The sequence below is a fragment of the Xenopus laevis genome, chromosome 7S (assembly GCF_017654675.1).
Source record: "Xenopus laevis strain J_2021 chromosome 7S, Xenopus_laevis_v10.1, whole genome shotgun sequence".
NCBI lineage: Eukaryota > Metazoa > Chordata > Amphibia > Anura > Pipidae > Xenopus > Xenopus laevis.
This window is the reverse complement of record NC_054384.1, coordinates 8,063,223-8,124,170: the sequence shown is the minus strand read 5'-3', so window position 1 is coordinate 8,124,170 and position 60,948 is coordinate 8,063,223. Positions and strand designations below refer to the sequence as shown.

Below are 60,948 nucleotides of genomic sequence, written 5' to 3'. Positions count from 1 at the left end.
CGAAAAAAAATCCCCTTAAAAGTGCGCCCCTCAATAATGGCGCCTACTCTGCCTACCCCTAGTTCCAGCCCTGATCCCTGCAGTGAGCACCAACCATTTGGTTTTTTGGTGTGCTATAAATGTGGGCATGGTCTTGCAGTAGCATGGGTGTGGTTTAAAGTGGGTGTGGTCTAAAACAGGGAGTGGCTTACAATGGCTTCCGTTATCAGCCCTCCACCATGTAGATTAGAAACATTCCGGCCCTCGGTACCATAGAAGTCGGACAGCACTGATATAGGTGATCCCACTGGTGTCTAATAAAAGGGCAACCAAGTTTTGGAGTTTTACTTTGAAAGCAGGTAAGTAAGTTGCAGGTAAGACTTAGTCCCTGTATAAAATGTATAATGAAGCAATAGAATTCTTAATGAATCAGATGAAAATTGAGCGTAGGACTGGCCAGATATGGGATGACTGTGACGTAGTTGTTCAGCTTAAATATATTGCAATATATGGACAAACAATCCCTGTTTTGTTTAAAGGGTAAGGCATTTTTCAGTAGCAGTATGCACAAAATGTCTCTGTCTTATATATATTGATAATGGGTTGAGTGCAAAGGGGACTCTTGTATTTGTCTATATGTATTTGGTGGTCACACCCTCATTGCACCAAATTAGTGGTGAGTACTAGTGATGTGCGGGTCATTGTTTTCCTGACCCGACCCTACCTGCCCTGCTCCAGCCCGCACCCGCTCTTCCGGGGTCCTTTTATAGACCCGCGCCGCCCCGCCGATGACATCACAATGACATCACAAAAGGGGCAGGGTGAGCAGACGCGAGACTATAACGAAAGGTGGTGGGCAGGGAGAGCAGGAGAAGAGCTCAACCCGCCCGCCCGCGAGGAGCAGTGCGAGGTCAACCCGAACCTGCCCGAACCGCGTGTAACGGGTCGGCCCGCACATCACTAGTGAGCACAATTTTCCCTTGTTTGTTATACATAAACCTAATAGAATTGTTTTGCCTCCAATAAGGATTAATTATATCTTAGTTGGGATCAAGTACAATCTAATGTTTTATTATTACAGGGAAAAGGGAAATCATTTTTATTGATTATAATGGAGTCTATTGGAGATGGCCCCTAATTCAGAGCTTTCTGGATAATGGGTTTCCAGATAATGGATCCTATACCTGTACTGGGGAATAGGAAATAGACGCAAAGGGAAAGATGAGGATGAAGACATTTCTGGTTTTGTAGGGAAGCGGATGTTACATCGTTTATACAAACAACTCGGGATTAGAATGATTATGCGTGCGCAAGTATTATCAGCGTAGGAAGAAGTGGTAAAATAAGTGAATCCCTTTCTTTAGGAATAAGTAAATACATCTTTAGAACAATATAAACCCTTTCGGCATTTAATGATGAGAAATTGCAATTGTCCCTATAGTGAAGCTGCTCCCGTTTTTGTATTGTACCTTGTGTTTCTATTGATTTTATGAATACCGAGTAAAACTGCAATGTGTTAAATATCATGTTAGCGCCATCTGATTATCTGCTCTCCCAAATTCTGTCCAATACAAACTCCAATCACACTTGTTCTTCACTACAGAGACAAATCAATAAAGTACATTTATTACACGTAATTACACCTTCTGTTCCAAGTTCCTTTCTGATTGGGAGCCTCAAACTAGAAACAAAGAAAGTCAATACAAAGTACTTTTCACCTCCATGTTTCTTTGATTCGGTAGGGAGATTACAGCAATTCTGATTATACACAAGTCTCATTAAATCACTACACAACAAACATTCATTAATAATGACTAATGTGCCTTTTTAAAAATTATATGGCTGTAACTCAGTGAGGAGTTGTTCTGGCACAAGGCTGCAGGCTGAGTTGTACAGGGAACTCTGATTATCACTCATGTATTATAAGGGATAATGTACCCCCTACTGTAAATGATAAGGATATTAGAAGTCACTGAGGGGTTGTTCTGTGACCATATAAAGACACAAGGCTGCAGGCTGAGTTATACAGGGTACTCTGAGTATCACTCATGTATTATAAGGGATAATGTACCCCCTACTGTAAATGATAAGGATATTAGAAGTCACTGAGGGGTTGTTCTGTGACCATATAAAGGCACAAGGCTGCAGGCTGAGTTGTACAGGGAACTCTGATTATCACTCATGTATTATAAGGGATAATGTACCCCCTACTGTAAATGATAAGGATATTAGAAGTCACTGAGGGGTTCTGTGACCATATAAAGGCACAAGGCTGCAGGCTGAGTTATACAGGGAACTGTGAGTATCACTCATGTATTATAAGGGATAATGTACCCCCTACTGTAAATGATAAGGATATTAGAAGTCACTGAGGGGTTCTGTGACCATATAAAGGCACAAGGCTGCAGGCTGAGTTATACAGGGAACTCTGAGTATCACTCATGTATTATAAGGGATAATGTACCCCCTACTGTAAATGATAAGGATATTAGAAGTCACTGAGGGGTTGTTCTGTGACCATATAAAGGCACAAGGCTGCAGGCTGAGTTATACAGGGAACTCTGAGTATCACTCATGTATTATAAGGGATAATGTACCCCCTACTGTAAATGATAAGGATATTAGAAGTCACTGAGGGGTTGTTCTGTGACCATATAAAGGCACAAGGCTGCAGGCTGAGTTATACAGGGAACTCTGAGTATCACTCATGTATTATAAGGGATAATGTTCCCCCTACTGTAAATAAGGATATTGGGAGTCACTAGGGGGTGCACTGTGCCCAAAGGCAATTAACAAAACAATGAAGAATCCAGTAGGATATAATCACTGCACTGTTTGGTTCAGCAGGTATCCATGGCATATACAATAGATATACGTAAATCATTTGTATTGGCTTCTAGTGATGGGCGAATTTATTTGCCAGGCGCAAATTTGCTACAAATTCCTGAGATTCGTCGTTAGTGAATACATTTGCAAAACTGTCGCACAAATTTGCTGGCGTCAAAAAAATGGACGCCGGCGTCAAAATCGAGACGCCGGCGCCATTTCGTGAAATTTTCACCATTTTGCAAATTTCCCGAATTTCAGTGAAGCCAAACGCCCCAAATTCACCCATCACTATTGGCTTCTGTATTTATGGAATGGAATTCGGGGAGCAGCGCTAATAACCGGTAAGGGTTAATACTGTCTGAAGTCCCATTTGGAGTCAGGGAGGATTTTCACCCCCTCTGAGGCCAATTGGAGAGACTTCAGAAGATTACAGTGTTGGGATGAGCTGGATGTTGGGTGGAATTTACTTGGCTAAAGGCTGAACTGGATGTCAGTCTTATTTCAAGATGAGCTGCTATATAACATGTAGAACTATACACAGTGGGATGTCAGCAGTTCAAACTCTTATAGTCCTTAGAAAATAAAAATAAGCTATTCAGGTGAGTTGGGTCCCCATTTATGCCTTTGTTGGTACCAATCAACCTGCTCAGAACCAGTACCAGCCAGCAGGGCCGCCATCAGGGGGCGACAGAGGGGACAAGTGGCCCGGGCATGAAGGGGGGCCCGGCAGTGCTGCAGCGTTGAAAGAGCCGGGCCCACTTTGTGAGCGCCGAAGCCTGCGGCCATTTTTGAAGTCCCGAACAGGCGAAATGCGGAAGTGACGAAAAGACCCAACGTCACGAAAGGAGGCGAAGTTGAATCCCCCGGCCACCAATGTATTATTTTAATATTCTATAGGCCCCTGCCACTAATGTTTTTATAAAAAAATACTTTTTGAGTCCCCAATTTATTTTTATCTTGTAGGGGGGCCCTAGCACCAATGTTTTTTAAAAAAAATATTTTTTGAGGCCCCAATGTTTTTTAACTTGTGGGGGGCCCTGGTACCAATGTTTTTTTTTTTAAATATTCTTTGGGGCCCCAATTTTTTTTTAATTTGTAAGGGGGGCCCTCGCACCAATGTTGTTTTTTTTTTAAATATTCTTTGGGGCCCCAATTTTTTTTTAATTTGTAAGGGGGGCCCTCGCACCAATGTTGTTTTTTTTTTTTTTAAATATTCTTTGGGCCCCATTTTTTTTTAATTTGTAAGGGGGGCCCTGACCATCAATAGCTTTTTATACCTTCTGTGTGTGTGGGGGGGGAACTTTTTTAGCGCTGATGTCTGTGTGGTCTTTTAACTGTGATGTGGAGTGGGCGGGGTCTGGGGTGGGGCTTGGGTGCCAGGGTGGGCGGGGCCTAGCCCCCCCCCGCAAAAATTTAGTTGTACGGGCCCGTGATTTCTAATGGGGGGGCACTGGAAAGGAATAACAGCCCTGCAGATCATTTACATTTTTAGATGGGGTCAGTGACCCCCCATTTCAAAGCTAGAAAGAGACAGAAGAAGGCAAATAATTCAAAAACTATCTAAAAAAAAGAAAAAAGAAAAAATTGAAGGAAAAGTTGCTTAGAATGAGCCAGTCTATGACACACTGAACAAAGAGCTGATGTGTAAATGCTATGGCTGATTGGTTGCTATGGGTTACTAGACCCGTTTGACTGTTCCAGAGCAGATTATGAGGCTCTTGGTGCCCCCCACCTTCCTACACAATTAATGTTCTATTCACGTTCTTCTTCCCCTGATCTCTGGGCTTTAGAAAAGAACCGGTTCAGACCAGACACTGGGGAAGGGGAGGGAGAAGCAATATAAAAAGCAGGGGGCCGGCAGGGGCGCGCGGAGTCGCCGGGTTCAAGTTGATTTCGGAGGAATCTGTCAGACGCTGCGCTGTCAATAACAGCAGGTGATTGCGCCCAGGTAATTGCACTTTAACAACCTCCAACTGCAGAACTACAGCTCCCACAATCCCTAGTGCCGGACAGCTAGAGGTTAACTCGAACTCCTATTGACTGAGGAACTGAAACCTTCTCAGTATCCGCCAGAGCCAGACTTGTTTTCTCTGCGAGTGTCTTACACCCCCTCCCCGGGAATGGTCTCACCCAGTCTCACGCTTAGCCGGATTGTACCTGGGGGAACAGGGGGAAGAACTTATACAAAGTACAGTTAGTGTATCACTATCCCTGCACCCCCTGCTCTAGCTCAACTGCAAACCTCACACACCCAAGGGCCACTGCTCTCACCTCTGCACCCAATGCTGTGACACCTGCTCTAACCCAGGGAGCTGCACTTTATATGGGAACTGATGAAATGAATCTGCTTTCAGGTATTAGTGAACATTGTATTGTCTCTTATGTCTCTGTCTGTCTGTGATCTTCCTACCCCCACTCTCATCTATCCAGCAGTTTCTCTCTATATCTATCTATCTATCTATCTATCTATCTATCTATCTATCTATCTATCTATCTATCTATCTATCTATCTATCTATCTATCTATCTATCTATCATCTATCTATCTATCTATCATCTCTGTCTGTCTGTCTATCTGTCTGTCTATCTTTCTATCATCATCACCAATATATCTCTCGTCTATCTAATTATCAATCAATCAATCAATCAATCAATCACTATTTATCATCTGTCTCTATTAATCATCACCTATTTATCTGTCATCTATCTAATCTAATTATCAATCAATTGATCACTACCAATCATCTGTCTTTCTCTTATCTATCATTTTCTTTTTTCTCTTTCTCTATCCATCTCTCTGTGTCTCTCTATCTATTTCTCTATGCCATTCTATCCATCTCTCTGTGTCTCTCTATCTATTATCTGTGCCATTCTATCCATCTCTCTGTGTCTCTCTATCTATTATCTGTGCCATTCTATCCATCTCTCTGTGTCTCTCTATCTATTATCTGTGCCATTCTATCCATCTCTCTGTGTCTCTCTATCTATTTCTCTGAGCCATTCTATCCATCTCTCTGTGTCTCTCTATCTATTATCTGTGCCATTCTATCCATCTCTCTGTGTCTCTCTATCTATTTCTCTGTGCCATTCTATCCATCTCTCTGTGTCTCTCTATCTATTTCTCTGTGCCATTCTATCCATCTCTCTGTGTCTCTCTATCTATTATCTGTGCCATTCTATCCATCTCTCTGTGTCTCTCTATCTATTTCTCTGTGCCATTCTATCCATCTCTCTGTGTCTCTCTATCTATTATCTGTGCCATTCTATCCATCTCTCTGTGTCTCTATCTATTTCTCTGTGCCATTCTATCCATCTCTCTGTGTCTCTCTATCTATTTCTCTGTGCCATTCTATCCATCTCTCTTTGTCTCTCTACTTAAAGAAGGGATCTATTCCCGAAACATGTTGGGATTCAGCACCAATAAAAGGTGATTGCAGACAAAAGCGCTACCTAATTTAGGGATGGGGAAAATTTTTCACCTTGTTTTGCAGCGAGAATGACACCCATAGACATGAATGGCATCACGTGCCAATTTTTTTAGCGTTCATGGACTTTAATTGGCGTTGACGAAGTTTCGCCGACAGCAAATTTTTGCCGAAGTGAAACGGGTCAAATTCGCCCATCCCTGCTGCCTATGTCCCAGTCTGTTTCAGCTTTCTACATTTGTGAATTTTATTACACGTCTACATGTATAGATATGAAACAGCAGGATAAAGAAATCATTTCACTCTGAAAACTAGGTTTTCTCTCTGTCGTTCTGACTCTCTACGTGTCTCTCTGTGTCTCTATGTAAATAGTCTATTGCTAGAATCATATGTTGATTAGATTAGAAGAGCAGTAAAACAGATTTTATTGGCTGTAATAATGAACTAAAGGTCGGCACACTCTGGTTCCACCCTATACCTTAATGACACCCATATGTGGAGCTGTTTAGCACCCAGGATAATGTGAACACGTAGTTAGTGTATCATTGCGGGGTTTGCTGCCCATTTATACACATTGTGTTGTATTCATCATGTATTGCAAGCTCTTGGGAAGAGGAACAACCTTATTCTTTTGTACATTTCTATATAAAGAATCCATGTGCATGAATGAAGGAATTTACCAGATTAACGGTCATGTTTAAAGCCCTGCAGATAGTGGGGCCAGGGTGGCTACACTTAAAATCCCCTTGCAGGGCCAGACTTGGAGTAAAAAGCAGCCCTAGCAAAACAAAATCAAAGCAGACCACACATAAATGCACGCTAGTCTTTTACAGCCCAGACATACATTGGGTTAAGATTGCAATAAATTATATGGTCAAATAACCCCTCAGTGACTTCTAATATCCTTATCATTTACAGTAGGGGGTACATTATCCCTTATAATACATGAGTGATACTCAGAGTTCCCTGTATAACTCAGCCTGCAGCTAAAGAAGAATGCAGACTCTCATCATATCAGGGCTGGTTTTACCAACCCAATTGGGGCAACTTTGGCCGGGCCCCCCAGATTTAAAGAGACTGTGGGATAGCAGGTATAGTAGGGAGAGATGGTGCCTATAGTAACAGTGGATAATAGTCTCTGGGAAGGGAGTGTGACTGTGGGATAGCAGGTATAGTAGGGAGAGATGGTGCCTATAGTAACAGTGGATAATAGTCTCTGGGAAGGGAGTGTGACTGTGGGATAGCAGGTATAGTAGGGAGAGATGGTGCCTATAGTAACAGTGGATAATAGTCTCTGGGAAGGGAGTGTGACTGTGGGATAGCAGGTATAGTAGGGAGAGATGGTGCCTATAGTAACAGTGGATAATAGTCTCTGGGAAGGGAGTGTGACTGTGGGATAGCAGGTATAGTAGGGAGAGATGGTGCCTATAGTAACAGTGGATAATAGTCTCTGGGAAGGGAGTGTGACTGTGGGATAGCAGGTATAGTAGGGAGAGATGGTGCCTATAGTAACAGTGGATAATAGTCTCTGGGAAGGGAGTGTGGCTGTGGGATAGCAGGTATAGTAGGGAGAGATGGTGTCTATAGTAACAGTGGGATAATAGTCTCTGGGAAGGGAGTGTGACTGTGGGATAGCAGGTATAGTAGGGAGAGATGGTGTCTATAGTAACAGTGGGATAATAGTCTCTGGGAAGGGAGTGTGACTGTGGGATAGCAGGTATAGTAGGGAGAGATGGTGTCTATAGTAACAGTGGATAATAGTCTCTGGGAAGGGAGTATGACTGTGGGATAGCAGGTATAGTAGGGAGAGATGGTGTCTATAGTAACAGTGGATAATAGTCTCTGGGAAGGGAGTGTGACTGTGGGATAGCAGGTATAGTAGGGAGAGATGGTGCCTATAGTAACAGTGGGATAATAGTCTCTGGGAAGGGAGTGTGACTGTGGTATAGCAGGTATAGTAGGGAGAGATGGTGTCTATAGTAACAGTGGATAATAGTCTCTGGGAAGGGAGTGTGACTGTGGGATAGCAGGTATAGTAGGGAGAGATGGTGTCTATAGTAACAGTGGATAATAGTCTCTGGGAAGGGAGTGTGACTGTGGGATAGCAGGTATAGTAGGGAGAGATGGTGTCTATAGTAACAGTGGGATAATAGTCTCTGGGAAGGGAGTGTGACTGTGGGATAGCAGGTATAGTAGGGAGAGATGGTGTCTATAGTAACAGTGGATAATAGTCTCTGGGAAGGGAGTATGACTGTGGGATAGTAGGTATAGTAGGGAGAGATGGTGTCTATAGTAACAGTGGATAATAGTCTCTGGGAAGGGAGTGTGACTGTGGGATAGTAGGTATAGTAGGGAGAGATGGTGTCTATAGTAACAGTGGATAATAGTCTCTGGGAAGGGAGTATGACTGTGGGATAGCAGGTATAGTAGGGAGAGATGGTGTCTATAGTAACAGTGGGATAATAGTCTCTGGGAAGGGAGTGTGACTGTGGGATAGCAGGTATAGTAGGGAGAGATGGTGTCTATAGTAACAGTGGGATAATAGTCTCTGGGAAGGGAGTGTGACTGTGGGATAGCAGGTATAGTAGGGAGAGATGGTGTCTATAGTAACAGTGGATAATAGTCTCTGGGAAGGGAGTATGACTGTGGGATAGCAGGTATAGTAGGGAGAGATGGTGTCTATAGTAACAGTGGATAATAGTCTCTGGGAAGGGAGTGTGACTGTGGGATAGCAGGTATAGTAGGGAGAGATGGTGCCTATAGTAACAGTGGGATAATAGTCTCTGGGAAGGGAGTGTGACTGTGGTATAGCAGGTATAGTAGGGAGAGATGGTGTCTATAGTAACAGTGGATAATAGTCTCTGGGAAGGGAGTGTGACTGTGGGATAGCAGGTATAGTAGGGAGAGATGGTGTCTATAGTAACAGTGGATAATAGTCTCTGGGAAGGGAGTGTGACTGTGGGATAGCAGGTATAGTAGGGAGAGATGGTGTCTATAGTAACAGTGGGATAATAGTCTCTGGGAAGGGAGTGTGACTGTGGGATAGCAGGTATAGTAGGGAGAGATGGTGTCTATAGTAACAGTGGATAATAGTCTCTGGGAAGGGAGTGTGACTGTGGGATAGTAGGTATAGTAGGGAGAGATGGTGTCTATAGTAACAGTGGATAATAGTCTCTGGGAAGGGAGTGTGACTGTGGGATAGTAGGTATAGTAGGGAGAGATGGTGTCTATAGTAACAGTGGATAATAGTCTCTGGGAAGGGAGTATGACTGTGGGATAGCAGGTATAGTAGGGAGAGATGGTGCCTATAGTAACAGTGAGATAATAGTCTCTGGGAAGGGAGTGTGACTGTGGGATAGCAGGTATAGTAGGGAAAGATGGTGCCTATAGTAACAGTGGGATAATAGTCTCTGGGAAGGGAGTGTGACTGTGGGATAGCAGGTATAGTAGGGAGAGATGGTGCCTATAGTAACAGTGGATAATAGTCTCTGGGAAGGGAGTGTGACTGTGGGATAGCAGGTATAGTAGGGAAAGATGGTGTCTATAGTAACAGTGGGATAATAGTCTCTGGGAAGGGAGTGTGACTGTGGGATAGCAGGTATAGTAGGGAGAGATGGTGCCTATAGTAACAGTGGATAATAGTCTCTGGGAAGGGAGTGTGACTGTGGGATAGCAGGTATAGTAGGGAGAGATGGTGCCTATAGTAACAGTGGATAATAGTCTCTGGGAAGGGAGTGTGACTGTGGGATAGCAGGTATAGTAGGGAGAGATGGTGCCTATAGTAACAGTGGATAATAGTCTCTGGGAAGGGAGTGTGACTGTGGGATAGCAGGTATAGTAGGGAGAGATGGTGCCTATAGTAACAGTGGATAATAGTCTCTGGGAAGGGAGTGTGACTGTGGGATAGCAGGTATAGTAGGGAGAGATGGTGTCTATAGTAACAGTGGATAATAGTCTCTGGGAAGGGAGTGTGACTGTGGGATAGTAGGTATAGTAGGGAGAGATGGTGTCTATAGTAACAGTGGATAATAGTCTCTGGGAAGGGAGTATGACTGTGGGATAGCAGGTATAGTAGGGAGAGATGGTGTCTATAGTAACAGTGGGATAATAGTCTCTGGGAAGGGAGTGTGACTGTGGGATAGCAGGTATAGTAGGGAGAGATGGTGTCTATAGTAACAGTGGGATAATAGTCTCTGGGAAGGGAGTGTGACTGTGGGATAGCAGGTATAGTAGGGAGAGATGGTGTCTATAGTAACAGTGGATAATAGTCTCTGGGAAGGGAGTATGACTGTGGGATAGCAGGTATAGTAGGGAGAGATGGTGTCTATAGTAACAGTGGATAATAGTCTCTGGGAAGGGAGTGTGACTGTGGGATAGCAGGTATAGTAGGGAGAGATGGTGCCTATAGTAACAGTGGGATAATAGTCTCTGGGAAGGGAGTGTGACTGTGGTATAGCAGGTATAGTAGGGAGAGATGGTGTCTATAGTAACAGTGGATAATAGTCTCTGGGAAGGGAGTGTGACTGTGGGATAGCAGGTATAGTAGGGAGAGATGGTGTCTATAGTAACAGTGGATAATAGTCTCTGGGAAGGGAGTGTGACTGTGGGATAGCAGGTATAGTAGGGAGAGATGGTGTCTATAGTAACAGTGGATAATAGTCTCTGGGAAGGGAGTGTGACTGTGGGATAGTAGGTATAGTAGGGAGAGATGGTGTCTATAGTAACAGTGGATAATAGTCTCTGGGAAGGGAGTGTGACTGTGGGATAGTAGGTATAGTAGGGAGAGATGGTGTCTATAGTAACAGTGGATAATAGTCTCTGGGAAGGGAGTGTGACTGTGGGATAGCAGGTATAGTAGGGAGAGATGGTGCCTATAGTAACAGTGGATAATAGTCTCTGGGAAGGGAGTGTGACTGTGGGATAGCAGGTATAGTAGGGAGAGATGGTGCCTATAGTAACAGTGGATAATAGTCTCTGGGAAGGGAGTGTGACTGTGGGATAGCAGGTATAGTAGGGAGAGATGGTGCCTATAGTAACAGTGGATAATAGTCTCTGGGAAGGGAGTGTGACTGTGGGATAGCAGGTATAGTAGGGAGAGATGGTGTCTATAGTAACAGTGGATAATAGTCTCTGGAAGGGAGTGTGACTGTGGGATAGCAGGTATAGTAGGGAGAGATGGTGTCTATAGTAACAGTGGATAATAGTCTCTGGGAAGGGAGTGTGACTGTGGGATAGCAGGTATAGTAGGGAGAGATGGTGTCTATAGTAACAGTGGATAATAGTCTCTGGGAAGGGAGTGTGACTGTGGGATAGTAGGTATAGTAGGGAGAGATGGTGTCTATAGTAACAGTGGATAATAGTCTCTGGGAAGGGAGTGTGACTGTGGGATAGTAGGTATAGTAGGGAGAGATGGTGTCTATAGTAACAGTGGATAATAGTCTCTGGGAAGGGAGTGTGACTGTGGGATAGCAGGTATAGTAGGGAGAGATGGTGCCTATAGTAACAGTGGATAATAGTCTCTGGGAAGGGAGTGTGACTGTGGGATAGCAGGTATAGTAGGGAGAGATGGTGCCTATAGTAACAGTGGATAATAGTCTCTGGAAGGGAGTGTGACTGTGGGGATAGCAGGTATAGTAGGGAGAGATGGTGCCTATAGTAACAGTGGATAATAGTCTCTGGGAAGGGAGTGTGACTGTGGGATAGCAGGTATAGTAGGGAGAGATGGTGTCTATAGTAACAGTGGATAATAGTCTCTGGGAAGGGAGTGTGACTGTGGGATACTACTAACCTTATATTTTTGTCCTATGCTCTTCTTTTCTTTCACTCTTATTTTCTTATACATCTTGCACCTCCGCTGTCTATTTGTCTCTGTTCTTTCTTGCTGCATTTCTTTACTTCATACATTTACCTCCTCCTGTTCTTCAGCTAGCAGTACCCTCTTTTCTTATGTATCTCTTGTGTTCCCCTGTCCTAGAGGGTTTTTACTATAAGTCTTAACCTGTCCTTCTCTCCTTTTGCATTTATCCTGTTTAAACAATTAAATAAAACCAGCCGTGCCATATATCTGAGTGTTAATATGTGTACTGACTACGGTCGCCACCTTTTCTGGAAAAAACATACCGGCCTTCCTATATTCTTGACGTTTTTTTCCCCATTAATAACATTGGCATCAAGCATCGTTTTTACCGGCCAGGCCTGTAAAATACCGGCCAGGTGGCAACCCTAGTACTGACCCATATATTGAGTGAACAGTCAGGAATGACAGATGAGTATTAGTGATTGTATTTGCCCATGGAAACGTTTCACATAGTAGTAATGGGATTTCTCCTGCCTCAGCTCCCTGAAACTTCTGTAACCGCAGTCGGTAGGAGCTTCTCCTAATACATCACATGACAAGAATTTAGGGAGCTCATGCAGCCAATACTTCCTCATGCTGCACACTCATACTGTTGTTTAAAGGAAAAGTAAACCTTAAAAATAAGTGAATGCAAAACTGACGAGGAGGCTATTCTAAGAATTTTTTTTAATTTACATTCATTAATTATTTTCTTTTAATTCTAAGATATTAATCGATACATGTGCTGTTAATATGAATGAATTTTGTTACAACAGCACCACCTGCTGGTCAGTTTCAGACCAGTCTGACCAGCAAGTAGTCAAGGAAGTTGTCAGGAGAAAGAAAGAGGCTGCTCTGATGTTCTTCTGCTTAGGAATAAAATTAGAAATCTTTTTTTTTAAATCTTTCCTAAGCAGAAGAACATCAGAGCAGCCTCTTTCTTTCTCCTGACAACTTCCTTGACTACTTGGTGGTCAGACTGGTGGGAAACTGACCAGCAGGTGGCGGTGTTGTAACAAAATTCATTCATATTAACAGTACATGTATCCCTTAATATCTTGGAATTAAAAGAAAATAATTAATGTATGTAAATTACAAAAGTTATTAGAATAGCCTCCTCATCAGTTTTACATTCACTTATTTTAAAGGTTTACTTATCCTTAGAAGTTAAATGTTAGAACTGAGTGGCAAGGTTAGGGCAACAGTTTTCTTCACGGACCTCCACCTTCTCTGATACCATGATTGCCGTATACATGAAGCAGACGTCAGGCATTCTTCGAAAGATTAGTAGAGATGAGCGAATAAATTTGCCCGGCACGTATTCGCAGCAAATTCCCGCTTTACACCACAGGCAAATAACTTTGCAAATCTCCCGCGAAAATCCACTGGTGAAAATTGCCCGGCGTCAATTTCCAGTTTTCACGATTTTAATGCAAATTAGGGACAGGGAGGGAAATCGCATGACTTTTTGTCACAAAACAAAGAAGTAGAAAATGTTTTCCCCTTCCCACCCCTAGCAAATTACGATTCGGATTCGGTTCGTTATTTCAGCCGAATCTTTCACAAAGGATTCGGGGGATCGGCAGAATCCAAAATAGTGGATTCGTTGCATCCCTAGTGAAAACGCTCGAAAATGCTTGTTTTTTTTTCTCGTGAAAAGTTTAGAATCGCTCCATTTTCTAGTGAAAACGTTTAAATTGCTCTATTTTTTCGTAAAAAAACGTTCGAATTTCTCGTGAACTTTCCGATTTGACAGTTATTTGCAAATTTTTCGCCGTTTCACGAATTTTGCGGGGAATTCACAAATTTTTCAGCAAAGCGAAACGGGAGAGATTCGTTCATCAGTAAAGATAAGTGCAGCGCCGCATCTGCCGTATACGTGAAGCAGACGTCAGACATTCTTTGAAAGATTATTAGTAATGGCGGATAAATTTGCCCGGCATGAATTCGCAGCAAATTCACGTGTTTAGCTGCCGGCGAACAAATTTTTCACGATTTTTCCGTGAAAGCTAGGGTTGCACCGAATCCAGGATTCAGTTCGGGATTCGGCCAGGATCCGGCCTTTTTCAGCAGGATTCGGATTCAGCCGAATCCATCTGCCCGGCTGAACCGAATCTGAATCCTAATTTGCATATGCGGAGGGAAATGGTGTGACTTTTTGTCACAAAACAAGGAAGTAGAAAATGTTTTCCCACCCCTAGCAAATTACGATTCGGATTCGGTTCGGTATTTCGGCCGAATCTTTCACAAAGGATTCGGGGGTTCGGCCGAATCCAAAATAGTGGATTCGGTGCATCCCTAGTGAAAACATTTGAAATGCTTGTTTTTTTTCTCGTGAAAAGTTTACAATCACTCAATTTTCGAATGAAAACGTTTAAATTGCTCTATTTTTTCGTGAAAATGTTTGAATTTCACTAATTTCTCGTGAACTTTCCGAATTGACAATTGTTTGCTAATTTTTGCCTGTTTCATGAATTTTCCTGAAAATTCACAAATTTTTCAGTGGACGAAACGGGAGAGATTCGTCCATCAGTAAAGACAAGGGCAGCACTGCATCTGCGGTGGCCCACTTAAACACAGGCTAGAATGGCCCCTCGGGCATTTGCCCGAATAGACAGATTACCAGTCCGGGCCTGTCCCCTTGTATAGGTTTCTCTCACCAAGCTCTGTAGGGGATTCTGGGAGATGTAGTTGAACATACCAGGTGTACAGTGACTAACACAGGCTCTGATATTGTAGGTTCCCTGTGCTGCTTCTTTGGCACAATCCCTCTGAACAGCTGAGTGGAAAGTGAACGAGGAAATATTAGTTGGCACAAAGTTATAAATGGTTTGGAGCCAAGTGGGATAAGAGTTCACCCTGTTATACGGCAGCTTTTCCACTTTAAGCTGTTTAAAAGTCCAGTGACACCAAGGGAAGGTGAGAGGGTTTAGGGATGCCCTCAGATTGGCCAAATCCTTTACCCCCTTTTCAAGGGGAACTCTGCTCAAAACCAACAAAAAAACTTGATGGTTATTCGTAAATGTAATTGCTACTGAAAGCAGCATTTGTCCGTTTGTTTAAATTCTCTGCACTGCCGGTTTTGACTCCTGAAGCAATGTAGCAGCAGCCAGCAATTTGCTTGGAATGGCATCAGTTTTTCGGGGCGTAATTTCCCTTTAAAAAAACAAACAAACCAGTCCCAGAATAATCTGCATGTAATTAATCATTTTCTTACAGTTAAAGATACCCTGGCGCCCATTTGTTAATTTGTAACATTTATGTCGCAATGATTGATAAAAAAAACTGCACTTCTGAAGCCATTGAGCTTTCTTGCTTCAAGGGGTGGTTCACCTTCAAGCTAACTTTTAGTATTCAAAGAAACTTTTCAATTGGTCTTCATTATTTTTTTATAGTTTTTAAATTATTTGTCTTCTGCTTCTGATTCTTTCCAGTTTTCAGATGGGGGTCACTGACCCCATCTAAAAAAAAAAAACGAATAAGGCTACAAATGTATTGTTATTGCTATTTACTCATCTTTGTATTCAGGCCTCTCCTATTCATATTCCTGTCTCTTATTCGAATCAGTGCATGGTTGCTAGGGTAATTTGAAAACCTAGCAACTAGATTGCTGAAATTGCAAACTGGAGAGCTGCTGAATAAAAATCGAAATAAGTCAAAAACCACAAATAATAAAAAATGAAAACCAATTGCAAAATGTCTCAGAATATCACTCTCTACGTCATACTAAGGGTCACATTTACTATGGGTCGAATATCGAGGGTTAATTAACCCTCGATATTCGACCGTCGAAGTCAAATCCTTTTACCGCATTTCCTTCGTTCGTACGATCTAAGGAAAAATCGCTCGATCGAAGGATTAAATCCTTCGAATCAAACGTAGGTTTAAGGTGGCGAAGTAGGGGGTTGAAGTTTTTTTTTAAAGAGACAGTAATTCGACTATCGAATGGTCGAATAGTCGAACGGTTTTTCGTTCGAATCGTTCGATTCGAAGGTCGAAGTAGCCAATTCGATGGTCGAAGTAGCCAAAAAAAAAACATTCGAAATTCAAAGTTTTTTTCCTTCTAATCCTTCACTCGAGCTAAGTAAATGTGCCCCTAACAGTTAACTCAAAGGTGAACAACCCCTTTAACATCAATTTATAACTGAACTACAACTTCCAGCATCCCCTGCTGACGCTCAGCTGACATAGGATGATGGGAATTGTAGTTAACTGACAGCTTGAGGGGGGGATACAGTGTAATGGTCTCTTCCTCATCGAATATCTTTGCCCTATTGCTCGCACAGTAATAAAATTATCACACGGGTAATTTGCAGCAGAGATTCTTGAATCCCCCCTGTAGTATGGTGACAAAAAGGTCCCCACTTTCCTGGGGAAAAGTGATTGATGGAATGTATGTTGGGCCACGGATTCTCCGATATTGTTATTGAGGTGAGACCAGTAGTGCTGTTAGCAGAGAAACACTATGGGGCAAATTCACTAAGATTCGTAGTTGCGCCAGTGTCCGCTTTGCTGCACTTCGCCAGCGCTACGCAAATTCACTAAAATCCGAAGTTGCACTCAGGGGAAACGAAAGGTTGCGAAGTTGCACTTGCGTTAATTCGGCTGGCAAAGCGAAGTTACGCTAGCGATGCTTAATTTGCATACTGCGCCAAATTGAATTTACAGTGTAAGTATACGTAGCAGCACTACACAAGCCTGGGAAACCTTCAAAACAGCAAATAAAATGTTTATTTTGCCCTACACATGTGCCCATTGTATAGTTAAGGTGCCATGAGTTAGGAAAGGTAGGGGGGAAGGAGGGTAGCCCCAAAAATTTTTTTTTCGATCTTTTTCAGCCTATCACCCATAAAAAAAGAAAAAAACGCCAGCGTTTTTTGGGACTTTGAAAAAATTTCAACTTTTTTTGAAGCAATCCCAATCTACTCTATTGCACTTCGCCTGGTCTGAGGTGGCGAAGGAAGTCTGGCGTAAAAGGTAGCGTTCAGACAAAAATGCGCGCGTCAGTGAATTCGCGTAGTTACGTCCATTGCGCAAATTCGCCTGGCGTAAGGGTGCGAAGTAACACTCAGGGCTGGATTTACATAGTGGGCGCCCCTAGGCCCACTACCATTCACCGCCCCTGTCCCCTCCAGGGAGACAGGAGCAATGGTGATTGGTGCATGGGAAATTAAAAAAATTATTGTATCTCCAGCGCATCCCCAGTGTTTTTGAACCAATGTAGGTGTGGTTGGGCAGCATGCCGCCCCCCTAAAATCTTGCCGCCCTAGGCCCGGGCCTAGGTGGCCTTTCCACAAATCCGGGCCTGGTAACACTAGCGAAGTTACGCCAGTGAATCGGCGAATTAACAAAAATGCGCTACGCTAGCGAATGAACGCTGCGTTAGGCGCTTTGTCCTTTAGTGAAGTTGCCCCTATGTCTCTCTGCAAGGTTTTTGTAATTGATGATCCGGGACTGGTCTTACTGGGAACCCGCATGAGAGGGACGGATTCCCAAATCCGTAGGACAGGTTTTCTAGAGGCCTTGGGCCTATTTAGTGCACCTGATGCTGAGCAGCACTACTGAATGTGTGTGAGACAAACTGCTGGAGTTTTCAGCTTCAGGAGAGAAAGTAAAGCGTTTGTTTTGTGTTAACCAGAAGGTTGCATTTTTCTGTTGAACTATTTCTTCTTTGGTTCCCTTCCCCCTGCGAGTGGAACCGCTGAAAAATAAACGCGGGCAGGAAGCCCTAAAACTGATCCTGGTGTGTGAAGTCGCCTCATTTGCAGCCTGCCAGCGAGTGAACCCCCCCATTACAGTGGGCACAACCTTCATTGTCTCATGGATAATTCATTGGGGCGAATTTATAGTCAGAACCCCTGGGGGCACAGGCGGCATTTAATTCCCAGCATGCCCGGCCACAACCCCATAGGAAACAAGTTTCGAAGACAACAACTGTGAGATTCGTTAATATCTTCGAATTAACAGAAAATAAATAATGAATGTAAATTGCAAAAGTGCTTAGAATTGCCCCCTCATCAGTTTTACATTTACTTATTTTAAAGGTTTTACTTATCCTTTAAAGGTGGCCATACACGGCCGATAAAAGCTGCCGACAGACCGTGTCATGTATGGGGCCCCCCGACTGGGTTCCCCGATCGAGATCTTTCCGAAAGTCAATCTGATGGGACTAAAAATCCCGTCGGATCGTGGCCGCATCTATTCGTTGATGCGGTTCCGCAATCCGACCACCCATTACTGTTCATTAGGATCCGATCTTTGGGCCCAAGGGCCCACAATCAGATCAGCCCGATATTGCTCACTTCAAAGTGGGCATAACGGGGAGAGATCCGCTCGTTTGGCGACATCACCAAACGAGCGGATCTCTCCGTGTATGGCCACCTTAAGTCATTGTGGAAAGGGAAGGTCTGGCCGGTATTTCCATAGGCAGAACTGTGGGTAAAAACTGTTATCTCATGGGGTTAGTGATGGGCGAATCTGTAACAAATTCACGAAATGGCGAAAATGAGCCAAAATTAATTGAAGTCTACAGATGACAATTTTTTTTTTGACGCACGACAAACGGTGTGACAAACTCTTGACGCACAACAATTTTTTCCCCCCATTCGAGTCTATAGGCGTCGTTTTTGCGGTGAAACTTGGCGAAAAATTTCGTTCATCGCTTCATGGGGCCCATATAAAAAAAATATGCAGAACTATATTTGAGAACATATGGACAAATGTTTTACCCCTTGCTAAATATACCCCAATATGAATGCACTGCTCCATTCCCAAATGTTCCAACGTAACCATTGGTCCTTTGCTTGACCCTATAGAGAACCAGAGAGGAAAATCAGTATGACAACGGCCAATCAGAAACCACCAGACGGCGGATGGGGTTGGGCGATCGTCGTCTCCTCCTTTTTCGTCCAGTTCCTCTCTTATGGCTCCCCGATGGCTATGGGCGTTCTCTATGTGGAATGGCTGGAGGCTTTCGATGAAGGCAAAGGAAAGACGGCGTGGATTGGTTCCCTGGCCAATGGGGTCGGGCTGCTTGCAAGTAAGTCGGCAGAATCCAGGATCTCTTAGTAATAGTCCCACAATTATAAGTGAACCCTACATGCGGATGTGGCTGGATAAAGAGGTGGTTCACCTTTAAGTTTATTTTTATTATGTTATAGAATGGCTAGTTCTAAGTAACTTTTCAATTGGTCTTTATTATTATTTTCTTTTTATATCGTTTTTTAATTATTTGTCTTCTTCTTCTGATTTTTTTCCAGCTTTCAAATGAGGGTCACTGACCCCATCTAAAAACAAATGCTCCGTAAAGCTTCAAATTTATTCTCATTCAGCGTCAGACTGGGGTCACTTGGGCCCACCGGGGCGGCAATCTGAAGGGCCCCCTTATAACCTCAGGGGCCTCCTCCCGGATCTGTCACCGCCCCTCCCCGTTGGCCCAGTCCAACCCTTTTGCAATTGCTACCTTTTTTATTACTCATCTTTCTATTCAGGCCTCTCCTATTCATATTCCAGTCTCTTCATAGTTGCTAGGGGAATTTAGACCTTAGCAACCAAATTACTAAAAATTGCAAACTGGAGAGAGCTGCTGAATAAAAAGCTACAACTCAACTCAAAAAAACACAAATAATAAAAAATTAAAACCAATTGCAAATTGTCTTAGAATATCACTCTCCACATCATACTAACAGTTAATTTAAAGTTGAACCCAGTTAAAAGGGGATCTAAGCCCTTCCCTCCACAAAATTGTCCCATTGTGCCTTAATACATGACCAAAAACCTTATAGATGCAAAAGTTATTATTATTTACTAATGAGAATGCAGATTAGCACATTATGTCAGACAAAAGCCAAGCGTTGGAGCGGATTGTGCTGGATTTGGGAGTGGGTTGTGGGCTTTCCAGATACAAGGATGCTGGATAAGGGGTCCTTACCAAAGGTGGCCCTTCGTGGAGCAATGTCCCCTGGCATTTGCCAGAACCCACAGATTGCCAGTCCGGCCTGCTCCCTGTATCTATAGATTAGCGTGCAACTGGCGAAGAGCCAATCCCCATGGCAGCTCCCTATTCTATCCAATAGAAAAAAGGGAAACACTGCACTTTTCTCTCCTTGGATTGTCATAAAGCCTTTATACTAGGGATGCACGGAATCCAGGATTCGGTTCGGGATCCAGCAAGGATTCAGCCTTTTTCAGCAGGATTCGGATTCGGCCGAATCCTTCTGCCAGGCTGATCCAAATCCAAATCCTAATTTGCATATGCTAATGAGGAAATCGCATTACTTTGTCACAAAACAAGGAAGTAAAAAAATTTCCCCCTTCCCACCCCTAATTTGCATATATTAGGATTTGGTTCGGTATTCGGCCGAATATTTCGCGGGGGGTTCGGCCGAATCAAAAATAGTGGATTCAGTGCACATACTGGCACAGAGTTATACGTCACTCTCACATACTTCTTTACTTTACTGTACAGGCACGTCACTACTTCTATTGCACCTTCAGCCCTAAAGAAGTATATGAGAGCGGTGCCAGTACGTGTCTATTACTAACACCTTCAGCACAGGCAGCAGTATAGACCAAGTGGCAGATCATTTCACTAATGTGCCTTAATATTATTGCTACGGCTACGCGATTCCTTGTGTAAATGAGTTAAAGGATAAGTAAACCTTTAAAATAAGTGAATTTAAAACTGAAGAGGGGGCTATTCTAAGAACTGTTATAACTTATATTCATTATTTATTTTCTTTTAATTCCAAGATATTATACATGTACTGTTAATACGAATTAATTTTGTTCCAACAGTGCCACCTGCTGGTCAGTTTCCCACCAGTCTGACCACCAAGTAGTCAAGGAAATTGTCAGGAGAAAGAAAGAGGCTGCTCTGATGTTCTTCTGCTTAGGAATAGAATTAGAAATCTTTCTCAAATCTTTCCTTAAGGTGGCCATACACGGGCCGATAAAAGCTGCCGACAGACCGTGTCGGCAGCTTATTGGCCCGTGTATGGGGGCCCCCGATGGGCTTCCCCGATCGAGATCTGGCCGAAAGTCGGCCAGATCTCGATCGGATGGGATTAAAAATCCCGTCGGATCGCGGCCGCATCTGTTCGTTGATGAGGTCCCGCGATCCGACCGCCCGTTTGGTGAACGCTAGGATCCGATCGTTGAGCCCTAGGGCCCACGATCGGATCAGCCCGATATTGCCCACCTCAAGGTGGGCATATCGGAGGGAGATCCGCTCGTTTGGCGACATCGCCAAACGAGCGGATCTATCCGTGTATGGCCACCTTTAGCTCCCCATCTTCTTTTCTGCTGATTCACTGCACATGCTCTGTGCTGCTGTCACTTACTGAGCTTAGGGAGCCACTCACAATATACAGTACACATAGAATAGAAATGTCCCAATATAAGGCTGATTAGTAATTAATACACATAATTACTACATGGCAGCACAGAAACCAGTGCAATTAGCATCAGAATTGAATAATCAGCAAACCTGTAGCATCAGCTTATATTACAGCCAGGGAAGCTCATTTTCTGCTGGATAATTAGTGATGAGCCCTAAGCTTAGCTTCTCAACAGCCAATCAGAGCCCACTGAGCATGTGAGTGTCACAGACACTTTCCAAGATGGTGACCCCCTGTGACAAGTTTGAAGTCCTGGATCATTGCTGCTATTGACAAGCTCAAACTTTAGCCTCGTGCAATAAGTTCACTATATAAAATATGGCATTTTTAGCCCCATTCATTTTTAGACTTTAGTTCTCCTTTAATGCCTGATGTGTAGAACAGATTCGCTCTCCTGCACTCTCCTCCATCTGTACCAGAGAGTGTTGTTTGCATGGGGAAAGTAATTAGCATGACGGTTTGGGACCCGTCACTTATATTTTAATTCTCCTGCAGATGGAACTGATTTTAATTCCCTTATTCTTTTCCCACTTCAGGTCCGTTGTGCAGCGCCAGTGTGTCTGCGTTTGGCGTCCGTCCGGTGGTCATTTGCAGCGGATTATTGGTGGCCGGGGGGCTTATCTTGAGCAGTTTTGCACCCAGCCTGTATTTTCTTTATTTCTCCTATGGATGTATGGTTGGTAAGTGTCATTAGCTCATTATTGTGTATGGGGGGGGAGTCTTAAAGGGCATCTTAACCCAAAAAAATGAATTCTTGTACTGTTAATGTGTTGAGGGGGCCTCTCTAAGACTCTTTACATTCAGTCTCTGTTTTTAGTGGTTGCTGAGATAGCAGTGGTTTTAAACGGCTTATAGTAAGCTGCATTAGTAGAGCTTGACATGAATTCCAGAGAACAAAACATTTCCTGTAGAGGATTAAATAAGACACATGTTCTGACTGCAAGTGCAGTTCTGGGCCCACCAATTTCACTCACGCACCGAACACCCGAAATGACGACAAGCAGATTTCAGCGTAATTGCATCCGGCTGCAACAAAGTGCAAGTGCAGTTGTATAAATGCTGACACATTGCAACTGCCGGCTCTACTTGCACAATGATGCAGGAATTCTGGGAGAAAAACACTGTGCTCGCCAAACTTGGGGTCATAATTGACCCCTATGATACTGACCAACTCCTTCTATTCATATTTGCAAAAACTTTTCTCCTCTCTGCCTTTCCTATTAGTCTGGTTCTTGTCTGCATAAATATTGCTCCATCCGCGTCTTTCTGTAGTAGAATGTCTCTCTGCTCCGTGGCCCTCTACCCATAGTTGTACATTTAGTGTTGAATTGCTGATATGTACCTTCACATTAGGCAGGGGGTACAATTGTACCGGGCCTAAAAGGGGGCCCAACTGTGCTGCACTTTTAAAGTTAGCCGGGCCCCCCTTGACAGCACCAAAGAGCCGAAGTCCGGAACTACTGAATAGCTGAAGCCCCTAAGAGCCAAGTCCCGAAGAGCTGAAGACTCTTGGAGCTGAGGCAGCGAAAAGACCTGAAGTTGAGCTCCTGAAGTCGCAAAAAGACCCGAAGCCACGAAAGGAGCCGATGCTAAAGCCACAAAAAAAAACGAAGCTGAGAAAAGACCCGAAGCTACGAAAAGAGCCAAAGTTGATGTCCTGAAGCTGCAAAAAGACCTGAAGCCACAAAAGGAGCTAAAGCTGATGCTCCAAAGCCACGAAAAGACCCAGAACTGCAAAAAGACCCAAAGGCACGAAAGGAACCGAAGGTGAAGTCCTGAAGCCATGAAAAGACCCGAAGTTGAAGTCCTGAAGCCGCAAAAAGACCCAAACCCACGAGCTGAAGCCATAAAAAGACCCAAAGCGCAAAAAGACCCAAGGGCGAAAAAGACCCAAAGTCACAAAAGTAGCCGAAGCGGAAGCCGAAAAATACCCGAAGCCACGAAATACCTGAAGCCACAAATGGAGCCAAAGCTGAAGCTGTGAAAAGACCTGAACTCACGAATGGAGCCTAAGGTAAGTTCCACTGAACACTAATGTGTTTTTTTAAAAATGTTATTAAACCCCTGGCCACCAATGTATTATGTTAATCCTATATAGGCCCTTGGCTACCAATGTTTTTTGAAAATATTCTATAGGGCCCCTGACCACCAATGTTTCTTTATAACTTGTAAGGGGAGGGCAATGGCCACCAATGTTTTTTTTTTTTTTAAAAAACTTTTATATTGGACCCTGGCGCCAATGTTTTTTTTTTTTTTTTACATTTATAGGAGGGCCCTGGCCACCAATGATTTTTTTTTAACTGGGTGGGATCTGGGGTGGGGCTTGGGCCCAGAAAATGTTGTTGATGGAGGCTCTGAATTAGGACACCAGAATGATTGGCAGTTACACAGTAGTCAGTGGATACACTGGGCTCATTCAAGCAATAAATCATTAATATCACTTCTCTTCCAGGCTTCGGCTGTGGATTGTCCTACCAGGCCACAGTGACCGCTACTTGCCAGTATTTTGACAAGCGGAGAGGACTTGCCCTTGGAATCGTTTCAACAGGTGAGATGAAATCTTGCAAAATGCATGTTTCCTTTCTGCTGGTTGGGTATGGGACCTGTTATCTAGAATGCTCAGTAAAGAGTTAGGGGCAATTACTGAGAGTAAAGCTGGCCATAGATGTTAAGATTTTTAAAAGATCTTTTCAGACTAACTTAATTTCTTTTTATGAGAAGGTAAGTAGAGACCTTGATTCTGGGATGGCAGTGGATGTGATTTACTTAGACTTTGCTAAAGCATTTGATACAGTGTCACACAGAAGGTTACTGGTTAAATGAAGGAATGTTGGCCTGGAACATAGTATTTGTACCTGGATAGAGAACTGGCTAAAAGATAGACTACAAAGAGTGGTGGTAAATGGAACATTTTCTAATTGGACCAGTGTTGTTAGTGGAGTACCGCAGGGCTCTGTACTAGGTCCCTTGCTTTTCAACTTGTTTATTAATGACCTGGAGGTGGCCATTGAAAGTACTGTTTCTATTTTTGCAGATGAGACTAAATTGTGCAGAACTATAGGTCCCATGCAGGATGCTGCCACTTTGCACAGTGATTTGTCTAAACTGGAAAACTGGGCAGCAAACTGGAAAATGAGGTTCAATGTTGATAAATGCAGGTTATGCACTTTGGCAAAAATAATATAAATGCAAGTTATACACTAAATGGCAGTGTGTTGGGAGTTTTCTTAAATGAGAAGGATCTTGGGGTCTTTGTAGATAACACGTTGTCTAATTCTGGGCAGTGTCATTCTGTGGCTACTAAAGCAAATAAAGTTCTGTCTTGTATAAAAAAGGGCATTAACTCAAGGGATGAAAACATAATTATGCCTCTTTATAGGTCCCTGGTGAGGCCTCATCTGGAGTATGCAGTTCAGTTTTGGACTCCAGTCCTTAAGAGGGATATAAATGAGCTGGAGAGAGTGCAGAGACTAAGTGCAACTAAACTGGTTAGAGGGAGGGAAGAGTTAAATTATGAGGGGAGACTGTCAAGGTTGGGGTTGTTTTCTCTGGAAAAAAGGCGCTTGCGAGGGGACATGATTAGACTTTACAAGTACATTAGAGGACATTATAGACAAATAGCAGCGGACCTTTTTACCCATAAAGTGGATCACCGTACCAGAGGCCTCCCCTTTAGACTAGAAGAAAAGAACTTTCATTTGAAGCAACGTAGGGGGTTCTTCACAGTCAGGACAGTGAGGTTGGGGAATGCACTGCCGGGTGATGTTGTGATGCTGATTCAGTTAATGACTATAAGAGGGACTTGGATGATTTCTTGGACAGACATAATACAAAGGCTATTGTGATACTAAACTCTATAGTTAGTATAGATATGGGTATATAGAATTTAATTAAAAGTAGAGAGGGGTGTGTGTATGGGGCTGGGTTTTCATTTGAAGGGGTTGAACTTGATGGACTTTGTCGTTCACCAAAGAAAAATCTTTGCGTCTATGGGGACCCTAACACCTAGGCTGGTGGAAAAAGGGAGGGGGTCCACGCAGGTTAAGGGGGTAGGGGTTTTTATAATTAAGGGTTTGGTTCAACTTTAAAGAGTTACTGACACTACAAATTTTCTTTTGAAAATATTAATCTACATTAAAAGTTACCTATAGGTCATGTTGATGGTTTTCCGCTGATAGTTGTGCTTTTGTAAGTAATTGTCACTTGAAGTTTCTAAACCTGACAGTTTTGCCAGCCTGACTGTCAGTGTGTCAGTTAGAGTTTCTAATGATAACGGACTCCTGCTGCACAAATATGGCAGCCCCCTCATAGAGGAACAGGGTAGTAATGAAAGGTAAAGTAAAAGTATCAGGCAAATACTTTTATGGCAAAATTGTAAATAGCATTCAAAGACACTGTTATGATAAATAATAAAAAAGGTTATTTTCTGATGTCGGAATCATTTAGTGGTTCACAGTGGGTCTGTATTTTAGTATCTCCATTCAAGGGGTGGTTCGCTTTCAGGTTACCTTTTAGTATTTTATAGAAAGGCTTATTCGTAGCAACTTTTCAATTGGTCTTCATTTTTTTATTTTGTAGAGTTTCTGAATTATTTGCCATCATCGTCCAAATTTTTGGTGGAGGATTCGGTTGACGTCCATATTCAAAATATTCTAGATTTGGCGCACCCCTAATAGGGCAGCAGCGTCCCATGTAACCCCTTTTAGATGGGGTCGAGCTCCATGATGTTTCCAACCATTCTGCAAAACCACGTGTCCTCGGAAGGTAAATACCAATCAACCGTGTGTTTGTTTTGCAGGTGCAAGTATCGGCACGTTTGTTTACGCCAGCCTAATGAAGGTGCTGATCTCTATTTATGGAGTGGATGGCTGCTTGATTATTATCGGTGCCTTATCCTTGAATATATTGCCATGTGGTGTCCTGATGAGGCCACTTCCCCAGGATTCCAGCCCAACCGTGGAAAAGCTGGTGCTGGACAAGCCTCCAGACACCTACCATGAAAAAGAAGGAGATCCAGAGGAGACTCAAGGGATGCTGGGAATGGTTTCAGCCTCAGAAACAGACAGATCTTGTGAAATGAGCGGCACCCAGAATTGGTTTGTAGTTTCGAACCCTAAACCTGCTGCAAATGGAGACGAAGAGAAGAACTTCTGCAAGCGGCTTGTTAAGACCAACTGCCAGCGCTACCTGACTTACTGGCTCGACACTGCCGACATGTTCAGAAACCGAGTATTTACCGCGCTTTTCCTTGCCATCTTTCTCTTTGACATCGGTGGGTTCCCTGCGGCTTTGCTTTTAGAAGACGTCGCCAAAAGTGCAAACATTCCGGATAAGTCCATGGTTGTTCCGCTGGTTTCCATCCTCGGGATCTCCACCGCTGCGGGGAAACTCCTTTTAGGAATCCTTGCGGATTGTAAGCGGGTGAACACCATGTATTTATATGCTTTCACTTTTTTGGCCACCGGGCTCACCTTGTTCGCCATTCCTTACGCAAACACCTACGCGGTTCTGGCGGTGCTGGCCGGAATCATAGGGTTTGCGTCCGGTAATTGGTCAATATTCCCCTACGTAACCACAAAGACCGTTGGACTGGATAAACTCACCCACGCCTATGGGATACTGATGTTCTTTGCTGGAGTTGGAAACTGCCTTGGACCCCCATTAGTAGGTAAGATTTCGAACTGGTTTGTCTTAGGGCCGCCATACAGGTCAAGTTTGAATATTAAAAGATAAGAAAACCTTTAAAATAAGCAAATGTAAAATTGATGAGGGGGCTATTCTAAGCACTTTTGCGATTTACATTCATTATTTATTTTCTTTTTATTCCAAGATATTAAGGGATACATATACTGTTAATATGAATGAATTTTGTTACAACAGCACCACCTGCTGGTCAGTTCCCCACCAGTCTGACCACAAAGTAGTCAAAGAAGTTGTCAGGAGAAAGAAAGAGGCTGCTCTGATGTTCTTCTGCTTAGGAATAAAATTAGAAACATTTCTCAAACCTAAGCAGAAGAACATCAGAGGAGCCTCTTTCTTTCTCCTGACAACTTCCTTGACTACTTGGTGGTCAGACTGGTCAGAAAAGGACCAGCAGGTGGTGCTGTTGTAACAAAATGTATTCCTATTAACAGTAGATGTATCCCTTAATATCTTGGAATTAAAGAAAATAAATAATGAATGTAAATTACAAAAGTGTTTAGAACTGCCCCCTCATCAGTTTTACATTCACTTATTTTTAAGGTTTACTTATCCTTTAAAGGGATCGTTTCAGAAAACCACAGTTTCATTGCAGTCTATTGATGATTTTTGAAAAAAAATTAACACATTTTTATGACAATATAGAAAGCAGTGTGGTATGGGCTTTAATTGATTGAAAGGGGATACAGGGTGCAAGTAAGTCAAATAAAATTCTCCTGATTGGTCAGAGTTGGGTTGGGTTTACATGTTGGGCTCAGAAAGTGCCATAGGGGGTGTTGTAATTATTGGCGGCTAGAACCAGAATTAAACTTGGAGATTCCTGCAGTGGCTTCAAATACAAATATATAATAGGGTAATCCCAAAAAAATCTCCATGAAACTCCTTTACTCCTCCCCGACTTGCACCCAAATACACAGCAGTATGGGGATGCTTGGAGAAATCGGAAAAAAATCTAAAACCCATTATTATCCATTGGCCTTTTATTGATGTTTTGCGGCAGTTCTGGTGCAGTTAGAACTGACGTCTGTAATTGACATTCCTTCCTATTTTTTTTTAGTATTCATGATATTAGCAGTTTTATACTGCTATTAAAAGGAATTTGTAACAGGAGTGACCCTTACTGCTGCTCTGTCTTAATAGCCAGCTGGAAAGAACCCCAGAAGGATAAGTAAACCTTTAAAATAAGCGAGTGTAACATTGATGAGAGTGCTATTTACATGTATTTATTTCTTTATTTTAATTCCAAAATATTAAGGGATACATGTACTGTTAATATGAATGAATTGTGTTACAACAGCACCACCTGCTGGTGAGTTTCCCACCAGTCTGACCACCAAGGAGTCAAGGAAGTTGTCAGGAGAAAGAGGGTTTGTTGTTCTGATGTTCTTATGGTTAGAGAAGATATGAGAAAAGTTATTTATGGTTTATAATGTTTTTCTAAGCAGAAGAACATCAGAGCAGCCTCTTTCTTTTTCCTGACAACTTCCTTGACTACTTGGTGGTCAGACTGGTGGGAAACTGACCAGCAGGTGGCGCTGTTGTAACAAAATTCATTCATATTAAGACTAGTGACACACGCTAAGATTCGGGAAGATTTAGTCGCCCGGTAACAAATCGCCTCTTCTTCGGGCGACTAATTTCCTCTTCTTCGGGCGACTAATCTCCCCGAAAAGCCTTCCAGACAACTAGAATCGAAAGCACTTTGTTTTCTGAAGTCGCCGAAGTCGCCTCACGAGTAAACTTCAGGCGACTTTGGAAAACAAAGCAATCTGAGTTCCATCTTGCTGGCGATTTAGATTATTAAAAAGCTAAATAACTCAAAAACCACAAATAATAAAAAATTAAAAACAATTGCATATTATCTCAGAATATCACTCTCTACATGGTGAACAACCCCTTAACAGTAACATAGTAAGTTAGGTTGAAAAAAGACACACGTCCATCAAGTTCAACCTTTTAAGTCTATATATATAACCTGCCTAACTGTCAGTTGATCCAGAGGACGACAAAAAACCCCATCTGAAGCCTCTCCAATTTGCCTCAGGGGGGGAAAAATTCCTTCCTGACTCCAAAATGGCAATGGGACCAGTCCCTGGATCAACTTGTACTATGAGCTATTTCCCATAACCCTGTATTCCCTCACTTGCTAAACACCATCCAACCCCTACTTATACCTATCTAATGTATCAGCCTGTACCACTGATTCACTTCCCAGCTCTCCCTGTAACACCCCTTTCCCTCCTCTAATCTCATTGGCTCCCTCCTGTCTGCTGGGAGGAGCTACTGGTGAATAAAGCATCCGACCCTTCCTTGTACCTATCTAATGTATCAGCCTGTACCACTGATTCACTTCCCAGCTCTCCCTGTAACACCCCTTTCCCTCCTCTAATCTCATTGGCTCCCTCCTGTCTGCTGGGAGGAGCTACTGTTGAATAAAGTATCCAACCCCTTCTTATACCTATCTAATGTATCAGCCTGTACCACTGATTCAGGGAGACAATTCCACATCTTCACAGCTCTCACTGTAACAAACCCCTTCCCAATATTTAGCTGGAACCTCTTTTCTTCTAATCGGAATGGGTGACCTTGTGTCAGCTGAAAAGACCTACAGGTAAATTCGTGAAAATGAAATTGCCACGAAAATTCGCCGGTGTAACATTTTTTAATGCACGTCAAATTGTCGCTGTCGTCCGAATTGTCACTGGCGTCGATTTTGACACCCGGTAATTTCTGTTTCGCAAATTTTTCGCCATTTCGTGAAAAATTCATGAATTTTTCAGCGAAGCGAAACGGGAGAAATTCGCCCATCACTACTCAAGACCTTATTTGCCCTTGATGCTGCTGACTGGCATTGCTTGCTACAGCCAAGTTTATCATCTACAAGGACTCCAAGGTCCTTTTCCATAATGGATTTGCCTAGTGCAGTCCCATTAAGGGTATAAGTGGATATTGTTACATCCCAGGTGCAGGACTTACATTTATCAACATTGAATCTCATTTGCCACTTAGCTGCCCAGATTGCCAGTTAGTCAAGATCCTGTTGCAAGTGCCACATCCTGGATGGAATTAATTGGGCTGATAGTTTTGTGTCATCTGCAAACACTGATACATTACTTACAATACCCTCCCCTAAGTCATTAATGAACAAGTTAAATAAAAGTGGACCCAATACTGAGCCCTGGGGGACCCCACTAAGAACCTTACTCCAAGTAGAGAATGTCCCATTAACAACCCCCCTCTGTACCCGATCCTGTAGCCAGTTTCCTATCCATGTGCAAACGACTTCATTAAGCCCAACAGACCTTAGTTTAAAAAGCAGTTATTTGTGGGGCACAGTATCAAATGCTTTGGCAAAATCCAAATAGATCACATCTACTGCCCCCCCCCCCCACTGTCCAGCCTCTTACTTACCTCATCATAAAAAGCAATCAAATTTGTCTGACATAAAGCCATACTGATTGCTGCTCATAATGCCATTCACTAGGACACAATTTTGAATGTGATTCCTTAACAAGCCTTTAAATAATTTGTCCACCATAGATGTCAGACTTACTGGCCTAGAATTGCCAGGCTGAGATCGTAATCCCTTTTTCTCCAATCCATAGGCACCATACCAGATGAAAGCGAATCTGAGAAAATCAGAAATTGGGGTCGGTCTAAAACTAAACTAAGTACACGTATCCCTTACGATCGCGAAGTTAAAATAAATAAATGGAAATGGCAAACGGGCACTCTGGTCACTTATTTTAAAGGTTTACTCGTCCTTTAAGTTATTGATGCAGGAGGAATCTCCTGATGCTTCTCCTATTGCGGAATAGGAAAGGAGCAACAGCAGGGGGCGCTCCTCTTACAAATGGGTGATATATAAAACGGCTGACATCATGAAAAGTAAAAAAGAATGAATGTTATATGGGTGTTTGTGTCTGTATGCATGAAGAGTTTCCATGTGAACAATCCCAGATTAACCCCATGTTTCTTTGTTTTTCAGGCTGGTGCTTTGACATGACGCAGACCTATGAACTTGCCTTCTACCTCAGTGCAATATGTGTGATTGTGGGAGGGCTGCTTCTGTTTATAGTGGAGTTACCTCTGTGGGATAACTGTACCCTCAAAAGCTCACAGTCACCCCCAAAAAGCCACATTTATAAACCAGCTTCAAAAGCTTAAAGGGCATGTGAAGTCCAAAATAGAATGAGGCTAGAAATGCTGTATTTTGTATACTAAATATAAACATGAACTTACTGCACCACAAGCCTAATCAAACAAATGATTTATGCTTTCAAAGTTGGCCACAGGGGGTCACCATCTTGTAACTTTGTTATACATCTTTGCAAGACTAAGACTGTGCACATGCTCAGTGGGGTCTGGGCTGCTTAGGGATCGTCATAAACAAAGCTGCTTGAGTTCTGCATGGCTGGGAAGTAAGGCGGGGGCTCCCCCTGCTGTTCATAAGTATGATTGTTTCCCTGCAGAGCAGTTAGGGACCGTCTGACAATTCCTATCCACAGAAGTAAATGATGGGAGGATTTCACTGCATAGAGTCAGATTTATTATAAAAACGGTACACATTTTTTAATTAAAGTATATTGGAGATAGGTTTCTTTTTCATTAAAGAAAGTAAAAATGGGATTTTATTTTTTTGCCTTTCCATGCCCTTTGACTGTATATTGGATTTATATATGCTGGTTATTTCTCCAAGAGGTGAAACCCTTCTAACACCCAATTAGGAAGTGACAACACCACAGTCACCCACTGCCCCTTCAGCCTTATAGCAAATAAACATCGAACTGCAACTCTCAGCATCTTTCCAGCAGCATCTTAAATTATATAATATATTAGTTTAAGCCTGGTGTCTCCCTGTAGTCCCAGAAGGACTCATTTTCACTGGCTGTGGGGGAAGTTGTGTTTTAATTCGTGGCTTAAGGCCAAGTATGAGTAATTTTAATTTGTTTAATTTGTATTTTGGTTTTCTTATTTATTAGGGATTTGTATGATTACAGCCCTACCAGTGGCATAACTATAGCGGAAGAGGTCTGCTTCCTCTATAGCCAATAACAACCCAGCCGCACTCTTAGGGGCAAATTTACTAACCTCCGAAAATTTGCCAGCGACGGCTTCGCTCACATCGCAACACTTCGCCAGCACTAGTTCACTAAAAACCGAAGTTGGGGGTGCCAAACCCTGGCGAATTTGCGCTACCGTTACTGTGGCAAGTGAAGCGAAGTTGCTCTAGCGTTGCCTCATACGGCGGGAAGTTAAAGTTGAATGGACGTATATGTTGCAGCAAATACATTACATTACACAAGCCCGGGAAACCTTAATAAAATAAAATAGAGTTGTTATATTGCCCTACACATGTGCCCAGTGTATAGTTTAGGTGCCATATGTTAGGAAATGTAGGGGGGAAAGAGGGTGGCCCAGAAAAAATGTACGATCTTTTGCAGCCTATCACCCTGAAAAATGAAAAGTCGCCAGCGGTTTTTTTTTTCAGCTATTTTTTGAGGAAGTCCTATCTACTCTATTGCACTTCACCTGGTCTGAGGTGGAGAAGGCAAGTCTGGCGCAAGAGGTGACGTTCAGTAAAATGCGCAAGTTAGTGAATTAGCGTAGTTACGTCCATTCGCCAGAGCATTAGGGAGCGAAGTACCGCTAGAGTCTATCTCTCAGTTACCGTTGGCCAAGTACCGAAATGACGTCACGCTGGCGAATTTTCGTTATCGTTAGTCACTTCGTCCTTTAGTAAATTTGCCCCTTAAGAGTGCGTCGGCATGGGACTGATAGTGGATAGTGGGTGGAGTCTGGGTGGGAAGTGGGCGGGAGGATTGGGATTAGAGTGTGCTGGGCCCCTCTAAAGATTTATTTGCAGGGGAGCCTGGCGCACTCTAGTTACACCACTGAGCCTGGTGTAAATGCTTGTCTGTCCAGTAGATGGCAGCACTTATGTACCCTATGGGTACCCTTGTGTTATTGGCCAAGAACGCTCCGAAAAGGACCCGTTTCATCACCTATGATGTAATGCGCCAAGTCTAGTAACCCTTAGCAAACATTCGGCACAATCCAACTATTCCTCACTTGTTTGGAAACAATAACCTGATTGGTTAGTAGACATGGCTAAACGGTGCAACTTACCCCTTAGAGGAGAACTAAAGCTTAACAGAACAGTGCGGTATAAATGCTACACATTAAGGTATGGACGCTGGAAAAATTTGCACCCGAACAGTGATTCATGGCAACCAATCAGATGTTTGATTTTATTGTTTTACCTACAGCTGGCTGAAACAAAAGCTTATCTCTGATTGGATTCTATGGGGTTCAGCCCAAGTGCAGGTTAGCCCATCGCTGATAAATGGGTCCTATTATGTTTTGAACTTCTGTATCAGCCCAAGGCAACCACAGCCCTTTAGCAGTAAAGATCTGTGTCTCCAAAGATGCCCCAGTAGCTCCCCATCTTCTTTTCTGCTGATTCACTGCACATGCTCTGTGCTGCAGTCACTTACTGAGCTTAGGGACCCACTCACAATATACAGTACACATAGAATAGAAATGTCACAATATAAGGCTGATTAGTAATTAATACAGATAATTACTACATGGCAGCACAGAAACCAGTGCAATTAGCATCAGAATTTAATAATCAGCAAACCTGTAGCATCAGTTTATATTACAGCCAGGGAAGCTCATTTTCTGCTGGATAATTAGTGACGAGCCCTAAGCTTAGCTTCTCAACAGCCAATCAGAGCCCACTGAGCATGTGAGTGTCACAGACACTTTCCAAGATGGTGACCCCCTGTGACAAGTTTGAAGTCCTGGATCATTGCTGCTATTGACAAGCTGAAACTTTAAGCTGGTACAATAAATTCACTATATAAAATATGGCATTTTTAACCATATTCATTTTTAGGGTTTAGTTCTCCTTTAAATACATCACACTACCTCAAGAAAGTGCCTCATTGTCCTGTTGCTGAATGTTATCATTCAAAATAATCGAAATCTGTGTCTTTCAAACCTCAGCTGCCGTCTGCAGGCCAGACTGGGTTCACTATGGTCACCCCAACTTACAGGGAACCGAGAAACCTCATTGGAGCAGAAGCTTTTGGCTTTTATAGGTGATTAGTCACCCCGGATGCCTCTCTGCATGTGAGGAGACTCCGACCCTGGTCGTGTGTTTATATGTTGTACTTTATATATGGCGATTGTAACAAAAATATATTTTTAAGACTTTTTATTACTGTGATATGAGAGACATTCGCTAGTTTTATAGGGGTTCACTGTTCATGTTCCTGACCATTTAATCAACCTTTAAGTATGTTATAGAATGACTATTTCTAAGCAACTTTTCAATTGGCCTTCAGTTTTTCTTCTTTATAGTTTTTGAATTCCAAATGGGGGTCACTGACCCCATCTAAAAACAAACGCTCTGTAAGGCTACAGATGTATTAATTGCTACTTTTTATGACTCATCTTTCTATTCAGGCCTCTTCTCTCCAGTCTCTTATTCAAATCAATGCACGGTTGCTGGGGGAATTCGGTAATTGCTGAAACTGGAGAGCTGCTGAATAAAAAGCAAAGAACCCAAAAACCACAGATAATAAAAAAAATGAAAAACAATTGCAAATTGTCTCAGAATATCCCTCTCTACATCAGGGGTCTCCAACCATCGGGCCGCCGAGCCCAACGCACAAAAACGCCGGCGCGTCCAAACTTGCTGCCGACCCCTGCCGTCCCTGACCCCACCGACCCCATCCCCCCCAGTTCTTGCAAGAAAATTTTTTTTTGAACCGGTCCCTGGTCCAAAGAGGTTGGGGACTAGTGATGTGAGGGCTGACCCAAGGTCCGTGTGACCCGCTGGTTTACCCGCGGGTTCTTGACCCACATATCACTATTGGGGACCCCTGTTCTACATCATAGTAAAATTTCATTTAAAGGTGAATAACCCCTTTAAAGGGTATGCAAACCCAACAATAAAATATTGACTAATGAGTGAAAACCTCATTCTAAGCAACTTCCCAATATACATCTTTATTTTTTATTGCACACAGTTGTTGTTTTTTTATATAGTTTATGTGCAAATAAAATTGCTATAAAAAACAGTGTCTGTCCCTTTCTGCACTGCTGGTTCTGCCTCACTGTAGCAGAAGTCGTCAGCTCTCGTCCAGTACAAGACAGGCCTTTAAATCAGCGGCTTCTGCTACCGTTACTTTCCACTGTAACTGAACTTTATAATGAACCAATATTGGAAAGTTGCTATAAATTACATTTTCTTACGTTATAATATATTATATAATATGTACGTCAGTTTACTGCCATTAGCGCAGCCAATCACATTGATTCCCAGTGCCTTGTTCACAACCAATCACAATGTTCATGACACAGTAGGCAAAATGCACTGCTAAATGCGAAACACGAATGTGTCAAACCGTTGTCGATCTCTTTGTTGTTTGTAGCCTTCAATAAACCTTTGCTAGTTTTTGATGACTTTGTTTTTTTATTCCTTTTTTTATTGACAGGAGCCATAGACCCACATACTTGCATTGAATGTCATTTATATAATTCGTTTTGATGATTTTTCATGATATTAGCAGTTTTATGCTGCTGCTGTCACATTGAACACGAATGCAGTGGGTGACAATTCCTGCAGGAGCCGAAAATCTATCATGTTGCTCCCAAATAGTGATGGGCAATTTTCTCTAGTTTCTCTGAAAAATTTGCGACTTTCCCCCGTAATTTGTGAAACGGCAAAAATTTCACGAAACTCGAAAATTGACGCTGGCGTTAAAGTCAATGGGCGTCCGATTAGAGTTGACGCACAGCGGTTTTGATGAGAGCGACTTTTCAGACGCGCCCAAAATCTTTGGATTCGCCAGTGCCAGCAACAGCCAAAAATCTATAATATTGCTCCCAAATACTGTATGTACCTGTGCCAGCAGCAGCCAAAAATCTATAATATTGCTCCCAAATATGTACCTGTGCCAGCAGCAGCCAAGAAGGAGGTGGGGAGGGCTTCTGCCCGCAGTAAGAGCAAGAGGCGATTGGAACAGGCGGTTTATAAAATTTAAAAACTATTAAAGGCCAAGCAAACCAGGGTTTAGAAAAAAGAAAAAAATCCCCTTAAAAGTGCCCCCCCCATGACTGCACCCTAGTTCCGACCCTGGTGAGCACAGACCACCTAAATATTCTTCTATAACCTAGTGACCCATTTATCAAAGATCGAATTTCGAATTCATGTGAATTTTTTTTTTAATTTACATTTTTTTTTATTCGAATATAATACAATTCGACTGGGAGGTTATTTAAGAAAAAATTTGAATGTCTAATATTCGATCGAATGGTTTCCGACCCGAAAATTCGAATCGTATTCGATTCGTATGAAAAAAAACCTTGAATGTCATTAGCATCTCCAAATGGCGCAACGGATCTCTGCCATTGACTTGTACGTGAACTTGGCAGGTTTTTTAATTCAAATTAGGACTGTTTCTATGGTCGAGGTCTGATAAATCTCACATTTGAATAGGGTGCTTAAAATTGGAAAGAATACATTCTGACTGGCTGGTACTGTAGCTCTGTAAAGGAAAGCCTAAATAAATGGATATCAAGCTTCCCTGTACCTGTAGGACCCCCACAGTCATGGGGTCGGCTGCCCTTATAATGACTAGTGGCATCAACAGTTTTCACTTAGCCTGCAGTTCCTCAAATGAGCAGTAGGGGGCAACAGTTAACACTGTTAAAGAATGTGCATATTATCAATACAAATCAAATAAAAAATAGAATTGCAATTGAAAGCAAACACAAAAAATTAAAGGGACTCCTTGGCTGAAATCTAAACAAAACATAACAATGTATGTGCATGAAGTGTGGCATTGACAAGCATATATATGTGTATATACACCTAATCGCTGTTATATAGGTGATGGGAGATACAGTTTATCAACAGGGAGAGGGAGGCAGTTCAGACATAAAAGTAAAAGCTTTGGCTCCCAATCGTCTCCCTTCAATGACTCGTGACTTCCCGGCCGACATAACAAAAATGAAACTCACATTTTAAAAAGGCACGAATGTCTCAATATTTATTGGAAGATCCAAATATTAAAAATCACGAGTGGATAAAAACGTGGAATGAATCTGAATAGAAATATGAAAACCTCAAAAATCCTTGTGATTTCATAAAAATTCTACAACCTCAAAGTAACGAAATAAACCCGAGGTCCCGAGAATTCTGGATAACAGGCCTCGTAATTGAGTTTTTTTTGCCATTTTTAGCAATGTTATAAATTATGGGTCCAGAATGGGGTTTTCCGGATAAAGGATCTTTCTGCAGTTTAGCTCTTCATACCTTAAGTCTAGTAGAAAAAGGAAATCATCTTTAAAAATATGGATCATCTGGAGTCTATGGGAGACAGAGCTTTCTCCCGATAATGGATCCCATACCTATATATGATGCATGTTATAAACATCTGTTCTTGTTTCCGTTGCAGCTCTATAGGACAGAATGCTACCAGACAAAACAGGACAATGAGCTGAGTCTGGAGGAGGCAGAGGAATAAGTCCAGCGGTGGAAGGACGAGAGTAATTTGTCCTAGAATTTATAGTCCTGCAAAAGCCAAATAACAGGGTCAATAGAAATCTGCAGACTTGGACCTGACAATTTTTATCAACAACAACTGTTGTTCTTCGAACTGTCACATTTTTCTACATTTTAATATATTATAGCTTTTTATATTGTAATTTATTTTTCTATAAAACCTAGCTTTTTATATAATTCTATTTTTCTATAAATGCTATATATATATATATATATATTATATATATATATATATATATATATATATATATATATATATATATATATATATTAAAAATATAAATCTATTTATATATATTTAATATATTTTTATAAAAAATATAATTTTATTGTAACAACTGTGTGTTGTTTATATAGGCTCAAACTTCAAACCTTCAAAACTTCAGACATATTCAGTTGGGGTAGACTGATAAAAAGCCAGACTATGCATTGTCTAGTAACCCATAGCAACCTATCAGTTGCAGAGACTGGAACGGAATCCACCAATCACTTTATGGATTGGGTGGATTTCAGCTCACATTGACCAATGTCATTCCTGCTAGATTGCCTGGGTGGCATTTGGTGGAATTCTCTTTTTCTCCACTGAGGAGAAAACATTTGGTTATAAAACAAAAACATGGCAGATTTACTAACGCGCGAAAATTCGCCAGCGTCCACTTTGCCAGGCAAATATTCGCTCAGACAACGATAATTCACTAAAATGCGGAGTTTCGTAGTGGGTCTCGAACACTGGCGACTTTTTGCTAGCGTTCTTCGGCAATGGGAGCATTTGATAGTGAAGATGCGCTAGGCTTCATTTCTGCCTAGCGAAAATTCGATAGGGTTCTTGAACTCAGGTCTATTTGCATAGGGTGGGAAATTTAAAGTTGTATGGACGTCTTTATGTTAAATGTTGGTGCGTATACTTACAAATTACACTTTTTAAAACACACGTCCAGGGAACCTTAATAAAGACATAATATAATGCCCTACACATGAGCCTACTGTAAAACTAATGTTCCATATGTTAAAAAATGTCTGGAGAAAACCGGTTACCAAAAAAAAATGTTTTAAGGACTTTTGCAGCCAATCACTCTGACATAAGGAAAAGTCGCCAGCGTTTTTTGAACTTTGATGCATTTTCCACTCGCAGAATATGATGTAAGTGACAGAAGAATGAGGAAGATGTATGTCCGCCATTGCACTTCGCCTGGTCTGAGCTGGTGAAGGCAAATCTGGCGAAAGAGGTGACTTTCAATAAAATCCGCATCTTAGTGAATTTGCCGAGTAACGTCCATTCGCCAGAGTGAATTGTTGCCTGGTGATAGAGTGCGAATGACCGCTATCTCTTTCGATAGCGAATTGTCGCCTGCGCCCGTTAGAAATTTTTCGATGTCCCTGCGGGCGGTAACGCAGGTGAATTGACGCTAGCGTTAGCCACTTCGCCCTTTAGTAAATCTGCCCCATAATCTTTAAAAAACACTAGCAATATATAGGGATGCACCAAATCCAGGATTCGGTTCGGGATTCGGCCTTTTTCAGCAGGATTTGGATTCGGCCGAATCCTTCTGCCCAGCCGAACCGAATCCTAATTAGCATATGCAATTTAGGGTTGCGGAGGGAAATCGTGTGACTTTTTGTCACAAAACAAGGAAGTAAAAAATGTCTTCCCCTTTCCACCCCTAATTTGCATATGCAAATTAGGACTCGGATTCGGTTCGGTATTCGCACAAACCCTTGCAAAGGATTCGGGGGTTCGGCCGAACCCAAAATAGTGGATTCGGTGCATCCCTAGTAATAAAACATATGGACCAAACATAAAAATATCTTATGTAATTGTTATAAACTTTCCTTAAGTACATATTCTAAAAGTATCGCATCATAACCCAAAACCAAGCAAGAACCCAGTCTATTGGTGTTTGGTGTTGCCCAGTTCACAGCATTTTGGCATCTTATCTAAACAGGATCCCAATGTAACATATTGTACTGAAGGAACAATTAGTGAGCCGAATCAGCCGAATCCTAAAAATAAGGACCCAGTTCATCCCTAGTAGAAAATAAATGGGTATAGGCAGGTTTTTTCAGTTCAATACCTCTCAATGAGGAGGAAGGGAATTAAAAGAGGGGCCACAGTGGAGTGGGGTCCCTGTAAATGCATCTTAGTTAGTGGAGGACTGAGGGCTTAGACTACTAGAAGTTCTAATATCCCCCCTCTGCCAAAAGGTGCCAGATAGACCAACTAAATAGTGCTACACCTGACGTGGTTTTTCACTGTATATATTGGAGATTATTCGATTTTGCAGTTTGCTAACCTCACTGTTCCACTAGGGGGCAGCCTTGTACAACATGAAGAATTCGGGCCTGTTTTTGTGCTTTGCATGACTGCACATTCACACAGAAATCACATTTAATGAGTTTTCTAGCAATGTATAGTAATAACTATGTCTAAAAAAAGGTGTATTTTTTTTTTTACATACAATTTATATTCATCATGAAATCCTCTGCGCCTTTGTTTATTACCCAGACATTATCTGACAGTCTGCGCAGCGAACGAAATGCAAACATTGCTTTAAACCCTGAATAAAGTGACGTGCTGCGGATGGCCAGGGCTGTATAAAGGAACTTTTAATGATTCCAAATGCCCTTACTTGAGTCTAGTCCTCATACAAATAAGCCTCTCTGTATACATTATCTACACACTATCCTACCATTATACTCCTGTCTTACTTGACTTGCTGCTGCTCTGGCTCCCCAAACTGTAAGACCAGAAACAGTCCCACCCCCTGCTTGCAGCTGCCCCCAAAAAAGCTCAGAGTTCTCAGCAGGGACCCCAAAGCTTTAAGGAACCCCCGGGTAGTATGCAGGGGGGAGGGTGGAGATAGACACAGGACCAAATGGAGAGGGCACAGACAAGTTGGATTGGAAGCCGCTGGGGTTGAGGGGAGGGAGACAGGGTTGGGTTGGGGTGAAAAAAGGCCACTGTGTTTAGGGATAGAGGGGGGCCCTTCACATACAGTATAACGCAGCCCTTGTAGACATTGTGCTTCAGCAATTGGACATTTAATTTGGGGACATGGCATTATTGCAGGAGGAGGAAACTCTGGGGTGACATGACATGGCATGTAAATACTGAAAATCCCCCTATGACAGGGACTGCATCACGGGACGGGAACACAAAGCACTATAGGTGTCCAGCACCTGCAGCAGACAGTTAAAGGAGAACTAAAGCCTAACTAAAGAAGTAGCTAGAAATGTTGTACATGATGTTTTGGGCTTCTGTACCAGCCCAAGGTAACCACAGCCCTTTAGCAGTAAAGATCTGTGTCTCCAAAGATGCCCCAGTAGCTCCCCATCTTCTTTTCTGCTGATTCACTGCACATGCTCTGTGCTGCTGTCACTTACTGAGCTTAGGGACCCACTCACAATATACAGTACACATAGAATAGAAATGTCACAATATAAGGCTGATTAGTAATTAATACACATAATTACTACATGGCAGCACAGAAACCAGTGCAATTAGCATCAGAATTTAATAATCAGCAAACCTGTAGCATCAGCTTATATTACAGCCAGGGAAGCTCATTTTCTGCTGGATAATTAGTGACGAGCCCTAAGCTTAGCTTCTCAACAGCCAATCAGAGCCCACTGAGCATGTGAGTGTCACAGACACTTTCCAAGATGGTGACCCCCTGTGACAAGTTTGAAGTCCTGGATCATTGCTGCTATTGACAAGCTCAAACTTTAGGCTGGTGCAATACGTTCAGGATGTAAAAAAATATCGCATTTTAACCATATTCATTTTTAGGGTTTAGTTCTCCTTGAAGGTGGTGCCAACATGCATGCATTCTATCAAGAACATAATAGGCTCCTGCTGCCAACCTTGAGTTAGGCTGAATTTCATAGGGACATCTCTGTAAGACCTGCCAAGTGTGCTGCCCCCTCTCTTCTGTGACTCCCCCCAAGTGTTGCCTAAAGGGACAAGGAAAGGGGGGCATGAAAGCAGTCCACACCTCTTTGTGGAAAAAAGAGAAAGCAACAATCAAGGCAACTCTTGCAACCACTAGACATTTACCTCCTTTATCCTACAGGATAGCCACTGTACTGAGGGGAACAATGGACTTTATTTCTTGTGGAAATGTAAAATGTTTTTGTAAAGACAAAAAATGTGCAAGAAAGTCATCAATATCTTATGTGCTGAAAAATACTCCATACAGGAGTCCAGTAATAGTCAGTAAACAATTTAGTGGCTTGGATGTCCTTTCTTGAAGCCTAAATGCTCTATGTCATTATAATAAACAACTGACATGAATATCCTGTAAATTATATCCTTATAAATGGAGCTTTGTGATGTCATCAGTGGGTCTGGCTGCATTAAATTGTAATCAACCCCTGGCAAATGCTTATGATTATGGATAGACTTGCCACAAATCAGGGCCTCAGCATGAGTAGATCAGCAATAATTTGCCTTAAACAGGGCAAACATCTGGAATTAAATTACAGTAATTCACATTCTACTCAAATCACTGAGAAATCCTCTGTATAAACAAACCCCTCCCTTCCCAGCCAAGCCTTTGTTAAGCTTTGCCATAAGGAGCAACTAATCCAGAGGGCTTCTTACTGAACTGATTTGTTATTATTCTTATCAATCAATATAATCAATATCAGCAATGATAAAAAGTGCATATTTTAATATTCATTAGTTGCCATGACGCGGGTATAAAAAAAAGTTAAAAAGGAATTTATGTCATTGAACTGTTTCTTTAAGGGCAAAGCTGATAAACAGTGAAATATGAGGAGGTGTTTGCCAGCACTGAAATAAACCTTGAACTAAATGTGCGTCAACGTGATGAATAGTGTTCCCAATGCCAATCGTAAATAAAGCTTATTCTAGTCCAGAGTCTAGAACAGGGTTTAAGGTACTTGCCTGAGGCCGTCCAACTGATTTAAGGATATGTAAGTCTTTTAAAAGCTCCCAGATTAGTCAGCAGTGGGTGTTAGTGACGGAAAATTTATAGGGGTTTCTAGGAAAGACGTCTCTGTTGATAACAGGTGTCTTGATCCAGTTCTTTTATAGACAGAATAATTGAAATACAGCACAGACTGATGAAAAGTCCACCTGTTCTAACTTCAGTCCCAATCTTACTGGCATTGAGCTTACTATAGAATTGTGCTTAATACAGGGGATTACCTACTCAGCCACAGTTTTTGGTATTGCTCTCTCTCTCTATAAACAATTAAAGGGCTATAGAAGGACATAAGGAAGTTCAGAGACTGTAAGGATTTAGTTGAAAACAGAAGCTTATCGGACAATTCTGTATTCTTCCATGAAGGAGAAGACCTCTGCCAGCACAGATGTCTATCAAGATTCTCATTTATCCAGGTCATGAAACTGTATATAGTATCTTGTAGAATTAAATCAAAGGCAACTGGACTTGTAGAGTCTTTTTTTTAAACGTTTCAACACTCATCAGAGTGGCTTCTTCAGCTTAACTGAGTGGTACACCGGCATTTAAACCCTTGAGGGTAGTGAAGTCAAAGGCATCCAATCACAATGGTTCCATTGAACATCAGTAAAGTGTTGGCTAAAACTCATAAATGTGCGAAGTGTGATCCAGTCACAATGGTACCATGGTTCTCCTTGACTAACTGATTCAATTTCAATTGAACCATTGTGATTGGAGTCTGAGACTTCACATGGCCCCTGCTTTTAATATAATATAGCGTTAGCCTGAACTGGTAGTATCAGCAGCAGTGCTTCAGTTACCGTATCCATGGAGCAGCCGTTCAAGATGAAACAGAGTTATGGGGCACATGCTGAGTAGATGCTTTGTAGCTACTCGTGGTACTTGGCCTTGCACTATCCTTATGTCTGTGTTCTTTCGCTGTCTCCCCTTTGTAGTCAGAAACATTCCCAGACTTCCCTACAACCTCAGGCAATGAACATTCCAGCTGTTTGGGCAATAACACCCAATCATTTTATCTAATCATTTTATTTAGATGTAAACCAACAGGTTACACCATGTAATGTCTACTTAATCCCAAAGCTGCAGGCAACTGGCACGGAACAAACACATTTTAATTATCTCCTGAATGTTCTTTCTTTCTCTTACGGGATGTCAGAAGTCCTATTTACAATAATGTATAGCAAGGAGGTGTACACAAAGCCCAGTAAAGCTAAACAAAATGGCACGCATGTTCATCATATAATAAGGTTACAGCTGATTATGGAGGAAAATTACAATTTATCAGGGAGAGAAAAGGCACATTCCCTGTTTGATTTCTTTGCGGGACTCACGAAGCTTCAGGCGACTGTCACTAAATGATTAATAAGGAGCAAAGTTACTGAACAATGACACTAACAGCTTGAAATGAAAAGTAAATGTGTCTCCTTTGGGCTTCCTTTGTGAAAGCGCTGAAACATGCGGGGGTGATACTTCTCTGTGTTGCATGTAATAACCGCTACTCACTGGGCTCCTGGTCTTGCATCTGCTTTTCGGCAGTGCTGTAGAGCTCAAATGGCTCATAGGGACAAAATTAATTGGCTAAAATTAAGGTTAAAAGCAGAGCCGTTACCAATGGGGAGCACACAAGGGGCCCAGTTGAAATGGGGGTGAATTGCAGCCAATCAAAAGTGAGGAGCTTACCTGGGAATGATCTGGTTTAAGTGAGTGGGTGGTATATCTGGGGAAAATGTGGCATGGCCTGGTAGATCAGAAAACTTTGTGTTTTTTTTCTTTTTTAAAAGAATCTTATTCCACTTAGATGGCAGGGCCCACCATCCAAGACCAGGGCCCACCATCCAAGACCATCGGTCGGGCCGCGGCCCAGAACTGGGCAACGGACAGTCTCGAATTGGGGTGCCGAGCCTATCGACAAATTTAAGTGGCACACCGAATTGGACTCTGAACCCTCCTGACCCCCCAGTCCTTGCAAAAAAATTTAGCTCTACAACGGTCCCCAGACCAAAAAAGGTTGGGGACCCCTGATCCAAGATGCTCGGTTAGGCCAAAGACATAACAGGATTGTGGGGACCCTGCTAACTAAGTAGAATGGAGCCCCTTGGCAGTTCTGTGCCCAAGTTATGACACCAGCCCATGAACATGCATTAGCCCTGAAGATCTAGTTGCAAGTTTTCTGTATTACGTTGACCTTACATTTGTTAGTACAGTTATGGGACCTGTTATCCAGAATGCTAGGGACCTGGGGTTTTCTGGATAATGGGTCTTCCAATAATTTGGATCTTCATACCTTAAGTCTACTAGAAAATCATGTAAATATAGAATAAGCCCAATAGGCGGGTCCTGCTTTCAATAAGGATTAATTAAATCTTAGTTGGGATCAAGTACAAGGTACTGTTTAATTATTACACAGAAAAAGGAAATCATTTTTAAACATTTAGATTATTTGGATAAAATGGGGGACAGCTTTTCCATAATTTGGAGCTTTCTGGATAATGGATTTACGCATAACGGATCCCATACCTGTATTATTAAGGATATTCTAATTCAATAATATAGGGAATAATATACCGTTTTATAAATCATAGGCATATTAGAAGTCACCATGGAGTCCCGTGACCATATAAAAACACTAGGCCTGAGCTTCCATTGTGACTTCTAATACCTCACCGGGTACATTATATCATTGACACGACAAGAGGCATTCTAGCACTCCAAAATGTATTGATTTTATTAAATTGTGCAGTAGAAAACCTTAAACTGAATATAGTTCTAATGTAACTGTCTCAAAATAGACAAAACCCAGTTCCAAGACCAATAACCAGGGGCACTAAACCAATGAGGCTGCACCCAGGGGAGGCAAGAAAGTTGCTATTGGTGCCATTAAGAGATAAATTTCCATTTTTTAAACCAGAAATTCTGTGTTTCTGTTGCAGGAGAGTTCAATTGTGCTCTCTGGTGATTACGGGACCCACAACCCCCACCGACAAAGGAAAATGTTGGGGTGCGGCACTGCAGGAGGCACCTCGGGCGGCTCCAGGCGCAGAATCGGCATTAAAATTAACACTGAAATTAATTTGTTCAGTGCTGATCAGAAGTGCTTGTTTTATACAGTAGAACCCCTGATTTTATATTTTCCTGGGGACCACAAAAAATCATCACTGATGAGCCAATTTGTCCCGTTTTGCTTAAAACTTCTTGAAAAAATTTGCAAAATGGCGAATTGAAATCAATGGGCATCAGAATTTTTTTTAGCGCAACAATTTTTTCTGCGTCAATTGCATTCAAATCAATGGGCGTTTTTCTTTTTTGTCTAAATGCATTAAAGTCAATAGGCGTTTTTTTTTTTTGTTGTTGTTGCAGGACATTTTTGTTGCAGAGAATTTTCTCTGACAATGTTTTTTTTGCAGCAGTTTCGTGGAAAATTTCACTGATGCCGAAATGCTGAAATTTGCCGGGAATCCATGGCTGGCGAAAAAATTCACTCATCACTAAAAATCAGCAGAAATTCCAGGGAAAACGTAAAATCCAAGAAGGACGGTGGGAAACCAACATAATTTCTGGGAAAACATAATTTCTGGCTAAGCATAATTAGGGTTATACAGGATTTAATCCACCCGACAATATTACTGACAGACTGAAGAAACCATTAAAATCCCTCTGATTTTATAAAGAAGGATTTGGCGACTGCAGAATTTTTTTCCCCGCATGCCTTAAACTTCGTGTAACATTTCCAGTCTTAAACCTCTTTGTTACCATGGAAACTGACACAGCTTCCAATTGTGATTCTTCTGAGAATTAATTGCTTTTCTGGGTTTCATAACACTCGCTGTCTGTTCAGCTTCAGCCCTACGGGAACGAGCGGCACGGAATAATGAAATGGATTAGCAAAAATACTTGCATTCTTTTTATCTGGAATTACGCATGGAAATCTTTCCTTATTTGTTTTTGTATATCGCACCTTTCCATCCAATAATTAGCCCAGCCGCTGTTCTATGGATGGAAATGTCAAAGGGCAGATAACAAAATATATCACTGGAATCTTGGGCAGGATTTAAATGTTTAAAAGGGATTTCCAACCAAAAACATTTTTTTTTTGCAGGAGAAAATGTGACTCTAAGAAGCCAATATTTTCATTGGTGTAGACTGAGAGGGGGCAAATTGTAGGGTGCACTATAGTGATGTGCGGGTCCCCCGGGTGGGTCGGGTTTGGGGACAACATATTCTGGGGTATTATACACAGAATTGGTGCTATATTTATGTTCTGGGGTATTATACACAGAATTGGTGCTATATTTATGTTCTGGGGTATTATACACAAAATTGGCGTTGTATTTATTCTGCCATGTTTTCTGGGGTATTATATATGGAATTGGATCTGTATTTATCCCAACACGTATTTTGGGATTAATATGAATAATATAAAGGTAAACAAAGTACGTTTTTGGACATTTCCAGCCCAAGAGAACCAGCCCCAGAAAGTAGTAGTAGTAGTAGTAGTAGTAGTAGTAGTAGTAGTAGTAGTAGTAGTAGTAGTAGTAGTAGTAGTAGTAGTAGTAGTAGTAATGGGGCAGATATTTTAGGCCATATAGTGGAACTGTGCTGCTCATGACAGAGCTACTAAATTAAACAGACACTTTACCTCTATAACTGGATTAGAAATTGCACTCAGCCACTCAGGCCTGCACATCATTTTTGTTGCAATATGTCATTTATCTCTAAGTCAATAATCTCTTTTGGTTGATGGCCCTGCTTTGCTCACAACTCTGCTAGAGAAACAGAACATCGCCATGAATAATGACAAACAGCATTTATCCTCCAGCAACTGCCAGGCCTGCAGAACAGCCACTCAATGTCATCTGCTGGAAGAAAGAGCTCTCACCAAGCATTAAGTGCTGGAGTATCAGAGAGCTCTCACCAAGCATTAAATGCTGGAGTAGAAGAAAATAATAACCTATTATCATATGTCAGGGACAAAAGCCGGTTTACTCTATGTATCCATTATAAGGAGAGAAAAAAAGCCATTGTTAACAGTAACAGAAGCTCCTGCATGAGAAGATGCACTTACCATGGACTAACCGCCACCAGTATGGTCTGAACACATACTAACTGCCTGACTAGTTGATCAGGAAGAAGACTAAAAACTCTATTGGAAGCCTCTCCAACTTGCCCCAGAGGAGACAAAAAATCCTACTTGACTACAGTCCCTGGATCAACTTGTACCAAGATCTATTTTCAAAGACTGTTTTTTCTCACTTGCTAAAAAGCCTTCCAACCCCTTCTTATACCTATCTAATGTATCAGCCTGTACCACTGATTCAGGGAGACAATTCCCCATCTTCACAAAAAGAAAAGAAATATTTGATTATTTAGACGGAACCTCTTTTCTTCTAATTGGAATGGGTGCCCTTGTGTCAGCTGGAAAGACCTACTGGTAAATAAATCATTTGAGAGATTATTATATGATCCCCATTTATACACAGTGGTGTAACTTCTGTCACTCAGGGTGCACCTGGGCTTCCCATGGGGGCAGCCATTCAAGCATAGGATACACAGTAGATAACAGATAAGTACTACTATAGTTTATATAAAGAAGCTGCTGTGTAGCCATGGGGGCAGCCATTCAAGCACAGGATACACAGTAGATAACAGATAAGTACTACTATAGTTTATATAAACAAGCTGCTGTGTAGCCATGGGGGCAGCCATTCAAGCACAGGATACACAGTAGATAACAGATAAGTACTACTATAGTTTATATAAAGAAGCTGCTGTGTAGCCATGGGGGCAGCCATTCAAGCACAGGATACACAGTAGATAACAGATAAGTACTACTATAGTTTATATAAACAAGCTGCTGTGTAGCCATGGGGGCAGCCATTCAAGCATAGGATACACAGTAGATAACAGATAAGTACTACTATAGTTTATATAAACAAGCTGCTGTGCAGCCATGGGGGCAACCATTCAAGCACAGGATACACAGTAGATAACAGATAAGTACTACTATAGTTTATATCAACAAGCTGCTGTGTAGCCATGGGGGCAGCCATTCAAGCATAGGATACACAGTAGATAACAGATAAGTACTACTATAGTTTATATAAACAAGCTGCTGTGTAGCCATGGGGGCAACCATTCAAGCACAGGATACACAGTAGATAACAGATCAATCATGGGGAATCCTGCCCAGTTTTCCTTATTTGGAAAACCAGGCAGGAAGTTTTGACTCGGGCAGTCCTTCAAAATACCAGGCTGTCCGGGTCAAAACCGGACAGGTGGCAACCCTACCCCAACATCACTGCCCACCTCCAATTCTATCTGCCCCTTTTGTTCAGGTTTAGCTGCTGGCAAAGGTCGCAACCCTACCGCAAAGGCCGTGATCAGAGGAGATCCTGGGGAAGGAACATTCGTTTTTGGTGGGGAGCGAGTCTAGCTTGGTGCGACCCACCGGGTTTTTTTCTGGTGTTCCACCGGCCCAGTCCAACACTGGTGATCAGAGATGGCTTCTCTTATTGTCAGCAAGGGAAAATGCATCTTATACAGAAATGCCAAATATTTCGTCCGACTGATACGATTCCTATTTATTCTCAAATCCGTTGAATTTATGATGAGCTCATTGAAACCCAATTTGGCGGCTACGTTTGCATCGTACGGTATGCAGTTACTTTGCTCTGTACTGTTTCCATGGAAACACAACCATTACAGTTAGACCCGCGATCTTAACCCTGAACCGAGTTGCCATGGAAACCGCACAAACAAAAAAGCCAAAGTGAAAAAAAAAAAGCTCCCTTCACACTGTGCCCTTCCACTTTGGCAACACGCAAACATGTTATTATATAGAAATAGCTTTTAATTCTGCAACTGCCGCGGTTTTTTTTATATACAGGTCACTTTGGGCATCAGCTTTATTCTGTACACGGTGAATCCAAAGGCAGATAAAGAAATGAGCGAATGAATGACATTTAGTTATGTAAGGGAAGATTTTCATTGGAAAAGTTACCAGTATTTTAAAAATCAATAACGTCCTCTGCCCACAATGCTCTTCAGAGCAACAAAGAATTCAATTTGCCTCTTTTTATATAGGATCCATTATCCAGAAATCCAAAAGCTCTGAATTACAGCATGACCATCTCACGTAGGCTCCTGAATCCACTATTTTGGATTCGGCCGAACCCCCGAATCCTTCGCGAAAGATTTGGCCGAATACCGGAATATGCAAATTAGTGGTGGGAAGGGGAAAACATTTTTAACTTCCTTCTTTTGTGATTTCCCTCCCTGTCCCTAATTAGCATATGCAAATTAGGATTCGGCCGGGTGGAAGGATCCGGCTGAATCCTGCTGAAAATCCCAAACTGAATCCTGGATTCGTACTTCCCTAGTTATAATCAAATAATTTAAATGGTATAAAATGGTTTAAAATATAATCTTCCTTTTTCCCTGTAATAATAAAACAGTAGCTTGTACTTGATCCCAACGAAGATACAATTAATCCTTATTGGAGGCAAAACCAGCCTATTGGGTTTATTTAATGATTACATGATTTTCTAGTAGACTTCAGACATTAAGATCCAAATTATAGATCACTAATCCAGAAAACCTGATGTAGGAAACATTCTGGATAACAGGTCCCATACCTGTATGCACATTTTCTTGCAGTTTTTTTTTAGAATATTGGGTTCTTGCTCCACATAACATGGCATTTTAAGTAATTAAGATTGTGTATTACGGATTGTTGCATGCATAGTATCTGGGGCTTAATTCATTCTGAAGAGCAATTCTGATAGGCTGATAGGCTACCAAAAGATCTCCCCATTGGCTCTCTAGCTTCCACAGCCACTTAACTTAAAGTAATAGCCAGCATTTTATAGCCTATATCATGTTGCTCATCAACCACTTGAATGTTGCTTCCATTGGCCTCTAAACAGGTGCTTATTTTTGAATTCCAGGCTTGGAGGCAAGTTTTGGTTGTATAAAAACCATGTACTGTAGAGCCTTCTGTAGGCTGCCAGTCCACAAATGGGCTACCAAGCCAATCACAGCCCTTATTTGGCACCCCAGGGACTTTTTTATGCTTTTGTTGCTCCCAAAATCTTTTTATATTTGAATGTGGCTCACGGGTAAAATAAGTTGGGGACCCCTGCCCTAGGACAATCTAAGAATTGCTAAACTGGACCATTCACAGTTATCCTGATTGTGCAACCTCAGCGGCCCAATTAGCACCCTATGAACCTGTTTTAGAAGGACATCTGAGCGCTCCATGATCTAGTGGAAAGGTCTAATTACAGGTTTTAGGGCCCAGCAGGGGCCCCCAACTTTTCATAACCATGAGTCAAATGTAAAAAGAGTTGGGGAGCAACACAAGCATGAGCATGGCTGTAAACAATTTTTTTGTACTGGTAATTAGTCCAATTGACTTTGTTCTTACACACATGAGTAAAGTTCCTGCGGTGCAAATAAGGGCTGTGATTGGCTATGCAGTTCAATTAAAAGCAGATGCCTCTTTAATTTGTGCTATAGGATACTTAGAGAAATATATTAGTGGGCAATCATTTGCTTTCTGTTGGACTCTTCTCACTTTCAGCTTTTAAATCGTTTAAATATATATATATTTATATAATACACAAAAGCCGTGAATATCTTGTAAATTATATCCTTATAAACGGTGAGTAGTGATGTCATCAGTTATAAACGGTGAGTAGTGATGTCATTTCTGTCACATGACTCACTAAAATTTGTGTATTATAATTAATAAAGTACCCCCAGTTGTAAAATATGAGGATATTATAAGTTACCTCGGTAACTTATAATATCCATATATTTTACAAGAGGGGGTACTTTATTCACTATATAATGTATCTATATGGAGAGCAGCTATTTGCAGGCTGTGCATTTTTCCTTTGTGGACACTAAAGTGCAGCTTTGCAACCAATAAATCCGCATTTTAGTGAATTTGCGGAGTAATGTCCATTCGCCAGAGCGAATTGTCACCTGGCGATAGAGTGCGAATAACCGCTACTGCCTGTACCCTGGGGGCGGTAACGCTAGCGAATTGACCATAGCATTAGCTGATTCGCCCTTTAGTAAATCTGCCCCTTAGAAGGCAATTTCTAAAGTCAGCCCTGAAGCTGATGAAACAATCATTTCCCCTCTATTAGCTACAAAGATGGATTTCCATTTCCTTCAGAAAAAAAATCTTTTTATTTTTCCCAGTCCTTTGCTGATTAAGCGCTGTGGGAACCATCGAGCATAAACTCAGTGTTTTGGCGATTTTTGTCAAATTATTACATAAAGTCTCCAGCAGGTTTAGTTAACTGGAGCCAAAATCAGCAGAACTCGGGGGGTTCAGCCAAATGGCAAATGACAGTCAAGACACAGATTAATTCTGAACCGGTTCAGTTATGTTCTAGGATTCCTACGACTGTGATCTCTCTAGAATCTGTCTGCCATGACTTTTCTGCTTTTTCCTTTTATCATGCCGCAAAATGCAGCTGCCCTTTCCATATTTTCTTTATTATCAAATTTTCCAACTCAAGAAAGAACACAATTAATAAAGGGACCCATTTACTTAGCTCAAGTGAAGGAATAGAGGAAAATAGAGGAAAAATAGTTCGAATTTCGAATGTTTTTTTTGGCTACTTCAACCATCGAATTGGCTACTTCGAACTTCGACCTTCGACTACGACCTTCGACTTCGAATCGAACGATTCAAACTAAAAATCGTTCGACTATGCGACTATTCGATAGTCGAAGTACTGTCTCTTTAAAAATTTCTTCGACCCCCTAGTTGGCCACCTAAAACCTACCGAGGCCAATGTTAGCCTATGGGGAAGGTCCCCATAGGCTTGCTAACAATTTTATGATCGAAGGATAATCGTTCGATCGATGGATTAAAATCCTTCGAATCGTTCGATTCGAAGGATTTTATCGTTCGATCGAACGATTATTCCTTCGATCGTTCGATCGAACGAATTGCGCTAAATCCTTCGACTTCGATATTCGAAGTCGAAGGATTTCAATTCGGATTTCAATTCGGCAGTCGAATATCGAGGGTTAATTAACCCTCGATATTCGACCCTAGGTCATATAAAAAGCTATTGGCTTTTATACAGACAAGTGTTTGGAATAAAGTTTGTTGACCTTTATTTGTTTGCCCCGTGTATACAGATTACAGTCAGTACTGTTAGGGGGTTATTTATTAAAGTCTGAATGCTAAAAACTTGAAAAATTCTATTTTTTTTTTGCTATAAATATGAATTTTTAGTGGAAAAATACCTAGAATTTTTCAGAATTTATTACACCTGCGGATGTTAAAAGTCCGAATAAAAAAGTACAGTGGGAGAGTTCCAGAAGATATCCTGATCTGCGTAAGGTTTGTGAAATAATAAAATGTTGTGGTTTTCGGGCAGACATACGGAAAAATCTGAGCTTTCGGGTGTCATATCCGAAAAATTCATACGATTCGAGAAATTATCAGAAAAATTTATTGATAAATAAGGGTAAAAATCTGTGCAGATTTGGTCGGACTATTTTACCGAAAATGATCAGAAATATTGCAACGTTTGTCCAGCCAGACAGCTGAACTGATATTCAACACAATATAAAATACTATACATGTATGGGTGGGACCTGTTATCCAGAATGCTTGGGACCTATGACTTTTTGGATCTTTTTGTAATTTGAATACCCTAAATCGACTAGAACATCATTTAAACATTGGGCTGGTTTTGCCTCCAGTAAGGATTAAGAATTAATTAATCTTAGTTAAATTGTTTTATTATTACAGAGAAATCATGTCAATTTTTTTTTTTTTTAAACTGGATTATTTGGACAAAACAGAGTCTATAGGAGACGGTCTAACCATAATTTGGAGCTTTCTGGATAACGGGTTTCTAGGTTGATGGAATGAGAATGTTCCAAATTGAGGATTTGGTCCAGGATTCACCTACTTCCCTTCTCTTTGAAAAAGTGGCCCGAGATGTTGCCACAGGTGCTTGCAGTTAGTGATGGGCGAATTTCTCATGATGAAAAATTAGCGAAACTCGAAAATTGACGCCTGCGTCAATTTAGACGCTGGCGTTAAAGTCAATGGGCGTCTAAATAGAGTTGATGCACATCGGTTTTGACTTTTCCGCCGCACGTCCAAAATTTTTTTGGCGAATTGTTGCTGGAGTTTTGCAAATTCGCCTGAGATTCGCCTGTGAATTCACATTCATTCGCCCATCACTTCTTGCAGTTAAACACACCTACTGATGGGCAACCCTATAGCTACTAACTAACTAACTAATGGCAGCTCCGTGGTTTGCATTGTGGCTTTGGCCTAAATGATCTCATGCAGACTTTATTGTGACACCGAAATGGAACAGAATCCAGCTGCAGTAACACTGAAATTATCGACAATTTTGGATTAAAAACATGGTACTTGTGGCCGTAAAGGACAGAACCCCTAATGTCACGTGACCTTAAAGAACTGGGCAGCAAAAAACAGGCAAATGTTGATGATGCAAATGTTGGATCATCCAGAAATGAATTTTGATTGGTCCCAGAAGTACATGAAATATGATTTCCATAATCACAAAATTAAACCAGATCAGGTCTTCCTGTTTCATAGTCTGTTATTGTGAACCCAACCCAAATAACGGTAGCAAATTGTGATGGCGAATCTGACCCGTTTTTGCCAAAAATTCATGAAAACGGTTGAAATCTGCTAGAATGCATTAAAGTCTATTGGAGTCACATTTTTTGTCATGCGATGCGGCGCGTCAATTTTTTTTCACCCATTGGAGTCTACGGGCATCATTTTTGCGGCAAAACTCTACTAAATATTTACTCATCACTAGTAGCAAATTTTTCATAGGCCCAAGCCTTGCTGTAAATAAGGAGCAGACATTTCCCCCATCCTCCCAGTTTTCCCAGCAGCCTAGTAGGTCTGACGTCTCTGTTCTTCTACTGACCAGGTAAGTGAATTATCCTTATGTGAGGTTGAGCAGCATTTGCAGGGTAATAAAACTGTAAATATTCCAAGGTAACTCCTGCTGAACATTTGTTTCCCTTTGATCAATTAATCAGTGGGAGAGTCACATCAATCCACCGAGAGATGCCGCTTTCCCCTGGCTCCCATCAATAACAGTTGACAATAAGTTGTCTGAATAGCTCCGATTTAATTGTTTTCTGCCTTTATTTTCAATCTTTTCAACATTTCTCTACAGAAAACAGAAGTCCGGCCGTCTGTAAATCTTAGGGCCTTTTTTTATTCCTGCTTGTTTGTTATTTCAGATGCAGGATTAGTTTTTTTGATCCTGAAAGTGAAGCGATCATGAATAAAAATGCTTCAAGAAAACCTTGGGTGCCCTTGAGAGAAATACTGTATTTTTATTAAATTATTTTCTGTTTGTATTTGATTTTTCTTTTCTTTTTAAATTATAATCTCTTTCTATGTACAGGTAAGGGACCTGGGAATGCTCGGGACCTGGGGCTTTCCGGATAACATATTATTCTGTAATTTGGGTCTTCATACCTAGGGGCAAAATCATCAAGGGTAGAATATCGAGGGTTAATTAACCCTCGATATTCGACTGGGAATGAAAATTCTTTGAAGGATTTTGCGCAAAAAGTTCGATCGAATGATTAAATCCTTGGAATCGAACGATGCGAAGGATTTTAATCCAACAATCGAAGGATTATCCTTCGACCAAAAAAATTTAGCCGAGCCTATGGGGACCTTCCCCATAGGCTAACATTGGGTTCGGTAGGTTTTAGATGGCAAACTAGGGGGTCGAAGTTTTTTCTTAAAGAGACAGTACTTCGACTATCGAATGGTCGAATAGTCGAATAGTCGAACGATTTTTAGTTTGAATCCTTCGATTCGAAGTCGAAGCCGTACTCGAAGGTCGAAGTAGCCCATTCGATGGTTGAAGTAGCTCAAATAACACTTCAAAATTCAAAGTTTTTTTACTTCGAATCCTTCACTCGAGCTTGGTGAATTGGCCCCTAAGTCTACTAGAAAATCATGTAAACATTAGATAAAGCCAATAGGCTGGTTCTGCTTCCAATAAGGATTAATTATATCTTAGTTGGGATCAAGTACAAGCTGCTGTTTTATTATTACAGAAAAAAAGGAAATTTTAAAAATTTGGATTATTCGTATGAAATGGAGTCTAAGAGACTGCCTTTACGTAATTCAGAGCTTTCTGGATAACGAGTTTCCGGATAACTGATCTCATACCTGTATTATTATGACATTTGTCCTCTTTCATTGGGAAGGCTTTCCACTAGATGTTGGAAAAGTGTTGGTGGGATTTGAGTCTATCCTTCTATAATAGGTTTGACATTTATGTTGGAGATCAGACCCAGCTTACACTGGGGTACCAGTTCATCCCACAAGGTTTAAGTTGGGTTGAGGTCAAGGCTCTGTGTAGGCCAGACAAGTTCTTCCCCTCTCATCTCTACAAACCAACATATTTACAATGAGGTGCTAATCTGAGGTTAAGGGCAAGGCCAAGGCCAAGTAGAATTTGGAACCATCCTGGGACCAATCATCTTGTTTAGGAGGCTTTGTCAGGCCTGTTACCTGTAAATATTTATGATGGCAATAAAACCATTGTGCACAGTCTTCCCTTGAGTCTTATTCTTCTTTATATCTACAGTTGTCATCGTAAAGGAGACTTACTCCTAGACATGGATCTTGAAGGGTCTCTGATGTGCCTTCAACTTGATATTTATGTTGCTTTCAGTAATGCAGTAATGGCACTTTTGTGTTAATTACTTTGTGATGTATAATCTCTCACCCAGAGACACCAGCCATCTATACAAGACGCAACCCATCAGCCCTACTGAAGATATGCCTCATAATCGCAATTCCTTTTGGAGCTCATTGGAAAACACATTCAGGTAAGACATTTATATGGCATGGGAATGGTGTAAGACACTCATCACAAGATATTTAACCCAAAAATCAATAGCATTTTTTTAAGTGCTGGTACAGACCCCATAATTCTCCCAGTCTGCAGGTCACGTGTCTTCTAGGTTACATGCACTTCATCAACGGGATCGATGGAGAACAGCCTTTTAATTTAATTCTATTTCCTATGCCCTATTTTAAAAGCCATTTTCAAAGAGAAGGTTATGGCATCCATTATCCGGAAACCCGTTATCCGGGAAGCTCTGAATTACAGGATGGCTATCTCCGATAGACTCCATTATAATCAAATACTTAAATTTTTATTTTATTCTTCCGGGTGACTAATCTCCCCAAACTGCCTCCCCGCCAGCTAGAATCTGCTGTGATTTGAGCGATTTGTTTCCCGAAGTCGCCCTGAACTTTCCTCGTGAGGCAACTTTGGGCGACTTCACAAAACGACTGAAGGTGCCCATACACTGAGAGATACGCTCGTTTGGCGATGTCGCAAAACGAGCGGATCTCCCTCCGATATGCCCACCTTGAGGTGGGCAATATCGGGCTGATCCGATCGTGGGCCCTAGGGCCCAACGATCGGATCCTAACAATGCCTTAACGGGCGGTCGGATCGCGGGACCGCATCAACGAATAGATGCTGCCGCGATCCGACGGGATTTACTGTCCCATCCGATCGAGATCTGGCCAACTTTCGGCCAGATCTCGATCGGTGAAGCCCGTCGGGGGCCCCATACACGGGCCAATAAGCTGCCGACACGGTCTGTCGGCAGCTTTTATCGGCCCGTGTATGGCCACCTTAAATCTCCCCGAATCTTCTCGTCTGTCTCTACCCTAAGTCTCCCGACGATAAATCTTTGGGGCGACTAATCTCCCCAAACTGCCTCCCGCCGTCTAGAATTTAAATCGCAGGCGGGATGGCACTCGGATCGTTTCATTTTCTGAAGTCGCCCGAAGTTTCCTCATGATGCAACTTCGGAAAAAGAAGCGCACCGATTGCCATCCCGCCGGCAATTTACATTCTAGCCGGCGGGAGGCAGTTCGGGGAGATTAGTCGCCTCAAAAAAGAGGAGATTTGTCGCTGGGCGACGAATCTCCCCGAATCTGAGCGTGTGTCTCTGCCCTAAGGGTTAAAATCTCCGTAAGCCACAAATGCAAGAACAGTATCGAGTAATAAGTATGGGCTTTAAAGTGAACGTTGATTGCAGAGCTTTCTCCTATTTCATTAGCACCTTGATTCCAATTTCACTGTGGTTTCAAGGTGCATCAATCCTCATTGATTTGTACAACCACTTGCCCATATAGAATAAATACACTTCTTCCAGATTAGCACTTGTCGGGCATTAAAAGGTGTAGAACAAGGTGCCTTTTGAGCCATTCCGCCTAAGAACACACGTTTCAAATCCTTTTTGAGTAGATGAATAACTGTGAAAAAAATGCAATTTTTGCCTTTAATGTTTATTTCCATCAGATAAGAGCTGCTTCAGTATTCAGTGCCCCTCCGAGAATCCAGTATTCAATATCCCCGAATTACAGACATTAATGAACACAAATCAAAACAATTTTCTCTGCACAAATCTTTTATCTGAGCTATTTCTGCTTTGCAAAAACCTCTATTCTCAGTGATTATTGGATTTCTTGCCTTTGTCATTTCTTATGACATAAGATAACGACCTACAAAATCGACACTTCTGATTGACTAGTCACTAGAAATCATTTACTGAATACTTACCTCCCAAAGTTTTAAAAATTTAAAGAGGGTCAAAAACATCAACCACGCCCATGTATGGCCACACCCCCTTAATTACCATGTCAATTTTGCCAAATTTGGCAGGTTATCAAAGATTGAACACATTTCTGGGAGTTTTAGGGCCATGTTTTATGTGTTATAACAGTTTTGCTAATGAAGCTGAAATTGCCTTTTAAGCTGTGAGTCTGAGTTCTCCCAAGAGACTTGCTTATCTTAAATTGTTACAGCTTTGCTTTGCACCTAAGCAGCATCAGACTGGTGGGTTGGAAGACCAACAAGACTTCTACAACAGTGACCCCCACCTCCCTAAGTGCCGAAACCCCCCTACAGCCCCCCTGGCTTAGTCCCAACCACCCACGATGCCCTATGTGTACCTGTCCTGTAGTTGTTGTGAGATCAGGGGGCAGCACAGGCTATAGATGAGTTCGGGTCTGGGTTGGCAGGACCCAAGAAAACCAGGGACCATTGAGTTTTTACCCAGTCAGCACCCAAGGACAATGAACACAAATCTTGGACACTCACTGCTCAAAGTCCAAAAAAATGGCACTTTGCACCTTACTCCTGTGTTGTAAATTAGAGCTAAAATAAAAATATATTGAATATACAAATAGCTGGTCAGGAACGTGGCTTACTTTAAAGGATAAGTAAACCTTTAAAAATAAGTGAATGTAAAACTGACAAGGGGACTATTCTAAGAACTTTTGTCATTTATATTCATTATTTATTTATTTTTAATTCCAAGATATTAAGGGATACATGTACTGTTAATATGAATGAATTTTGTTACAACAGCGACACCTGCTGGTCATTTTCTGACCAGTCTGACCACCAAGTAGTCAAGGAAGTTGGGGAAATCATCAGCAGGTGGCGCTGTTGTAACAAAATGAATTCACATTAAAGGGATACTGTCATGGGAAAAAAAAATTTTTTCAAAATGAATCAGTTAATAGTGCTGCTCCAGCAGAATTCTGCACTGAAATCCATTTTTCAAAAGAGCAAACAGATTTTTTTTATATTCAATTTTGAAATCTGACATGGGGCTAGACATTTTGTCAATTTCCCAGCTGCCCCAAGTCATGTGACTTGTGCTCTGATAAACTTCAATCACTCTTTACTGCTGTACTGCAAGTTGGACTGATATCACCCCCTCCATTTCCCCCCAGCAGCCTAACAGAACAATGGGAAGGTAACCAGATAGCAGCTCCCTAACACAAGATAACAGCTGCCTGGTAGATCTAAGAACAGCACTCAATAGTAAAAACCCATGTCCCACTGAGACACATTCAGTTACATAGAGAAGGAAAAACAGCAGCCTGCCAGAAAGCATTTCTCTCCTAAAGTGCAGGCACAAGTCACATGACTTGGGGCAGCTGGGAAATTGACAATATGTCTAGCCCCATGTCAGATTTCAAAATTGAATATAAAAAAATCTGTTTGCTCTTTTGAGAAATGGATTTCAGTGCAGAATTCTGCTGGAGCAGCACTAATAACTGATGTGTTTTGAAAAAAAACATGTTTTCCGATGACAGGATCCCTTTAATATCTTGGAATAAAAAGAAAATAAATAATAAATGTACATTGCAAAAGTTCTTAAAATAGCCCCCTCATCAGTTTTACATTCACTTATTTTAAAGGTTTACTTATCCTTTAAGAATTTAATTTTTTCCCTCCGTGTTCCCAATCTATTTTGACAGATAATCCCGACTGGACATTGAAGCAGAATTAAAGCAAGATGTTTTATTAACAGTCAAAGACATATAAAATAATTCTATTTAGAAGTGACTTGGATATTGTGGCATGCACTCACATGCTCTAGCATCATCGACCGTAATAAAAACATACAGCTAATTTTATTTACAGAATAAAGTCAAATGTTAAAAGCATCAGCCTGGGAAAAAAACAAAGCACAGACCCTCCTCTGCTGCTCCGCAATGTTATAGTTCCTGCTCTAATCTAATTTATTCCGCCAGGATTAAATCCACAAGAGCTTTATGGAAGCCAAACTTTAATTATATTAAATAGGAAGATGACGTTCATGTAAATCCAGGGGAAATTTTAATTGGCAAAGAGTGTTAGGAAATGACATTAACGATATTGTTTAACCCCTATGGCTAAACCCGTTGCAAATCTGAACATCGGTATGAATGCTGCTTAGTGATGTCATCCGTTATAACCCGAGCTTAGTGATGTCACTGTGTCACATGGCTCGCTGAAACTTGTTCATTGATGTAAATGCTGTTCCTCTTCTTTTAAAATATTATGTAGGTTGTATATTTAGGTCTTAGATATACTAGATATTCTAGGGGGTCCCTGACCTGTATAAAACGTTTGAGTCTTTATATTAGTCACGTATCTCATGGATTTCTCTATAATTTTGTAAAATGTTAACCATTCATTAAACATTGTCTTCATTTTTAAATGGTTCCCTTTGGGGCAAATTCACTAAGCTTCGTAGTTGCGCCAGCGTCCACTTTGCCGCACTTCGGCAAGCGTATTTTCACCAGCGCTACGCAAATTCACTAAAATCCGAAGTTGCACTCAGGGGAAGCGTAAGGTTGCGAAGTTGCGCTAGCGTTAATTCGCCAAGCAAAGCAAAGTTTT

At 41.7% G+C, this 60,948-nt stretch overlaps 1 protein-coding gene across 4 annotated transcripts; it reads left to right on the top strand.

The window, feature by feature from the left end:
* Positions 1-276: 276 nt before the first annotated feature.
* On the top strand, positions 277-31,584 carry slc16a9.S (solute carrier family 16 member 9 S homeolog). 4 transcript variants are annotated; one of them, XM_018227321.2, is made up of 6 exons: positions 277-338; positions 18,884-19,107; positions 22,003-22,146; positions 23,919-24,014; positions 26,265-27,134; positions 31,155-31,444. In XM_018227321.2, exons 2-6 carry the CDS (start codon positions 18,906-18,908, stop codon positions 31,331-31,333), a joined length of 1,491 nt encoding a protein of 496 aa, XP_018082810.1. In that variant the 5' UTR covers positions 277-338; positions 18,884-18,905; the 3' UTR covers positions 31,334-31,444. The 4 variants fall into 4 exon arrangements, with proteins under 4 accessions (XP_018082810.1, XP_018082811.1, XP_041426794.1 ...); XM_018227322.2 differs by lacking the exon at positions 277-338 and adding an exon at positions 4,620-4,756 and having other exon boundaries at positions 31,155-31,584; XM_041570859.1 differs by lacking the exon at positions 277-338 and adding an exon at positions 4,790-5,162.
* Positions 31,585-60,948: the final 29,364 nt, after the last annotated feature.

Bases quoted from the DNA above. Each gene is read 5' to 3' on its own strand.
- slc16a9.S (XM_018227322.2), top strand. From the start codon at position 18,906: ATGACAACGGCCAATCAGAAACCACCAGACGGCGGATGGGGTTGGGCG. The intron at 19,108-22,002 runs GTAAGTCGGCAG...TTCCCACTTCAG, and splicing joins TGGGGTCGGGCTGCTTGCAA to GTCCGTTGTGCAGCGCCAGT. The intron at 27,135-31,154 runs GTAAGATTTCGA...TTTGTTTTTCAG, and splicing joins CCTTGGACCCCCATTAGTAG to GCTGGTGCTTTGACATGACG.